We start from the raw sequence: 66,412 nt of genomic DNA on the forward strand, positions 1-66,412 counted from the left end.
GTCTGCACTAGAGCAGGGGGAAGCTCCTGAACACCTGCAGTACATCGATGACATTATTGTGTGGGGTGACACAGCAGAGGAAGTTTTCGAGAAAGGGAAGAAAATAGTCCAAATCCTTCTGAAAGCCGGTTTTGCCATAAAACAAAATAAAGTCAAAGGACCTGCACGGGAGATCCAGTTTTTAGGAATAAAATGGCAAGATGGACGTCGTCAAATCCCAATGGATGTGATCAACAAAATAACAGCTATGTCTCCACCAACTAACAAAAAAGAAACACAGACTTTCCTAGGTGTTGTGGGGTTTTGGAGAATGCACATCCCAAATTACAGTCTGATTGTAAACCCACTCTACCAAGTAACTCGTAAGAAGAATGAGTTTGAATGGGGCCCTGAACAACGACAAGCCTTTGAACAAATCAAGCAGGAAATAGTCCATGCAGTAGCCCTTGGGCCAGTTCGAACAGGACCAGATGTAAAGAATGTGCTCTACACTGCAGCCGGGGAGAACGGCCCCACCTGGAGCCTCTGGCAGAAAGAACCTGGGGAAACTCGAGGTCGGCCTCTGGGGTTTTGGAGTCGGGGATACAGAGGATCTGAGGCCCGCTATACTCCAACTGAAAAGGAGATATTGGCAGCATATGAAGGAGTTCGATCTGCTTCGGAGGTGGTCGGTACTGAAGCGCAGCTCCTCCTAGCACCCCGATTACCGGTACTAGGCTGGATGTTCAAGGGAAGGGTCCCCTCTACGCATCATGCAACTGATGCTACATGGAGCAAGTGGGTTGCACTGATTACTCAGCGGGCTCGAATAGGAAACCCCAGTCGCCCAGGAATATTGGAAGTGATCATGGACTGGCCAGAAGGCAAATACTTTGGGATATCATCAGAGGAGGAGGTGGGTCGTGCTGAAGAAGCCCCACTGTACAACCAGTTGCCAGAGAATGAAAAGAAATATGCCCTGTTCACTGATGGGTCCTGTCGTATTGTGGGGAAGCATCGGAGATGGAAGGCTGCTGTATGGAGTCCTACGCGACGAGTTGCAGAAGCTGCTGAGGGAGAAGGTGAATCGAGTCAGTTTGCAGAAGTGAAAGCCATTCAGCTGGCTTTAGACATTGCTGAACGAGAAAAATGGCCAGTTCTCTATCTCTACACCGATTCATGGATGGTAGCAAATGCCCTGTGGGGATGGTTACAGCAATGGAAGCAAAACAACTGGCAGCGTAGGGGCAAACCTATCTGGGCTGCTGCATTGTGGCAAGATATTGCTGCTCGGGTAGAGAACCTGGCTGTGAAAGTACGCCACGTAGATGCTCATGTGCCCAAGAATCGGGCTACTGAAGAACATCAAAACAACCAGCAGGTGGATCAGGCTGCTAAGATTGAAGTAGCTCAGGTGGACCTGGATTGGCAGCATAAAGGTGAATTATTTATAGCCCGATGGGCCCATGACACCTCAGGCCATCAAGGTAGAGATGCAACATACAGATGGGCTCGTGATCGAGGGGTGGACTTGACCATGGACGCTATAGCACAGGTTATTCATGACTGTGAAACATGTGCTGCAATCAAGCAAGCCAAACGGTCAAAGCCTCTTTGGTATGGAGGACGATGGCTGAAATATAAATATGGAGAGGCCTGGCAGATTGATTACATCACACTCCCTCAAACTCGCAATGGCAAGCGCCACGTACTTACAATGGTGGAAGCAACCACCGGATGGCTGGAAACATATCCTGTGCCTCATGCTACCGCCCGGAACACCATCCTGGGCCTTGAAAAGCAAGTCCTATGGCGACATGGCACCCCAGAAAGAATAGAATCAGACAATGGGACTCACTTCCGAAACAACCTTATAGACACTTGGGCCAAAGAACATGGTATTGAATGGGTGTATCACATCCCCTATCATGCACCAGCCTCCGGGAAAGTTGAACGATACAATGGCCTGTTAAAGACTACCTTGAAAGCAATGGGCGCTGGGACGTTCAAAAACTGGGATACGCATTTGGCAAAGGCCACCTGGTTAGTCAATACTAGGGGATCTACCAACCGAGCTGGACCTGCCCAATCAAACCTGTTACGTACTGTAGATGGGGATAAAGTTCCTGTAGTGCATGTAAAAAATATGCTGGGTAAAACAGTCTGGGCTACTCCTGCCTCAGGAAAAGGCAAACCTATTCGTGGAATTGTTTTCGCTCAGGGACCTGGATATACTTGGTGGGTGATGCAAAAGAACGGAGAGGTCCGGTGTGTACCTCAAGGAGATTTAATACTGGGTGAGAATAGCCCATGAACTGAATTGCACCATGTTAAATAGTATATTATACTGTATGTTATCACTACCATGATTACTATAGGTGACTAATTAGAATGTATGGAAAAGAGTGTAAACTGAGCATGACATAAATGGTATGGAATAAGGGGTGGATAGATGTCCTGGTTTCAGTTAGCACAGAATTAATTTTCTTCCTAGTAGCTGGTGGAATGCTGTGTTTTGGCTTAGAATGAGAAGAGTGCTGATAACACCCCGATGCTTTAATTGTTGCAGAGCAGTGCTTATACTAAGCCAAGGACATCTCAGCCTTTGCTCTGTCCTGCCAACGGGCAGGCTGGGGGGGTGCAGTAAGAGCTGGGAGGGGACAGACCCAGGACAGGTGACCCAAACTAGCCAAAGGGGTATTCCATACCATCTGACGTCATGCTAAACAATATATAGGGGTGGCTAGCCGGGGGGAGGGGGCCGGACTGCTCGGGGTTAGGCTGGGCATCGGTCAGCGGGTGGTGAGCAATTGCATTGTGCATCACTTGTTTGTACATATTATTAGTAGTAGTACTATTATCATCATTGTATTATTATTATTATTATTATTATTATTATTTTCCTGTCTTATTAAACTGTCTCCATCTCAACTCACGAGCTTCACTTTCCATTTCTCTCCCCCGTCCCAGAGAGGGAGGGGGGAGGGTGAGCGAACGGCTGCGTGGTGTTTAGCTGCCAGCCGGGTTAAACCACGACACAGAAGATAAACACTGAGTGTGGTGCACAGGAGCAGATTGAACTGAGCCCGTGCATCACCACCAGCAGCTCCTCAGGGCTGCCAACCTGTGTCAGCCCCACGCAGGGACACCGCAGGACCGTGCTACCCATGCACACACCTCTGCTCGCACAGCCAAGGCTGGAACAGGCCGAGCTGTGAGGAAAGCAGCATGAAAATTATCCCTGAATGACATGTTAAGTATTGCTTAGATGGTATTTAAATTGTATAAATACTTGTTGCCATCCATCATACTTACCATCATCCATATTTTCTTAAACTTTGTTTTCAGGGTATGAACACGCCCAGATTGTGCCTTTGGATGGCCATACAACTCCCTTTTAAGATCATCACACAGACCAGTGGAAGAAATCGGTAGAGGTGGCATGCTTTGAAATTACCAACACTTCAGTTTATTAACCTAGGAAATAAAAAAAGCACAAGTTAATTATCCTAGCCTCGGATGGACTGCGTTATTGATTCCCTGCACTGCTGAAGCAGTGACCAGCTGCCAGAGGAGCTGCACAGGCCGCACAAGATGCATGCCCTAAGCCGGTGAGCACCACACACACACCAGGAACCCTGTCGGTGGAGGTGGGCAGTACTCGCAGGGCAGGGGGTGTGGGACCACCGCTGGGAGCAATGCCTGACCCCGTTGCACAGCTCCTCAAGTAGGCTCTGGGAGCCAGCACTGGAACAAAATGGGCCCACAAATAAAGAGAGGGGAGAAGAGAATTCATCCAGAAGAGTTGATGTGGAACAAGGCCTTGTACAATTAGATTCTTTAAAGGACTGCTCTAATTACTCCTAGACGTTTTCCTCTGCAGTTTCTCACCCCATCTGTTCCCCATATCCTCAGCCACTTGAGGAGTGTGGCATAGTTATGCTTCTTTCACATGAATGCAGAAAAATATTTTTATTTAGTAAATATCAGACAGCCTATCATTGCTTAATTATACCTGGTGGCTCAACGTGTGTCCTTAGGAGAGGAAGCTGTGCGGGAATTGTGGGCTGCAGCAGACAGCTCTCCCTGCAGGGACCCATGGACAGCTGCACAGCAATGTGGCTGAGCAGCTCCATGCCAGGGCAGAGAGAACCCATAATATCATACTGAAGGGCAGGAGGAAAAAGTAAAATATGAAGGAAAAGCTTGAATAAAGCAAAGGAGGGATATGGAGGCTCTGGCACTGCCAAGAGGAAGTGCTGTGATGGCCACTGAACTCGGAGCACCTTCTACCCTTGGTCTACCTTTTCATGGAGTCACAGAACATCCTGAGTTGGAAGGGATCCACAAGGACCACGGAACCCACGTCCAGAGGGAGCTGAGGAGAAGCAGGGTGCTGAGCAGCACCACTGTAGGCCAGCACTTGCTAAATTTGTGGAAAACATTGAAAAGAGTTCTGACTCCTCGGTTAGTACAGGTCAGTTGCACTTCACTCCACATGTGCTTCCTAATTTCAAAAGACATAAATTGTGAGTAATTAATCAGAGACAGAGATTCTACAAGTGTTTGCGCTCTCCAGAGATTTTTTTTTTCTCTGAAAACTATGGCAAAGGTCTTGGCAACAAAGGCAAAAAAATAATCACATTAAAAAAATAGGGCAAACAAGACAGTAACAATAATAATTATGGGTTTCTTAAATGAGACTGCAATGAAAATCCAAGTGGGAACATTTAACAGGGGAAGCTGGGTATAATTTTCTGAAGCCTCTTCTAAGGATTACAAGCCAAAACAGTGTCCTTCACTGAATAAAGTCATTGTTTATGCATAACGGGCCCTTACGGAGCTCCATCCGAAGTCTCCTGATGTCAGGAGACAAAGTCCCCTTTGCCTTAATGGGCTCTGGCTCAAGTCCTTGCTCAGCAGCTGGCTGCATGTGGTGATGAGCACTGTGGCACTTCTTATGGGAAAGCACGCGGCAGCCCCGTGCTCCCAGCCCAGAGATCAGCGTCACCGCGTGCGGCCGGTCTGCTCAGTGACGGAGAAGCTGAAGTGTGTGGCCAGATTTCCTAAAACGAGATCATCTGAAGAGTTTGCTCAGCGCTGGCATCTCAGTGGGGTTGTCATCAAAACCTCGGGTCGGACCTGAAGCGCACGGGGAATACGACGTGGAACCTGGAGACGCGGCCAGACGCAAAAGCAAAAATAAGAGCATGGGAGAGAAGCAGCCAAGCACTTAAAGATGAGTCTTAATTACACAAAAATTCAAAGCCCGGGAGCGCTCTGCAGCCTCAGCCGGAGCTGGGAAAGGAAACGTTCGGCGGTGTCAGCCGGGGCTCTCCAGAGGCTCGCTGAGCCTTTGCTGTGCCTCGTCCGCACGGCAATCCACAAATCGCAGGGGGCTAGGAGCTTCCAGCACTATAAAGCTGTTCTAAGCACTACTAGAGCTTTCCAGAAAAAGTAAATAAACAAATCAAGGCAGATGGAAATAATTAGAATATGAATGATTGAAATCGTAGGAGTGCAGTTTTCAATTACCCCAGATTGGCTTGGGCTTTAAAAGCTGCTCCAAACATCCAAAGCTACAAAAGGGAAGGAAAATCCCAGCTGGCGCAGGCAGGTGCGGGTCCCCGGAGCCGCAGGGGCACCAGCTGTGTCCTTGCTCCAGAGCAGCAGGACCCATCCCCTGCACCGAGGTGTTTTTGGTAGGAGCACGGTGGCTGGGATGTGCGTGGGGCTGGAGACAGGCAGGTGACAGGGGTCCGGGTGGCGGTGGGGGACACCCAGCCCCAGTACATCCCAGGGCCAGGGAGCTGTGGCTCAGACACAAGGCAAGGGCAGGCAGCGGTGCCAGGGCTGTGAGAGCTCCCAACAGCTGCCTGGGGCAGGACCACCAAGTTATCCCACCACGATTCTGCTCGTGGGTCTTTGCCCCACCAAGCCAGCCGGGTCCCCAGCCCTGCAGCTCCCCGCAGCAGCTTTGAGCAGCACAAAGCCTGTGTGTGAGCCCTGGCAAAGCTCAGTCAGGGGCCGAATCACCCCTGCACACTGAATACTTGCTGCAATTTCATCCTATAAAGTTTTTTGCCTGTCTGACGTACTCCAATTTGCCCACATCACTCTTGTGATGGAGCCTGTCATGCTACAGCTATTCCAACCAACTCCATGTCCTGACCACAGGACCAGAAGCTTGTACCGTAGCATTTCCCTGTATACACCATTAACATAGGCATGGAAGGCGTATACATTCTCTAGTAGAGGTAGTCGAAGAAGGAAGATCTTTATGGAGAGGTGGTAGCAGCAGCTCATCGGGCATATCTCAGCAATTCTTGCTTCCCCGTGCATGTGCCCGATGGAGGAGGATTGACTCGCTGCCCTCTGCACCGGCCATCGGCACAGAGGGTGTCCATGGGCTCAAAGGAGCGACAATGCCAGCACTGCTCATCACACACCCCATGTAGAAGGCTGTAAGAGCACAAGGCAGGCTGAACTTAATTGAACTGAAGAATTTAATCCAGCTGTATGGTGTGCTGGGGGGATGGTCCAGGAACTGCAGGGCTGGAGGCAATTGCTGGGGAGCTGGGAACACCTCTGCACAGCAGGAGCAGTGCTGTCCCTTCACAGCCTGCCGCTCAGGATTTCTGCTCATTGCCCAACTTCAGCAGACAAAGTGATAAAGTGATAAAGACTGCCCTCTGCTTGCTGTACCCCTACTTGCATATTCCACAGCAAAGTGCAGTGGGAGTTTGAGCAGGGAACAGCGACTGCAACAGATTTGCTGCAGCAGCAGCCACCTGCCTGGATCCTGCAACCAGAAAGCCATTGCTTTCTGCAAAAGAAATTTTGCAAAAAATACATCAAAGGAAAGCAGCCTGGGGAAATTTAAAAGTAAGTATCCCTATGCAACACTGGGAAAAAATCCCAGAGAAAGTCCTGAATCACATCTATTTATGAAAACATTGGGAAAACTATTGCCAAACATTATCCGTGGGCCATGGATAAAACCAAGAAAATACACAACAAGCAGATCTGGGCAACTGGAGAGCACGCAAAGGCACAGGAACTTGCCTGCATACTCAGTAGAAATGCCATAATTGTCATTAGAAGGATAATTAAATTTGAACAAACTCAGCTCAAACCCGCGAGATGCGGAGCAGAGGAGGAATGGGCAGGCCACAGGTGGCCTCTCAACCCCTGTCCCCCAGCAGCCCCACGCTGGTTTGCACCACGCAGAGACAGAAATCTTCTGGCCCTAAATGCAGTCAGTACCTGTCCCCCTTCCAGCCCTGCTGTGCATCACCTGCACGGCGTGAGCTTGGGTGTCTCTGGGTGTGTGCATGCACAAGCAGATATCCCAGTGGAGTCACGATACATCCCAAATTCAATCAGTCCCTTTTGATGTGGAAATCACTTATGAAAACTGACCTTTTTCTATTGTTGTATGACTCTTGCACAACTTTGGCCAGTGGGGGAAGAACAAGGAGGCGGCCGCTGAACAGGCCAGGTTGCTCGCTGGCCTTCCCATCGGCGCTCAGCCTTCCCGATAGCTTTGTTACACAACTTTAGCCTGAACAGACTAAGTCGCGGCTTGCAACAAATCGAGCAAAAACATTTCATTTCCAAGAACACTGGCAGTAGTGCTGCCAGTAAACGTGGGTGAGATTCCAGAGCAGTGAACTGATCAGACAGAAAGTTCTTAATCTTTAACAATTAGCTTTCTTACAGCCTGTAAGGCATCCACAGCATACCTTCTGACTACAACAAATAATGGAAAATATGCCGGATGACTCTCTCCCAGTCATTCTTAACTCTAATGCATTACACAATTAAGTTTTATAGCCTACAACAGATACATACGGTACTAGGAATGGTAACGAAATAGTGTCATGGCAGCAAAATCTGATACAAATCTAATTTAGAAAAGACTGAACCGTATCTATCAGTGCCACTAAGGGAAATCTTAAAACAATGTCTGCGTTAACTAGGTAACCATCCAGAACTTTCTCCCAGATTGGGATAGAGTGAGTTGTATGGTTGCTGGATACAATAGCCACTCTTCTTTGTTACTAGTATTTTCATACTTCAGGATGATGCCACTTTTTCCTCCACCCTCTCTAGGTGCCTTCAGCAGCAGGAACTCTACATATCTGTAAGGATATCTGTGAGGATATCTGTAAGGATATCTGTAAGGATCCACACCAAGATTTTTCTGTTCCAGAGGTATTAAAGACAGTATCTGCCAGGCCTGTGCAAAACAGTCACTGCCGTCACGTATTGAAGGAAAACTACAAATTTTTTCCATTGAAACCATTTACATTAGTAAAGTTGTACCTCAATTACCTGGAAACAATTACCAACCCTTACCACCCACTGCTAATAGAAAATGTTATAGAGCAAAACTAAAGCAGGTTGTTTAAATAAAGTGAGAAAGAAAGATTGTATCAGAAACATTTGGGGAAAAAAAAAATAAGATTTTTTTTTTTTTTTAATCCCTGTTCCTTTCTATTTGTTGTGTCTTTTTGCACCCTAAATGGTTGTCCATATCTTGTGTCATTTTGTTTAGGTTTTCCACTTTTTTTTTTTTTTTTTTAAAGAGTAGAGCTATTTTAATTCATTCAGTTGAGTTTATATTTGGAGACTATACTCATAGGCTAGAGATTGAAACATGGCACGTGGCTATTTTCCTGCTCTTGTGCTTGGCAGCACTGCATAACCCCAAAGTCTGAAATAAAGGCTGTGGGTTTTTTGTTTTGTTTTTAGCGTTCCTTGCATTAAATATTTCATTGTAGGTGGCTGTGTCACTCCTGAAGATACGTACAGTCACAGCAAACACAGCCTACATATACTCATAGGGAAACGGTGCTTTCTTTTCTGCCAGCCACTTCTCACCTGTGGCCACGTGCCCGAAGCAGCGCAGTGCTGGGGTGCCACCGCCGCAGGCACAGGCACGGGGGTGCTCGCAGCTGTCCCAGCCTGATGTCATTTGAACTATCCAAAGGCAAGAGGTATTTTCCTGGTAGCATTTGACATTTTCCCAATTCTCCTTTGTACCCCAGAAGGCATATGAGAACTACTCAGCCCTTTTCTCCTAGGCAAGAAATATTTCTACTAATTAATCCCCCAGCACAAAGCAAAGGCACACACATCATCTGCTCCCCTAGCTGGCAGAGTGCAGGCAAATCCACTTTGCGTGTGAGATAAGGGAAAACGCAGTGGCAATTTCCCACACCATTTGCCTTTCATCTGCTCTTGGCCACAGGAGACCCTGTAACTCGGGCAGCAGGAAGACCTCATCCACCTGGTGAGCACCACCAGATGCCCAGCTGCACGCAGCGAGGTGATGCCCCGGCTGTTCAGAGGCCATGCTACACCAGCATGGCCACAGTTATGCACAGAGCCCCAGTGGTGTTCTTGGGTTAACTTTTATGCCCCAAACAGAAAATGAATACGCACAGGAATAACAGAAGTATTCCTAAGTGTTCAAAGAGGATTCTATTGCATTCACACATCAGGACAGTTGATTCAGTTTTTCAACCATGTTGGTATTCCCCTTCCCTGCTACCTCCCCTAGACTTTTCTGGTGTGGACAACAACAGCAACTCAGAACTTCAGGATACTTTAGCTATAATTTTATTGTATTCAGTATTTTGAATCTACACTTTCTCAATGGTTTCCTTAACAGAATTATTTTTTTCCTGAGAAGTAAAACTCCTAACATGGTTACATATTTATCCTTGCTGAAATTATTTGCTATAATAAATTGCCTACTATAAGAGTTTAGAACTGTGTATGTTATTAAAGAGCCTCCTAAAATCATTTTAGCAGCTATAGGTGCCCGGGGGAAGGGGGGGGGGGGGGAATCAATCAAGTCACATTATCTTAAATGATTTTTAAATAAAAAAAAAAGTCAGTCCTTTGAAGGGAAAAAATAAATAAATAAATAAATAAATAAATAAATAAACTACTTTGAATATTGCTTAAAACCAGAAGGAAACTGGAGATTCTCATGGCTGACTAAAGGGATAAAGATCTATTCAGCAGGGAAGGCTTCACATTCAGCCAGCACTAGGACCTTGTACATCTAAGGAACCTGTAAGTAAAAAACAGAAGAAAAAAAAAATCTCATCAACAGTTTGTGAGCTTGTGATCACAGTCTAACTGCCCAAGATCTCAAGAAGTCCAATTGCGAGCACTAGCATCACTTTGGGACCTGACCCTTCAGCCCACAAACTTAAAAATCTAGCAGCAGCTGTAAGCTATGCACCAGCACAGTAAGAGCTACCAGTACCTTACAGCTTCACATGAGGTATTACCATGGCTGGTGCTCAGAAAGCACAAGTGGCAGGTCATTTTCTTTACACGCGAGTTGGCAAGCCCTACACATAAAGGGTGTGCTGTTACCTTGTGCAGATACATAAGGTTATCAACAACATCGAGATAAATAAATCAACAATGTGTGTACAGCACTAACGGGCAAGCAGTCAAGCTGAATATTCACCACCTGCAAAGCACAGGAGCGTGGCTATTAACACTGACAACTGTCGGGGTATTAAACAGGAGTACCAGCACTGGGAGGCAGGAAGCAAAACACAGGACATCACTACCCAACAGACCTCCTTGGTAACACATTTTGATCCATTCCCGAACAGCCACGTTCCCAACTAATTTGTTAGTCAATTCACTCATTTACAGCTGTACATTATCTAGGCTCAGCCTGATAAAAATGAGACACCACTTTAAAAAAAAAAATGGACATATGGGGCCTAATTTGTGAAATTAATTTTATTTTTGAAACACGATATCCAATTACAAATAAATAATTCATACAATATAACTCAATTAGGATATACAATGTTCAGGCAGGTCATAGTAACAACCAAGATCACACTGAAAATGAGTTTACATTAAATAACCAATTACAGTAATATACAACTGGTCATTCCATTCATTTCTCCGCCTGGCCCAAGGTGTATGCAGGTTGACGATTGTTCCTCTCACCGGTAAGGAAACAGATGGACACACACTGATAGAAAGCCTGAAGTAGTTAATGCACCACATTAAAGAAATGAAAAATGCTGCGTTGCATGGCCTAGACGTGGTTTTAGTACAGAATAAAAGCTTGTGAATTCTAGCAGGAAAAAGGTAATTGCAAAGGAGTCGGATGTCCTAGAGCAATCTCTGCATGAATTTACAAGCTTTACAGGATGTTATTACGTATGGTTTCAATCCCACAACATTGTCCACATCCTATCTAAAGGACCAGCAGCATGAGGATAGGCATTATGTTCTCAGCTCCAGTTGCACATTGTTCTTTGCTTTCATTCCAGCAAAATATGTTACTGCTAAGCTACAAGGACCACAGCTCAGTGGGAAGCTGTGTGTAATCTGCAGTAACAGCAGCATCAGTTAATTTGCAAGGTCTTTTCCTGATACGTAATTTTTTAATTCTCCAACCTACCCCAAAAATACTATTCTCTGCAAAGAACATTTATGACACCTAGATTGAATTTAGTCTAAAGGCCTGAAACATTTTTATTTTTTTTAAATAACTGTAGGAATTCAAAGGAGATCCTTGGAATTCACAGCATCCTTGGAATTTCTTGGTTGGTCGTTACAATGAAATGTGTTTTTATACTACATAAATTTTCACAACAGGAAAAGTAGTTACAGTTCCCAATTCAGAATCCTGCAAGTCCTATATTTACAAAAGCTTTAGTAGAAATCCCCCCCACCCCCTTTGGGGGTCCCTCGGATGAGGTATATAACCCTTGTTCTTATTTTGAGCTCAAAAAGATTGTTCGAAAGTTACAGCTCTTCTCACTACAAAATCCCCCGTGTGATGGAGACCACTACTTCTAACCATGCACTTCTCAGAATTACTCTACAGCTGTCTACATGTGCAAGGGGACACGTGCAACACGTTCCACCAGGTGGCTTTGACCTTGTTCTTGTTACACTGGGCATGGGAAGACAAAAACAACGAGAAAAAGGAAAAATGACCAGGCAAACCGCTGGCTGGTGAGTAGTGGGTCTATGCTGGTACCACCAGGATTTCCAGTTCCCCTGAAGCTGCCTCTGTGCTCTGCAATGTAAGAGCACAGGGTAAGAACGTGGGGCCTGCTGGGGATTTTGGCTGCCACAGTAGGCTACAGGACTAAGACTGCAGGAGCAAGGAAGCCCAGCACCTGAAAATCAGCTGTGACTTACAGTCCAGTCCCACCACAGCCCTGGCCAGATAACTCTGAGAAGCACGGACACCCACAGGACAGGTGGCCTCAGTGGGACCTGGAGGAATGCAGAACATAGAAGTATTCAATTCCCTGTTTCGTTCTAACTTGAAAGGAAAACACGCTCATCACAAAGATTTTAAGCCCACACAAGTGTTTTAAAAAGTCTTTCTAATCTTCTACGCTGAAGCTAAAATGAATGAACCGCTTTATTTTCACATTCTGTAGAAGAAATAAAGGTTCACATCAAATCTGATGTCTAAGGAACTACATACATTGACATCAATTTTAAATATAAAATGGACTGAAAGATCAAATGCACTGTTAGACTGCAACCCAATCTTGAGATTGGATTAGAAAAAACAAAAACAAGCAAACAACAAAAAACTATTTCCAAACCATTTGAGTTTCATTTACTATTTACTCAAAAGTGCATTTAGACCCTTAGCAGAATGAAATACTACTTTCTAATTCCTTCTGTATTTGCCGAAGGCAGATTTGTTTTTTTCTTAAATCCGCTGCACAATGCGCCAAGTGACATACACAGTACCTCAGCAATCTATTAGTTTTCACTGAAACAAAAACCATTTGATCAACATCCATCCTGCGCTGAGTGCAAACAATTCAAGAACCTGCTGATGGAGCACAGATCCGTATTAGAACCTAATACACGATGTGACGCTTCCCTACAGACCTGGCAATTTCCACATTCTGATGCTTCCTTTTCCAACATTTCCAGCTGAAGGCATTAATGCTCTAAATACAAAAATAAATTATACATGTAACTGTATTTCCATTTGACCTGTTACACCAGAATTTACCAAATGTAACAATTTTTCATAGACAGCAGCAGAGGAAATCCATGATGACGACATAACATGAAATACAGCACAAGCCTCATCATTTTACCAGAACTGGAGTAACTACTTAGTAACATTGAACTGCTATGAAACTGTTTTCTATAACCAATGGAAAGTGTTACTTTAAATAATGTATTTCAGAATGCTTTTCAGTAAGAATTTGCAAATCAAACATTTTCCACAATTGCTACATCAAAGCTTCACAAATGCTAGCAGCAGGAACTCCCTCTGCCAGATAAAGCTTGTGCTGTTCAGAATTGCTGTATGCTACCACAAAGCAGTAGTAAGCATCAAGACCTTTAAGTAAAGATAAAACATGAGAATTAACTATTACTAAACTGTTTTAATATTTGCCCCATCACAAAGTTGATAGATGTATGCTTTATCACATTCTCATGTAACCCTGACTAAAATATTCTTTCTAGAAGTATTTTGAAAATAAAATTCACATCTGAAACAAATCTAAAAAATTCTCACTTAAGACAGAAAGATCCCCTATAACTCTTCAAACAATATTCACGTATCTGCAGTAAAACAGAATTGTGACCTTCCCAGAGTAAGAAGTTGGGTGTAATGATCAAACAAGTAACAAACACGACTCTGGCTGACAGATACTTCAAATGTTTGTTTTTTAAAAGGAAAACAGAAACACTAAATAAGAACACAAAATGAGAAGGGAGATTTTTAATGGCACAAAGGGCAGCTAGGCACTGTGTGAGCTGAGGACGTAACTGTCATTATGACTTTAAAAATCCCCCCCAGTAAGATTGGGTTGCAGCTAGCACAGAAGAGGGGTCTTATCAGAGTTTCACAAACAACAGAAGAGCAAACCCAGTGCGTCGCCCAAATCTAACAAGATCACAGAACAGAATTTGTTACAGTCCCTCTGCTAAAAAGTCAAAGTTACAAAGCGCTAAGTGAAATTAACTCTGAATTCTTACTAGCTCTACGCGATTCAGCTACTGGATGGAATGGTCATGCGCTAGTTCAAAAAGGAGTTTCTGTACTTGAGAAATTCTTAGGTGTAATTCCTGCTGTGTTAATATCATCTTCTGTATTAACAGAGATTTAGCTAACACCTGCAGGAGTACCCGCCTTTATACAGAGCTGTGCCATGACCATCTTCTCATTTACAGGTAAAAATAAAAGTAACCATTAGGCACGTGTTAAAGGTGTATTACACAAGCTATAGTGTCAAACATTTTCTCCCTCAGATTTACACAGAAAAATAGCACAGCAGCAAAGAACCTGGTCCCCTGTTCAACAGTGATCTCATTATAAGCATTTTTAATTTACATAATGTCACAACATGAATACCTCCTTATCTTTAAATAATTAGGTAAAAAAGGCCCCCAGTATTACCATTTCTTATATAGCCAAGTTCTCTCTATATACATCCAAATGTTAAAGATACAAATAAAACATTATACAGGATTTATAAATGTTTAAAAACTTGAGGCTTCAGAATCATGGTTTCCCAAAAAGAGTCAGGAAAATCCACAGACTGACAAGGTAGCAGAGAAAACTGGGAAAAAAAAGGAGACAGACACAAGTTTGCTGCCGTAACATTTTACTAAACTTGCCAGTCATCAGGGTGATGTTATCAGAAATAGCAGTTTATGCTGCAAATGAGGAATGGTGGTTTTGTGTGTTGATCTCAAGTGCTGAGACAGGCAATTCAAGTATTTCCTATTTGATCCAAGCTCACCGTAGCAAAGTGGTGCAGAAAAAAGAATTATTTTACATTTTTTCCATACATTCGATCAATGTCCTGTTGATAGTACGCCGTAAGCTCTTTGCGTTTTAGTTTGAACGCGTCTGTCACTAGGCCAGTCTCAGGTGTCCAAGGATCAGGGCTCAAGCGGATTTTTACTGGGATTTCAAACTTCTCCAGATTGGCTGCAAAAATAAAAATAAAAATAAATCACACAACCATTTCTAATGCAAAATGTAAACATAACCATTTCTCTACAATTAACCAAAAAAAAAAAAAAAACAAACCAAACACCACCATATTCTCACCCACAAAAGCATATGATATGACTGAAGAAGTGCTCCACAAATTCCCCATGGTCAGGCTCTAAAAACCCCAGCATGGTCACAAGCAGAGTTACAGGATCTAGCACTGATTATTCTCCAGTTCCCCAGAAACACTGAAATAACCCCCAACGTTTGAGTATCTCTGCTGCTCCCTAACTTCAGAAAAGCCTCAGTGCTTACTTTAAAGCCTGATACTAAAGGGAAAGACAAAAATATAAATCGACACAATATATGTAGAAATGCCTCAGGATTAGATCAAATACTCAATTTCATTGATTTTACCAATCTATTTGCAACAATACAATTCTCTTTAAAATACTTAGTGTTGCACAACAAAGAAAAATAAGGGGATGTTGTACATGAGCTCCACCACAGCAGCTGCTTAGAAAGATTTTGCCTGTACGTTCTATGCCTTGAATGAAAATCTATCAGAGACACAGGGCAAGAAAAAAGCCCTGTTGCAGTACTGAGACTGCATTCTTTGTAAGGTGATGTTCCAGTAACAGAATTCTGCAGATATACTACTCAGTGGTTTAAAATATTCACAAGCAACATGGAGGAGAGGTGAAGATTAACAGGACAAAGACTGTTGGAGGTATGAAGTTATCGAGGATAGAAAAGATAAAGGCAAATTGCAAAGAGCTGCAGAAGGACATCACGATACTGTGTGACTGCAAAACAAAACAGCAGAAAACACTCATTGCAGAAAGATATAAAAGAGAATGCAGATGAAAAACAAATTTAAACTCCGTGACCATTTTAAGAAACATTCTGTCATTGTAACTGACAGCTATTTGTAAAAAGCTCAGTTCTTGGTAATAGGCAAGTGCAAAAAAAAACAAGGCAGAATTATTACGTAAGAAAAAGCATCACAGTGTCACTGAATAATTCAGCTCCAGAATAGCTAAATAGACCACAGCCAATTAGCATGAAAAAGATACAGCTGAGGGGAAGTATAATAGACAGAGAAAAGCCCTGACTGCGTTTGTGACTGTTCGCTGGCTCTTCCAAGCCAAGAGCTCAGCCGAATCAAATTAAACTAGCAGATGGCTGGGCTAAAATACACAAAAGGCATTTCTTCACCTTTAACATAGCTGAGCTGTGCAACTCTGCCACGAGATAGCACAGATACGGACGTAACTTTAAAATAGGGCTGAGGAGTTAATGAAGAGAAGCCTACTGAAAACCATTAGCTACAAGGACTCTGCTTTCTGTTTAGGAAATCCCTCAGACAAATCACTGGAGGCTAGGAGAGCCCACTTCACGGTGGGCTTTTTTCCCCAATCACCTACCCAGAGGTATGTAGCATGTAAGGCTGCCCGATACCCACCACAGACGTATCGAGAAGATACTACAGGAAATCCTGAGCAGCATCAGACACACATAGAGAGGGAACTGAGCTATGCTTGATGTATTTGCCCGGTACTTACATTCTTTGCTTAGGTATTGGCGACAGTAAGAGAGAGAAGTTACAAGACTACACCAACCAAAAGAACTGACCCCGTTCTGTGACCTACCCACATTTCTTCTTTTTGTTGTTGTTGTTGTTGGGTTTTGTATGAGAACTTCTCTTCATTTATGTTCTCATGCAACATAGTAAAATACACATGCACCAGGACGTATTTTCAGGGCATATGCTTATCCATTTCACAGACATCACTGTCCACAAGGCTAATATTTACCACCCAGCCACTCACCTGCCATGGCAGCCTCCGCTAGCACCTTCAGTACCTCCTTCTCCATCTCAGGACTGTTACAGATCTCTTCCCAGGTTCCTTTAAATCCTTTCTTTCGAGCCAGTTCTACAAGCTCCTTTTGATTTGGCACAACAAATCCAATGACATAAGAATGGAAACTGAGAAGTACATGTATTTTAGTATGAATTTTGTAACATTAACAACTCTTTATAAACAACGTTTCATGTTGAGGGGGGGCACAGTTCACACAGTTGTTACTCTTAAGAGCTGATTTTTGTTCACCTGGTAATCTTTCTGAAGTAGCACACAAATTACCTTTGCCTGCTTCAAAATAAGTAGAAAGAGAAGCTACTTACCTTACAGCAACTGGATTGCTTCAAGGTGTGCTGTCTATATGCATATTCCACTGTGCCTCATGCTCAAGGCTTTGGGGAAGAAGTACCCACACGATGTCAATGTGCCCTGCCTCTCCTCATGTTTTGCATCCCGGTATGAAGACTGGAGTGCGGCTTCCCTACCTCAGTTTCCTCTCAACTGCAGAATCCAGTTACTGTAGAGGAGTAGAGGACTGCAGTGAAGAGGGGTTGGAGAGCAGGTTGTGGAATAAGCATATGCACAACACATCTCAAAGAACGCCTGCGTCTGTAAGGGAAGTGACTTCTCTTTCTCTTTCAAGTGATTGTCCATACGCTCACGCCACTGCTGGCACTCTTTGCCTACTTCTGATATACCTGGAATGGATGAAGCTGTGACCTCTAAGTATTTGGAATACACAGATTTGAAGCACAATCTGCCCTGAAATGAGTAACCAAGGCTTTTGAGATGGAGTAAAGTAGATCTAATTCATTCACCTGCTTTGAAGCAAGATCAGCCCCATCTAAAAGATGTTTAACCCATTCTTGAGCATTACAAACACATCACTGCTCTCACCATTGGAAAGCTGTTTCTCATGGCTATCCTGGCTTTTCCTTTCTGCAGTTTACATCAGTTGTATTGCCATACAGCCAGCACTCAGATGTTCTTCTCCTTTCCACAGAAGCTAGGTATTCTTTCACATACTGTTACTAATTTTTCCCCCTTCTTAGCTTTCTAGTCTTCCTGCCTTTCTTAATTTTCTTTAGGATTTTAAGTAATGCCCCTTCCTTGCAAGTCATGCCTCACAGAGCTGGGACCAGATGTTTCCGTTTCCTCTGGGACTCTTTTCAAGAGGTTCACCTTTTCTGAAGCGTTGTGTATGGAACCGAAACCCTTTAATGTTTATTAGAGAAAAAAGATCATTGTGCATCTGATTACGCCATATTATCCAATTTATCTGCGTAAAACAGCACAGCACTTGCAGACTCGTATCAGTTCCTACTCAACTGCTACCATCTGGTGGTTCTTTATCCTGTACATTTAGGTGTACAATTTACATATCCTCTCCCTTAAACTGACTTTTTTTAAGCAGTATCTCCATGATACAGAGTATCTCACTCTGAATTCTAATTCTGTCCTCCACTGTACCTACCTTACCCATCTACAGACTTATAAAGTCATTTCAGCTCTCTTCCACCACACAGACAGTTCACACAAAAAATACCGAACCATACCCCTGGTATGGAGATTACTTTAGTTTATCTTTCAAGGACTGTAAGATAATTTTAACATACTAATTCTAAAAACCCTTTTGGTCAATATAAGCTGTTTTTTTTTTTTCTTTTGTCACTGATATGAATTACATGTGACAGCAGTTGTGAAGACTGCATTAAAGTCCATCACAAACGTAGGCTCCTCTGGCATCACCTGCTGACAAGCTCTGTCTGTTGGCTGGCTCCAAACCCATCTTAGTTTTCTAATATATTTACAGAAAGACTTCACATTCGCCTCAGTATCACTTACTACTTACATCTCCCCTTCTGTCTTTGCCTCTCTCCCATATGCTGCCCTTTGTGACTCCACTTGGCATCTGCTCTGTAATGTGTATATTGTATATCCAAACACATCCAGATCCTGCTCCCTTCTTGTGTTTGGATACTTCTGCCTAGGATGTCTTTCCATCGCTTACTCTGCAGCCATGTATTTACCTCAGGCATGGCTGTTCCTGACTAACCCCTATGCAGAACACAGAGGACTCTGACACTTCCATCCCTGGTTCCTATGCTCTTCTGACACGTTTAAGGCCATGTTCAGCAATACTTCAGCATCTCCAGGGAAAAACAGCAAACAGAAGTAATCACTTGGCTGGGTAAGCCTCAAACTTTCAGTTCATCTGAAAATTCCTATGGACAAATGAGTTCATCCAACTACTTTTTTTTTTTCTGGAAAAAGCCACTTGGAGCTCACAGCCTCTCTGTAGTTCTTCACTTTAATTTTTTCATTTTATAAAAGAGATTTTTGCCAAAGTCTCTCCTACACTAGACATCTTTCCTACCTTTCTGTACTTAAGATCCTATTTGAATATAGCCCTCAGACTTCCCCAAAAGACATCTGCAGTGGCACTGCATGTCTGTACCACCAATTCTGTAAAGTCTGGTCCTTGTATCCTAGAGCTTCCTGCTGAGAACTCATTTTTTCACCAAGTTTGCCTGTTCCTCAGCTGACTGAACTACTCTGTTTCTTGATATGATGCTTGAGATTCACTGAACACGCTACCTGTCCTGATTTCTAATGGAAGGTTGATCAGCTCTCCTGTCCCAATTCATTTCTTTACAGTCAGCATACCAAACACGGTGGAAACTGGTGAGATTTAAAAAAAAAAAACACGTTTGCAGCAACATGTAACCAGATTTGGCCACAAATTCCTTATCTTGGTAATTCACAAATAACTTTGCAATTAATAGAGGTAGCTAACATTTTATTTTTTCAAACTCCAGTCAGGTGTATATTCCAAATATATGGAGTTGACTGTACAAACACTAATATTTAAAAAAAATAAAATCAAGACTTTCATAAATGTTAAAGGCAAACGTAACACCGTTAAAGAACAAGTATATCTAGAAAGCTGATCCGTTAAAGTTGAACTCTCTTGTTTACTCTATCTACACTCCTATACAGCTCTTCTAGAGCCAAATTCTCTCTCTAAATTATGCTGAACAAAAGCACACAAAAAATAACAGTATGCTTTTGCAACAATGATCTTATGACACAATAAAAAGTGCATCAGTTAAAAAGCTATTATTAGGAAAAACAATATATATTTTTTTTTATTTTTATTTTTTTTTGCAAGATTGCTCAGTAAAATGGATGGCTCCCCTACTGAAGTTATGCTACAGACTGACCACAGAAGTCTGTTTCAGATATTCCAGTCTTAGTAATTTTAAAACTTCATTGCTATAATTTTGCAAAATATCTGTCAATGCCCATCAAGTATTTGAATTATAGTATATAAAGGTAATCAATCATGTAAGAATTGATAGTAGAATTACTGAAATTTACAGGTCCTTTAAGTATTCTAGTACACTGTAAATGCTATGTTGACCTGGCAAAATTAACAAAAGATTTGACAGTACAGTTCTAGAAAGTATTTCAATCATAGCATGGCAGCAATCAGCATCTGTAGGGGCTTCTTTCTCCATTGATTACAGGGAGTGTTCAGAACATGCATGTAACCTCAGGCAGAGTAAGCAAATATGAGAGACTTGCTCGTTAGGTGAAAACCGTAATAAAAGCCTAATACCATGAAAGCTTCTCAGCAGGAGTATGTCCAATATGTCTTAGCCTATTTTTATGAAACTGTCGAAACTAAAGTTGTGATGAATACGGTTAGTTAAGAAAAACACAAAGAACCAGGTGAATAAACCAAAAGTTAATTTACTATTACTAAAGAGCAATTCTCTGGTGTGTTTGTTCTGGCTTCCTTCAAAGTTAAGTGGGACTTATTTTGAATGTATATTATACTGAATAGAACATTTCTTATCACTCAGATGCTCCAAAATGACCTTCCAAACTTGAAGATGACAAAAGGAAACCAAAAGCATCTGAAGGATATTTGTACGTTTAAGCCTATATTCTGTATAGATAGGAAATTCTACAAATAGAAACTTCAGACGTGCTTGAGCCTTTATATGCCTAACTTGGTAGTACACTTAGGAAACAGAAAGGATGTTTCATCACTTTTTATCAATTGTGGTTCTGCATAGGATTTACTGTGTTTTCTCTCCAGCTTCAAGGCTTCTGCTAGTGTTCTGCATGGACACTAAGCAGTTTCTGGACTGTTGGGGGTTTTGTTTTCAATCCCCTCCTTCCTCTGAAGAACAGCTCACAGCTGAATACAGCAAGGAGCAAGGTCCGCTAGGGCTTCCATAGGTAATATCTCTAAAGTGCTTGAGTGATGTCTGTTATGAATGCAGTTAGCCTTCAAAGCTCAGCTGCTTTTCAGGTTGGGAAAAAGGGAGTGAAAGACTCATTCTTGACATTTCCAAGAAACAGTGGAAAAAATTGCAAAAAGAAAAATAAAAACATATAATTCAGATGTTTAGTTTTGATAAAGAAAGCTATTCCTTTGTATATTAAATAAAATCCTTTTCCAATGAGTTTAAAAAATCCATGCTTTGAAGAAAAAACATTTTGCATGTGACTTCAGTAGGATAGGCAAAGAATATAGCAACATCAAAACATCAGCTGCCTCTTACCTGCTTGCATATGCACAAATATTATCTACCAGTGGAAGATTCTTTAGAGCTGCTTCTACTTTGCCAAGAGAGACGTATTCTCCTGCCTGAAGTTTTACAAGGTCTTTTTTACGATCTATCGAGAAAAGAAAAATAAATGTTAATTATGCAACACAAAGGTTTAGGCATTGAATTAATACTTTTCTGAAATGTTTAAATGTCAAAAGGAATGCTGACTCATGTTTGGTAAATGTACCAGAAACAGTTAATAGCAGATTTCCAGACTTCAATCTCATCAACCTGTCCTTCGCTTAAACACAAGCCACACTTCAATTCTATGCATTTCCTGCCTTTAAACAGCATCTTCTACATTGTAGCACTAGCAAGTGAACGGAAGACAACTAGGGTTATGTAAAAAACAGAGTTTGGCTAGAAGCACGCGTTTTGTGCTGTCTGGTCCAGATGCCTGAGGCAGCAGATGCAGCATTTGGTGACATTTTGCTATTTATTCCTAGGCTAAATCCATATTTGAAGTGCAACTGTCCATCTGTTATTTGAAACACAACAATTGAAACTGAAAATTCAGCCCAAATTACTTGAGCTTATTGTATGTAGACACAAAGTCAAGGTGACTATAGCACTGTACCACTCAGCTGTGACAGCAGCCAGGAATACCTCTCCTTTGCTATATGCCTGTGTAAGTGTTCAAACACGCAAAGTTGTTTTTTGGATTTTACCTGTTTGACCAGGGAAAGGCAGCTGCAATGGGACCTAAGATTTTACTCATTTAATAAAACAAGTAAGCTTAGTTTTCAGAATTAAAGAGCATGCTGAATCATCCACTGACTTCAAGAGAGACACTTGGCAGTCTATAAAGCACCTATTTTTGTGCCTACTGATGTCAAAGCATTAGGAGACTATCACAGTCTTATGAGTAACATCTTTACCTTAGAATATTCTTCCCTTAGTTACTTTATGATGAAGGAATACTTGTATTGTAAAAAACGGTAAGATTTAAAAATAATTCCTGAGAACACTTTTATCAAACTTCACACTTACAAAGTTATTAAATCTAAGACCACTTTTCTAGCTCAAGTTAGCCTACGTTTAACTACTTACTACTTGCTAGCAGACTGGAGTCAATGTTCAGACCGTTTTGAAAGGAATCAAATGTTTAAAAAATAGCTTTAAAGAGCACATGATTATGTTTATATGTTAAGATAAGAACTTTCTTAGGATAAATCATAGGATTTTGGACTGCATAGCAAGATATGTAGATTTTTATTTTTTTTTGTTAACTACAGTATTTAGCAGCCCTGAAAATAATCTGTTTTTATGTGTTTACCTGAATCTGTGAACTCACCAATTATTTTTAGACATCCATCTTGATGAAACTCTCCAATGTCTCCAGTATGAAGCCACCTCTGCCCATTCTCATCAATAGTGAAATCCTTTTTGGTTCGTCCTTCATTTTTATAGTAGCCCACAGTCACATTTTGACCCCCAATAAGAATCTCACCTCTAGGATATGGTTTATCAGTGTTGTAATATCCACCTGAAAATAGTTTTTCTTAAGTTAGAAGGAATTAAAAATACATTCCAAAGCAAGAATTCCTATCACTGTTACTATTTAAATACAAAAAAAATTAATAAGCCCTTAGCCATCACTTGAAAAAACACTTAGTCACCACTTGAAAATACTGCCTGAATAATAAAGTAAGAGAAGAGCTGGTTCCATTTCTTTTCAGCATATAAGCAGCTGCTTAAGATATGTGTTTGCAAACAATGAAATTCACAAGCATGTGGAGGGCAGATGCCACACCTATGCATTTTTTATTTATTTATTTTTGTCAGGAGTAACATGCTTTATAAGCTTCACACAGGCTCAAAAAAAAAAAAATTCATCTTGTATTTTAGAAAGAAAAACTACCAAAATCTAAGGTCTCATATTAGCCCCAGAACTCCCTCAAGTATTATGTGGTTCTACTCTGCAATACATAAAAGCCTACCTTAGAAGAAATAGTCTAAACACACTTCACATTTTATTAATTGTATTTTATACAGCATCCATTAAGCTACCTTTCCATATGTCAGTCTTATTTTATTAATATTATGAAGTCTATTAAAAAATTTCTTAATGACAACAGAAGGTATTGTGCATAGATTTCAGTTAAAGTCTACTGAAACCAACTCCAAGATGCATCATACAAGACTTACAACCTCTCCTGCAAGACTACTACTCCAAACTTGAAAAAGGTGCAATGCTGTATACACTTAAACAATAGGCATTTAAAGTGACTCAAATAAACAAAAAAGTATTGGCAAAAAAAGCCATAATATAACCTAATCAAAACACTATTGATGTGTTGATAGCTTCTGTCTAGATACGTTTACATATAAAAATCAGAGGCATTTATTTTACTTTTTCCCCCTTCAAGATCAAATGTATATAGGCTCAAATGTATATAGGTAAAAGTAGGATTTAAAAAAATAAAAAGGCAAGAAACAGTCTTCTAATTAGTACTACTAAGCAAAACCCTACATAAAACTAGCCATATGTCTTGCAAATGCACTATAATTTAATCATATAAATTCTTACCTTCTTCCCAGTTCATTAATTTGATTTCACAGCAGACCAAAGGTGCTCCCACTCTTCCTGTAGTGTAATCCCAAACTAAAATTAAAATAAAAAGTATTTTTCAATAAATAAATAAATAAAATCACCAAAACTGACAAGAAAAATCTTTGTCATCATGCACTTCATTTAGTGAAAATTAACTACTTATTTCTGAAGTTTAACGTTAATGTACACAATAGAACTTCCAAAAATACCAGTGGATGTATCAGTGTAATACAGATAAATTCCTCATCCTGTACTAGAGTAGATGGCTATATTTACAGATAGCTCCAGCCACATCAACACAGCTCTGACTCTGTGTCCACATGGATCACACTGTAGAAACAGCACAACTTTTAATAGTGCTTGCTTGACTTTGAAATAAGCAACAGTATTTCATAGCAATTCAGAGATTCAGCATTTTGATTCACTTTCCTGGTTTCAATCCCCAGTGCTTCTGCATCCAGGCACCTTCCCAAATTACTAGAGTGATTTTTTTTCTGCCTCCAAAACTACTGAAGAAGCCGTTACCAAAGACCTCCTGGAATAAAAGCCACATCCCAATAGTCTGCGGATGACTAAGGAACGATACATGTTCTACAATCTAGCATAATCGCAATGAACATCAGATATTTTTCATATAACTCCTAGCTGTATCGCACCACTGACAAAAACCAGCAGCTCTGTTTTTGCCACTGAATACGAGTGGAATTTTAGGATTAAAAAGCAACTGTAACCATGAAGTTCCATGTTATATAAAGCTAAAATTCAGCACAGGTTTTTGTATTCATTCTTTTTTTTTTTTTTTTCCTAACGTCTCAATATGCTCACCAAAATTAATGCTTTATTCAGTTCAACTAGTAAGCACAATACTGCCAAGATCTCATTCACGCTCTTAATAGTTTCTCAATTACAAATGAGAACATTGATTTTATATGTACCCCATGAGCTTTAGCACAACAAGTGAAACCTAGTACTCCTACTGTTTCATAAATTTTTTGATTAACAGCATTTCCTAATTATGTTTTAAGGCAGAAACCAAATGAAGGGACTGTCAAAGATTATCCCCACAGAGCACTCAGCAAGGATGCAGCTACACCAACCTTCAGTGATGGTTCCAGCTCCAGCTGATTCAGTTAGTCCATATCCCTGTCCTACAGGGCAACAGAAACAAATGTTCATAAATCGCTGGGTTGCTGCAGAGAGTGGAGCTCCTCCACAAAGCAGGATGCGAATTTTTCCACCTAGCAGCATTCGTACTTTCCGGAAAATAAGGCTAAAATACAAAGATGAGAATGTGAATTTGTTGCTTAAAAACAAAAGAGCACCTGATCTTGTATTTAAGCTTTAAGTTTCATCCATCTTCATATAAACTTCAGAAAACCTTGCAGGAGCACATTTAAAGATTTTCCATAAAAAACAACATTTCAAAAAATTATTTCTACATTCTGACTTGAAGATGGATTAAATATTTTGAAAGCATAGTCTTAGTAAGATGGTAAAGTTGTGATTTTTTCTTCAAAAATATTTTACATGAACTATAGATTTTGTAATTACCCTTTAGTCTGACTTCTGTGAAAATGTAAAGACTGCAAATATCTATAGCTTTCCTATCTTACCCAAGAACTGTGTAAACTCATCACTAAAGCCCTGATGAACATAATGCAATGAATGTAAATCAGCTTCAAGTTACATAAGTCTTTTAAATTATATCAGTAAATATTTAAAGCCATCTCACAAACTACAGATTTGTAGTTTCAATTTACAATTCATTACAGGCCTGTTCATGTTTTATTCCAAGGATGAACGTTAAAACAAAGAAAAGCATAAAAATTAGATACTGGTCGTGTAGTAAGATTTTGATAAGTATTTTCTGATACCATTAAGAAAAAAGTTGAAATTACCTATCGCAAAGCGGGGTAGTGTAACCTTTGGAAATCTGCTCCATTTTGTAATTGTAGGCCAATATAAATAGATTCCGCTGGAAACTTGTCATTTCATTCACTTTATTCATGACATTTTTGTAGATCCGATCCATAATTTCCTGGTTATAAAAAGAAAAACTTAAACTCAAAGCAAGAGAAATCTTAAATTCAGTACAATAAAAAGGAAACAATCTAGAAAACCTAATGTAGGTCAGATGACCGACCACTCCCAGTTGCATTCGCTTCCACTACTAAAAAATAGCAAGATGCTCATATAAAGGAGGAAAGCAGAAATCTGAGCAGAAGCACTATTCAACCCCAAGCTCCCTACTGCTAACTATCCTTGTTCAATGAAGTATTACACGGGTATGAGTCCATTTCTCTTCACTACCACCGGATGCTCACTTCAAAAATTAGTGTGAAAGCCAGCACATTGCTTGCTAAACAGGCAAACACGATCTTTAACATATTACAAGGTGGAAACCTATTTTCTCTTCCCAGATAAGGTCTAATAAGGTAAAGAGAAGCCTGTGTCAAGGACTGTTTTTATTACATTGTGACTGTTTTCACATCATGTACATATTATTCCATAAGGTTTATATCTTTTTGCATACATGTGATTTAAAAACAGCAATCAGGAAGAGAGTACATATCATAAACATATAAATACACAGCATGTATGTACATAACCACACACACTTTTTATTATGATGAACAGATTACTGAAGTGCCAGTCTAATCCTCTATCCTATTTAAATCCTAATTAAATTTCTTCCAAGTTTGACACTCACGTGATGTATGTTTATCTTCAACATATAAATAAGTACCAAATATATTATTTTAAGCCAGCTTAAAAAATATTTTAAATGATCATTGCATTTATTTTACTGATAAAATTTGAATGATGAGTTTTATTTTTAACCGGTTATAACATTCTTTAGTTACTTACAGGAACAGCTGCCATTAGTGTTGGTTTAAGTGTAGTAACATCACCTTTGCTTCCTTTCTTTATTTTAGAGGACTAAAATGAAGAACAAGTTTACTAGCAGACATATTCAAGACTTTTGACATAAGAAACAACATAGCACATCTTCCAATCATTGTTATTTGAATTCTAATTTAAACAAATAACTGATACTCTGTTTCACAAGTTGTAGAAATGGAAATGTATTGCAATATCAAACAAACACACCGTATATATATACACACACACACCCCCAAATAAGGTCTGACACAAGTAATTTTCTAATACATGGGCTTATATCAACACTGTACCTGGTCAGCTAATGTCTGTGGTGAAGAGTAACCGATGCGGCATCCATGAGACAGACACACGAGCTCAGCACTCAGTTCCAGAACATGGGCAAGAGGCAAATAGCCAATATAGATGTCTTTTTCCCTGTAAAAAAAATGTTAAGAAATAGGCTTATACCACACCATTAGAGTCACTAAGCTAAATTTATACAAAGCTTACTGAAGAACTAGAAAAGTGGAAGAATGCATTTGAGCTTATGAACGTATTTCAAATACGATGGACTTTGTTTCAAAGCTCTTTTATTACATACTGTAGGTTTATGGCATGAATGAAGTGTGATGTTTTCTCATCCCAAGACAATTAACTGTGTGTTATGGTTGCAAAGGCAGCTCTGTGGACAAGATTAAAAACTGCACCAAACAGAAAGAAACCACAGAATTTAACACTAACCAAAGGAAGTACTGCTTAAGGTAGCTTTCAACCACTCTACTGCAAGGCGGCCTCACAGGCTTTTGTGTCCCGGTCTTGCCCACATACAGAAGATGAGAGAGACAGCACATGGAGCAATCATGTCATTTAATGCAGTACTGGAAGATGCTCAGACATCAGTGCACAGTGTGATGCGTCAAAGACAAAGCAACATAAAACTGTTAATATTTTATACAATAATTCATCTAAAATTATATGCAGCTACCCAACTTCTTTATTTTTGTTAAGTAATTGTTGGTACGTACCCCAGATTTGGGATCCTTTCAGCCATTCCAGTTATACCAGCAATTATGTTGCAATGGGAGATCATTACTCCTTTGGGAATTCCTGTGGATCCACTTGTGTACATGATCACTGCAATATCTGAGGGTACAGGCCTGGCCTGCTGTTTGTTCCCTGTAATTGTCATTGAAAACAGAGAATATATGACATGCGGAAAGCCTATCAGATTGGGAGATCTTACACGCTAACATATTATAGCAATTGTTCTAATATAACATGACTATTGACATTACATTTTACTTTCATTTGAAAAGTCTGCGGGCAAGCTTAAGTGCCTTCATAAAGAGCAGGGACTTCTTTGTGTGAGCTGAGCAATACTTCCAGCGATTGCCCTAGCCTAGGAAACAACTTGGTTCCTGTTATGTTTCCTGTATTCCTGCCGAAGACAGAAAAATGGGCAGATCCTCAACTTCTCCAAAACGCCAGAGCTCCATATGCTTATGAAGCTATGCTGCAGTGGTTCCAAGCTGGCACAAGGCAAATCCGTATTTGCAAAGCTACTTTGTCATGCACTTGCAGCACAGAAGTCACATGCTGCCTCATCAAAGCGCTCACAGCAAGGCTCTGCTGGGCCAACATGACCTCCAATTTCTATAAATATTCAAGTTCAATAGCTTTAACAGGATTAAAGCATTTTTAAATACTTGCACCGAAAGCAAGAAAATATGAAAACAATTGCGTGTACTCAGAGGAAAAACTACATAATGTACAATACATGTGGCAAAGCACACACTGAATGAGAACAGTGAAAGCATATTTCCCACTCACTGAACCCTGTCCATCCTGTGCAATGACCGGCAGAGAGGAAACGACTTAACAAGAACCTCATTGATTTAATGTAACAAGCAGAACATGCTTGACCATAAAAAATTTCTTGTAGTATTCCATAATTTATGAGTGGTTAACTCAACAGAGGTAACGTTCCTTTATTGTATGCAATGCTTGAAAGACCGGAGGAAGAAGGATTAGACACCTTGTTACACAGCAAATGCATTAAAAAGCCTCAAGGAGCTAATGAGTTGTAGCCATAATTTATTCTATCGGTGTTGATTCTATGATTCAATGCCTTCTTAAACAATTTTAATAGTAAACAAAATCGGTACATCAAAAAGGGAAAGCAATCTTTTTTTAAAAAAATTGAGAGGTTATCATGTTGGCAGCACAATTGCTATTCCCCTAAACTTCAACAGCAGGCAGATTAAACTCCCAGCCCACTCCTAAAACAAAATTCATTGCAACATTCACGTGCCTTCAATGATTAGAAGACTGAAATCACAAAGAACAAGAACAAAAGCAACTATTGAATATAATGAAACCTTAAGATACTAGATTTAGCAGCCCTTCAGTGCTAAGAGTAAAAGACTTTGTTATGACAAGTTAGTTAAAACACCTTCTGAAATTCTTTATTTCTAATTCTAAGAATGTTACATCGTTTGGAAATAAATTTCAAGAAAATTACATAGTAGATTGAGACTATTAGACTTACAATAGCTGTGACCAAGTTCTACCCGGTTTAAATAGCTATTTTACATTTTGTTATTTGCGGATTTAACAGTATCGTATTACTGATGCCTTTTGCTTTTTATAAATGCAGAAGTATTTCTTCTGTGTATTCCAAATAACTTGTTTTTAATTCATCATTCATAAGAATGCATGCTAGATTTCTATCCTGGTCTAAATAGATATGCTAAAAATTATTCTTTGACATACATGACACTTGCTTGTGGAGAAGATGGTTTTTATTAAAAGCATTTTATCCACTGCATAATTTTCTGACGTGCAATCTTCCCAAATTTACTCAACAGGGTCAAAGTAGGACAATAATTTACATGATCCAAATGGAAAGAAAAGATAACCTACCAGTATCTGCCTTGGCACCCATGGCTTGCACGGAAGCCATGGTGTGAACAATGACACCCTTGGGAAACTCTGACCATGTTGTTGGTTTGCCATCCACTGTAATAATATGTCGCAGCAGTGGAACTTGAGAAACAATTTCCTGTGGAAATTCAGACATCAATCATGAAATTTGTGCCAACAAGAAAAAAAGAAGTTTATCTATTACACACATTAAAAAAGACAAAATATTTGAACATTTACAGTATCAGAGGATAAACCTATCTAGCTCAAACAGCTGCAAAGCTTGAAACTTTCCACATTTAGATATGTAAGATTAATTGAACTTTCCGCTTAGAAGTCCAAATTATTTTCCATCCATTTACTAATCTGGGTCTGATTTCAAGAAAAGCCCGCAAATAAGACTATGAAGATCAGAAGAGATAACTGACTTTCCACTCATAGCGTACTGAGAGGAAAAGGTGCTGGGCAGCTGCCGACACCGAGATCACAACAATACTTTGGTTACTCCTTGTTTACTATGCTGTTTAAAATAACCAATAGCAAGCAAATATACATAAAATGATTACGTAAGCAATAGTTAAGTATTTCAAACAAAACCCAAGTTTTAAGACAGTTATCAAAGTTGCAGAGAAAGAAGATGTTATCATCTCTAGCAGATGCAGTTCATTCTCTTACAATGCACACTTCTTTCAGCTTGCAGTACATATGCTCTAGTAACTTGAGAGAAAAACATAAGGCTTGCAAAATTCCCTCTCAACATGCATCAATATTGCAGAGCTTTTAATTAAACAGCTCTAGTTCCTCCAAAACACACTATGACCAGCCTCATGCAGGTTTGTTTTTCCATCTCTGTATTCTATCTGGGTCAGTAAGGTCTTGGAAACCAGTGGGCATCCTGCACTCCCAGCTTTGCTGAATGAACAGACTACCACAAAGTTACCACACATCACTTGTTTCAGACACCTCTTGGACTGGCAGTGACAACACAGGGGTAAGTTACATAAATTGTAAGAACTGTAAGTGCTGCAGGACTGTGGATGCCCTGGACAGTTAACCATGGAACAATTAATACACAATAATCAGCAGCTGACACTAACTCAATCATACTCTTAAAGACCTAAACCTCTGGAGAAAAGAGCAACTGGGTCTGAGAAGTTCTCCTTATGAAAGCAGTTAAGGAACTTCACTGGTCATTTACAGCACTTTGGAGTTTGAAGCAAGGCATCCAAGTTTCTGCAGTCTCCCAATTGCCCAGAATCACAAGTGGTTAAGGCATGAAATTAAAACCCTTAATTACTCCTACCATGTTGCTGGGATTTATTTAACAGAAAATATTCTATTAAATACAAAATACATTTGGGGGGGATTTTTTTTTGGACTATACTAATGTTTGTTAAGCTTTCTCTGCACTAGAAAAGAGTTCTGACTTTCTGAGCATTCAGCTTTAGATTTAAGGGCCATTCTCTCCTGGGAAAACATCCAAGGAGTATGATCACTTTTAGCTATTCATATATAGTTTATACGTTTTTCTGTTCTTTGTATTTCCTTCAAACTGTTGATTTTACAAGCGCTAAATCCACCCAGAAACCACAGAATTTCCTGGTAAAGGTGTTGTTCCAGGCAGGATTACAGATCTTCAGCAGTGCGAATAGCTCAATGTGTTCTCAGAAGTCATTTGGGAGCTTAAATCCCAAAGCTGACTTTTTCTGTATATGAAGATAGATACAAAATTCATGTTCTATAAGAACTGTCTGCACTACAGAAAGGCAATAAATCACTGTTCCATACAGCTACCAGGCCTTTTACCAGTGATGAGATACCCTGGAGAAAGGCACACAAACAACAATAAGTTTTCTGACCTTCAATTTTGTTTGCATCAGTTCTTTACTAGTAATGATGGTGGTCACCTCCGTTTCGTTGAGCCCATGTACTATCGCTGCGCCTCCTAGAGTAGCGTACAGAGTAACAACTGAAACAAAGAAAAAGAAAAGGTGAATCTTTGTTTTACACTGTCACGTACAGCTTTATACCAAAGGGCTGAGATTAACCTGTTCTAAGTTAGGCAAAACAGTAAAACTATTTGTCAACTAATAGGAAGGTGGTGTAGTCTTGTACTTTAAAAATACACATTATGAGGATTTAAATACAGCATAATTTTCAGTTATTCACAGGGGGAACAAAAACCAAATATTGTATGCGTGACTGTTTGCTACTTTTCATGCTCTAGTTTGTAGTATATAACCATATTACCCTTTGTAATTCTCTTCCAGATCTACTCTCTCATCTTCATGGTTTTTACCATTTTAAAAGTACACATCTGTTCTCAATTTAATAAATACACTTCTATAGTCCTTTTGTACACAGACAAGAAACAGTATTAATTTGACTTTTCAGAATTCCTATACTCTTGTCACTAGCCTCGTACAACAGAGTGCTAAGAAGAAATTATTAGACTATTGTTGCACGTCTTACCAGCAGATTAGTTCCCTTACTTGGCAATAAATCGGTGACTATCATACTCTCCCATCTATTTAAAACAACAAAATTAAGGTTTAATCACCACAACCACAGCATTGAACTGACACCATGAGAATACAGAACAGTAAGGTAAGAAAATATTGAGGAGATGGACTATTAGAAAAGCGACATTTCTGGTATTTAAGGGCAGCTCATTAGTGATAGTGTTAAACCACAGTTATTTCAGATTAACGATTTTAAAACCAGATTCCATCTCCTGACATTTTTATGGAATCTGCATGAGAAAAGAAAGGCAGAGGCCGGGGGGGAAAGAAAGGCAGCTCAGAAAGGAAAAGAGATATTACTCTCTCTCTCTCAAAAAAAAAAAAAAAAAAGTGATTTCCTGTTTTCCAAGCAAAATGCTAAATAGGGGAATAGCACTGTACTACAGCTCACCTCCTGAAAAATGTGAAAGATCTGATATCACAATTACTGAGAATCACAACATCAGTGCTGGAGGTCCTATCACATTAAGTATCTGAATTTAACTAAATTTAGCCAAAAACTTCAACACAGCAATATTTACTAGAACAAGACACCCTGTTACAAATTAGGGCTGCACTGCAGCAGCAGATCAAACTCCATTGTATCCTGAGGATTTGAAATCCATGGGGTTAGTAACTCAGTTTAGCAGAGTCAAGAAGAACTCAGAAGCAGACATTTCTTACACAGAGAAGTAAATAGCTGACCTCTACTTATTTTTTCCTCCTTAAACAGTCTATCATAGTTCAGAACTGTTGCAGGGCAAACGCACATGCACTGTGTTTTCTTTAATTTGGTGGGAGCAAAGTCCAGAAGAGTGCCTCTACTAGTTCCCACGAGCTCTCCCTACTTACTTCGGTGACCCCTGCTATATAAACATCTAGCAGAAATTCAGTTTCGCCAAGCCAACAAGCACAACCGAAACGCCACACTGCTTCTAAAGAAAAAGTAGAATCTCCAAACTAACCATTTATGTAGTTAATTACTCATCAACAAAATAAATACATCAAAAACAACCTCGAGTTGTGCGATAGAGGAAAGAAATAGACAGATAAACCATTTATAAAATGGTGTCTGTCCACGAATGATGTCATGGAGAGGAAGAAACTGAGCAGTGACTGACCTGTGAAACTCTCACTTCTCCGTAATGGCACCTAAATTTTTTTCCAGCACATCTGAAAATTGTTTAGGCATTAGCCCTCCCTTCCTTTTTGTCTTGAAGATATAACAAACCCCTAAGGGATTATCTTTCGTGCATATCTTTACATATGCTATAGTAAAAGCAAGTCTTAAATTCAAAACAAATTTCAATTTCTGCTACAGATATTTTCTTTTTTCTGTTTTTCCCTGTTTTTCAGCTAACAATCCCGTTCTACCTCTGGCAAATGCAAGACTTACATAGCTTCAAATGATGCAAAAACAACAAACAAGAACATAGAGTATTTCTCATCATCAAACCACTTTTTCTGTGTGAGTAACACACAACATAAGAATTACTTTCTCCATTTTAACTCTCAAATACAAAAGACACTCTCTCCAGCACCAGGTACAAAGCATGTGAACCTGTTCCGTTAGCAAGAATTCTGTGCACGTACCATCAGGTTTAAAACATTTCATATTCAGCAAGTGTCACAACACTACCAGGGCAGTTGCAGTTAGCTGTTGCGATATCTGAAAACTAAAAAATGTTAATACAGGCAATTTCGCAATGCCTTGCCACACGACTACTTCAACAAAAGCTGAGTTTTACCATTCATTCAGCAAAACGACTGCATGAATGCTGCAGGGTAATGTTATCACCTGCCAACACAGAAGTCACAACTCCACATAAGATGACATACAGCTCACATGCTAAACACCACGTCAGACAGCAGACAGTGTGCTGAAGCACATCTCAACAAGGGAATTTAAAACATTAGCACAACAAAACCAAAAGCATATGCATACTATTCTACACACATGACATCCAGCCACTCACTATCCTATTTTTTCCCCCAAAATTATGAAATCTTCCTAGTATTCATAAACTTACTTCACTTCCAATGTTAGAATAACTGATGCAAGCCTTTTTATTTTATTCCCAGGACAGTCACTGAGAATCTAATATCCCAAAAGTGCTAAAAGGGAACTGACACAGTGTACCAGAAGTGTAGTTACAAAGCAACACATTTGAGAACAGCCTGTGCAGATAAATCTCTGCTCTGGAAGGAAAAATAGCAGCAGTCACTCAATGAAGAGAGGACCAAAAATATTGAATGTAGGTAGGAGGGCACCTGGGAAGATCACACAGTCCAACCACTTGCTCAAAAGAGGTGCTCAGGCCTGTATCCACTCCAGTTTTGAGCTTCTCCAGGGATGGAGATTTCACAATGCTGCTCGGCTCCTGTTCTGGTATTTAAGCACCCTCACAGGGAACAAGTTTTCCCTATTATCTAATCAAACATTTCTGTGTTTTAACTCACGTCTGTTGCCTCCTGTCTTCTCAGGACACACCTTTGAGCAGAGTCTGGCTTCGCCCCCTGCATATTCCCATTATATAGATTTATTTAGTCAGCACTGAGATCTCAACTCACTTGTCTTAATGCTGAGCAGACCCTTTCCCTCAGCCTCTCCTCATACGTCATGTTTTCCAACCCCTTCATCACCCCAGCAGCCCTCCACTGGACTCATTCCAGCACATCACTGTCCTTCTTCTACAGGGAAGCCCCAAACTGGACACAGCACTGTGGATCTGGTCTCAGCAGTGTTCAAACAGAAGGGAAGGATCATTTCCCTGAACCTACTTGCTGTCCTTGTGCTACCACTGCCCAGGATGCCGATGGCCTTCACTGCGACAACTCACAACGTGCTTGTGTTTAACTCACTGTTCCCAGGGACCTGTAGGTCCTTTTCTGCAAGCTGCTCTCCTCCCAGCTTTGTCCCAGCCTGTACAATAACAGCTGTAAAATAACAGCATGCTGTTATTTTCGTACAGGTGCAGGAATTTGTTGCTGCCTGTGTTGAACTTGATGAAGTTCCTGTCAGCCCACTTCTCCAGCCAGCAAGGTACCTCCTCAGTAAAGGCATTAAACAACAGTGGTCTCACCATCAATCCCAAAAGGCCGGCAGCTAACTCTGTGCTGCTGATCACAGGCTTTCCAGCTAACAGCCCAAGGAATTTTCCATCCATCGTATCATCTACTCAGCCAGTCTTTATCTCACTAGTTAACTGAGCAGATGCTATGGGAGACTGTAGTGGGTTTACGTGGCAAGGTTTTGGTAGCAGGGGGCTATAGGGGTGGTTTCTGTGAGAAAGATCTAGAAGCTGTCCCATGTTTGGGAAGGGCCCCATTGTTTTCCAGAGCTGAGCCAATAAGCAATGTTGTTTGCGCCTCTGTGAGAGCATATTTAAGACAGGGAAAAAAACGCTGCGCCAGACAGCAGCCGGGAGAGTGAGAGGAGTGAGGCACAGCCTTGCAGGTGCCAAGGTCAGTGTAGAAGGAGGGGGAGAGGTGCTCCAGGCGCCGGAGCAGAAGTCCCCTGCGGCCTGTGGTGAGGACCATGGTGAAGCAGGATGTCCCCCTGCAGCCCATGGAGTACCATGGTGGAGCAGGGTTCCACGCTGCTGCCCGTGGAGGAGACCACAGTGGAGCAGGTGGCCCTGCACCGATGGAGGCTGTGGAAACCCCTGCCAGAGCAGATTCTGGGCCGGACCTGTAGCCCGTGGAGAGGAGACCACGCAGGAGCAGGTGACCTGGCAGGAGCTGCTGCCCGTAGGGGAGCCAGGTTGGAGCAGTTTTCTCCTGAGGGATGGACCCCGTGGTACGGACCCATATCTGGAGCAGTTCTGGAAGAGCTGCTGCCTGTGGGAAGCCCACGCCGGATCAGTTCATCAAGGACTGCATCCCGTGGGTGGGACCCCACAGCACAGGGGACGAGAGTGACCGAGAAGGAGCGGCAGAGAAGAAGTGCTGTAGACTGACCATAACCCCCATTCCCCCGTTCCCCTGCGCCGCTCGGGGGGAGGACGTGGAAGAGGGTGGATGGGGGGGAAGGTGCTTTTGGTTTCTTTCCTTTGTTTCTCACTGCTCTAGCTTGTTAGTAATGAGCAATAAATCTTACTATCTTCTTATGCCGAGTCTGTTTTGCCCGTTACAATAATTATTGCGTGATTTTCTTGTCCTTATCTCAACCCTTGAGCCCTTTTCACATATTTTCTCCCCATTCCTCTTTGAGGAGGGGGAGTGAGAGAGCGGCTGTGGTGGAGCTCGGCTGCCCACTCGAGCGGAACCACAACAGAGACCCTACCAAAGACCTTGCTGAAGTCACAGTATAAAACATGCACTCTTCCCCCTTGCCCAGAGAGACAGTCATCTCATCATGAAAGACAAAGAGGCAGATGTGGAAAAGGTATGGGCTACAGTAGCTTATCCTGTAAATAACCTGACCCTTAAAGCTGAGGGGATAATACAGCATAAGGGAATACACAAAATAACCATACAGAACTGCGTGAAAACTGCTTTATAGTCATAACTCTATGGCTTATCAAGCAAATGGTTAGAGCAGAGAGGGATCATTTTAGATACAATTCTGCTAGGCTTGCTTCCAAAATCTGCATGATACACATCTTCAGTGTAGGTCAGTGGTAAACCACAAATTTCTGCACATCTGGCTTTTCTGACCTGGTTCTTAGTAAAGAGGATTAAACATGGTATGGGATAGGAGAGGCCAAAGCCCACAAGGAACAGCAGCTTTTAGGGTGTCATTTGTGAAAATAAGGGATGCTTCATGGAGAATGCCCCCACCACAGGCCTGCAGTTATGTGGGTGGCATATTAAGGCACAGCAATGAAATGGACATCAGAAAATAACGCCTATACCAAGCCGAGATCAGCACTTGATGGGTTTCTTCGCAAGACACTTAGGCCTAGAGCTCCTGCACACATCCTTGTGCCTATGCTCAGGCTAAGATAGGGCACACAGCAGGCTTTCTGCCTTGGCTGGGATTCATCTCCAACACCTCGTGGCCCCTTTATGAGGAGAGGGGAACAGCCTGGCCTCACACCTGTCTCTGTGCGGCGCTGCGAAGCGAAGCTGTGTGAGGACAGCTCCAGCCTGGTCTGCTGCCCTTCAGAAGGCCCCCCCAGCACAGCCTGCAACCAGCCCGTGTACACAGCCAGCACCAAACTGCCAGGAAAGCACCTTCTCCTTGAACTGAATCTGCACTGCCCCACTCGTAGTGGTGTCAGCAATGAAATCCCAGAGGACTAAAGGATCGGTAACCAGAAGTTAGACCGTCACCAGACAGAAGAGCCCAGAAGACATCTCTCTTACAGTCACTGCATGAGAAAATAAGGGGCGTCATCCAGCTCAGAGAGCTGAGTCTCAGACCCCTGCCAGGGTTAAGGATCCAGTTACTGTACGATTAAACCAGATACTATCAATGAGAGTGAGACTGACTTTAAATAGCTCACCAAAACTAAACATAGGACAGCAGTTTCTGAAGTAGCAAGTAGGACTCAGGGCCATTCTCAAACAAAGTCTCAGATTAGCATTCAAGTAATATTAGAATTCGGTAAATGACAAAATGGGCTATGAGAAAGCCAAGAGGCAGAAAGAAGAGATGGCAAAATGAAAAAAGTATCAGTCTCTGCTTAAGGCATGAATTAAGGAGTGTCTTACAGCTCAGTAGATGAGTTACTAAGCAAATTTTAATCAGAAAGAGCTCTCTAAAGTAAGTTCATGACATATTCATTCCTTTTCACTTTTTAATGTGATTAACTAAAATCAAAATTGAAGAACTGACAAAACGCCCAGTTAAAATAAAACTTAGGCACAGATGAAGGTTTGACGTCAACTCCTTAAATTGAGTCAACGCATTCATGTGCGATTTTTGTTTGTTTGTCTTTAGGAACTTGGGAATCTGTACTGATTTGAGATTAGAAGAAAACAAACCTCTCTCAGAAATTCATTGAGCACTATGTATTTACTGAAACCATATTCCAGCAGCAAACACATACAGGTTCCCCCATTTAGTAAAGCAACTACCAAGTACACAGTTTCTACCTCATGCGGTTTTGTGGGTTTGTTTTTAATTTTTAAGTGTTCTATCTAAACATCATATAAACTTTTATTAGTGTGTAAAGTGAAGAAAAAGGTTTATTTTCAGATTGCACTGTTAGGTTAAAAGACATTAAAATCCCAGGAAAGCCTCATACTTACGCTGGTAGTTGCACATGAAGCAGGCTTGTGCTGCAATCATCCACTCAGCTCTAGTCTCACAGAAGATAGCAATGTTGGTCTTTGGTTGCTGACCCAACACTGCTAAGCCATTTCCAAAATTAACAGCTTTAACGTATACGTCTTCATACGAAAGCCAGGTGTACTTGCCAAGGATGACCTAATAAGGACAATAAATTCAATTTAGAAAACAAAAAGCCTTAGCATATGCCCTACTTCATCTTTAGCCACATGAATAAACCACAGATGTTTGAAGTAAAAACTGTTTGAATTATAATACCACTTCATTCAATGTAATGAATGATGTTCTTCCCCAAGATTACAGGGGCTGTGGAAGCTCCAACACAAATACTGTGACATCTCTGCGCACGTTACCACCTCTGTGGCTGTTCTCACAACAGGAGAACACACCATTCCCACTGTGTCCTACGCAGATATGATACTTAGGTGTTAATCTGATGAAAAACACCAAGAAAACTGTAATTCAGAAAGCACTATCAATGGGTTCTCGGTCAGAAATTGTGAAATTCTCTTCCCTTTGTTTGTTCTGAAACTAATGTCGGGGGAAGAGTAATCTCCTTGCCATTTTTTTTTACTGCTAAAACAAAAGTGGGACAGCAGACTGGACAGGAAATTACTGGCAAATATCAGCACTGAAAAGCCATGTGGAAAAAGTTAAGCAATCTCATTTTTCTTCATCATGGGAAAGCTGTTGCACAGGAAAATTGAATCTGAATTTACAGTTCACTACCTAACAGGTTTCTGTGCGTACACTTGCACTTTGTGGTACCATTTTCTCAAAGAGCAACAGGTTATTCTGAGGATATCCTACAAATTTTCACATACAGATGCACTACCAAATGTTTTGCACTGAAAATTCAGAGTCTAAATGATTATACCTTACCTGGCTAGTTATACAAGCACCCTGACAGTTTTGGAACATATCATTTTCATTGGTCAATTATTTCAGACATTTCCTTTCACTACAATGCATTAACAAAAAAAGATAAAAAAAAAAAAACAAAAAACAAAACAAAAAAAAAACATCTCCCTCATCACCCCATTCTGTTTTCCAGACTTAATTCTTCAAATTTAACTAAATTTTGATGTTGTAGGCTATAAAATCTAACTTTTCTGACATCTCTAAGGCTGTATTTCCAAACTTCCTAACAAAATGGATTTGAAAATCTCTTTCAAATTTTAATAGAACAGAAAAATAAATTCTAATAGAATTCTTTTATCAAAACACTTCGTCACGATAATGGCTGATGTTAACCTCTGAAGAACTGCGTTGTACTCCCTACAGCCTTGTTGCATACTGTTCGTTAACGTACACATTCGGCAAGGCAATGCTTTCTTAACTCAGGATAGACACAGAAGAAGATGCTTAGAAATTTCACAAGTGTTTTCATTAGAAAATATCATTTATCAAAACAGGAAAGCAGTATTTGCCATCAACAGCAATACTCAGTGATTCCACAAAAAATAAGCACATCTCACACAAATTATCTGCTCAGGATTTCCTGTCTTATTTACAGAGTTTGCTTCAGCAGCAAGCAGGCTGTTCAAGAGCCCAAAACCTTAAGATGACTGCCAATTCCTCTGCTGTACCTGGCAGAGAACCAGAGCAGTGATGCCACCTGGTCACACGCAACACCACGGGCAGTGCCTGGGTACCGGCTGGTAGGATGCCAGGGAGGACCTAAGACTTCATCTGGTTGACACACTACGGTAGTTCTGGTGTGGAAATATTTTCATCTTTCCAAATAAAATACTGCACATTTTCCAGTCCATTAAAACGTCAGTCACTCCAAATTCTAATTTCAGTTTGGGGTGTTCTTCCCCCAGACTCAGTATTTCTGACACACTTGCAAATTCTTGGTAAAACTCAGTTTCCACCACCTTACGCTACTTCAGAATGGTATCAGAAGGCCTCACTGCTGCTTTCCCTTCTTCAGACATTAAACAACCCACAGACAGGGCAGGGCCTAACACACTGGAAGCCACATTTCCGAAGACCACTGATGTATGGCCTCTTCCAATCAGGCTATGTTGACGTCTACCTTTGCTGCTGCTTTCCATGTATTGAAATTTTCATGTCCTCTATACCCTCCCTATAATGTATTCATATACTGCCTCTGTCCATATGCCTCCTTCTTCTGGGCATCCCTGTACGCTTCCTTTGGGGAACATAGAGCAGGTTTTGGTTTCTCTCACCCTTATGTTTGAGTCCTGGTCTCCAAATGCATCTCTCTCCTTGGCCCTTCCCTCAGCAGCTTTTCACAAATATTTTTTCCCTGTACAGTTTGTACTGTAAACAGCCATTAAGACTGATGGTAAGCACCATCATCTTTTGAGTGTCCACACACATGCTTTATTTTACAGCTTTCGGAACTTCTTCCGGCTTGGTAACTACTTACACATGTAAGGAACATAACGGTCCAAGAGTTTGCAGGAGAAGGGCCCAAGCAGCCAAAATTATTTGCAACCAATTAAACAGACATATAAAACCAAGCATTAAATCAGAAGCAACAGATATCTGAATGTTTTCTTAGAAATAGCATATTAATAGAAAAATGCTGCCCTCTAGTGCATTCAGTTTTTAAATACACTTAACTGCAAGTTATTAAAATATTTAAATTATGTACTTCGGTGCACTGGACAATATTATTAAATATCAGTACTGTGTTAATATTTGGAAAGCTGTCAAGCTTTTAAAGAATAAATATTTGCTACTTGATTAACTTTTTTTTTTTTTTAACCTGGGATTTAGGGCAACTGTATTCACATCCTTAGTGTGACGGTGGCATAAAACAATCTCAAAGAAACAGCAGGTGCATGGAGAGCCACAAAGCTACCCGACCTCAGTCACCACCCACAATCTTCTGAAAAGTAGCTTATAAGGTGCAAAGAATCTCAGCTACAACTTGAAAACCACTGATCATGAGTTAAATATATTTCATGGTAGAAAAACGTATTAAAAATGCAAAAGAGGGTGTTTGAAATGTCTACTTTTGGCCTTATTTTACATGAAAACATGGATTGTTACTCAACACTTCTGGGGGGAAAAAAACACCCTAAGGTATTACTTACATAAGAGCACCCTATGTTTTTCATCATCATCAACTACCCTTGTACTGCTCAACGACTTGTCATGGCAAGGTCCTTCTTGCAGCCCCACAGCAGGTTTCAGTACCAGCTAACCTGAGCATCATTTCTTACAAGGAACAGGTTGCTACCTTGCTGCTCATCTCCCTCTTTCCAGATTGTTTTATGGCAGCGTTAGAGAGCACAAAGTTCACATTATGAAACCCCTGCCCCCATAACCACCAGATAACTACCTGCATGCTTCATTTCCTGCCTCTGTTTGCACTTAGCAGACCAGGACAAGGCTATGAAACAGCAGGCTCTTTAGCCTCTTTGATGACGTTCTTTGCAAGCATTTTGTGGCCATCAAAGTACACCACCTCAGCTGGACCACTCCTGCTCACATGCTTACTGGTTCAAAAGAGCCTGACAGGTTTTAGAAGCATCCCTTTCCCCTACCAAAATCATGTCATCTTTTCAAAGTTGTGTCTTGTTCACTATGCTTCCACTAATGCTGCTCTTGATTACCAATTCTTTACCTTTTTTTTTTTTTTAAAGCAACAAACAAAAGTAAACAAATGAAAAAAAAAAAAAGACACCTCCAGAAAATTATGAAAATAGAGCAGAAATCTACAAGCCAACAAAATCCACATACCAGCATATATGATATCAAGCACATGACAACGAAACCTATAGCTAAGGTTATACAAAATAATCAACCAGCAGAATAAAGTGCACCTTATGGGCACCAAATAAAGTTTAAAAACTTATAAACTCTGCACTTCTTCCTCAAGTTCTTACATCTTAACTCAAGGATTTTATCCTGACTTGAATACATACTTTATGAAATTGATAGTAGGTTATTTCATCCCAACATTAAAACATTTTTTATGAAATTTTTATTAGGTATGCTGTCAAATCTTTGTATTAAAGGACACCATAGAAGGAAACAGGAACATTGACTACGTAGGAAAATTTATAGAATACAAAAGCAAACAGAAAAATATGTTTTGGTTGTTTTTAATGTCTATGAATTTCTGATTTTTTGGCCAGTAAAAAGGAATAACTCTTACAAACAGTATCACAGAAATTGAAGAAATTACGGATTATCACAGATACCATTGCTCTCAGAAGATATTACAGTAGTACGTGATCTTAAAGATGTTAAATATCTAGCTTTAAATAATTTTGCTAGCGCAAGTTATTAAGTGTGAATACACTTAGTTCTTCTAAGAATCAGAAGCTCGCTTTCAGGGGATACTTATTTACCCAAATAATTTCTCATTAATTAGGCTAATCTAACTCTGTGCAATTTGCACATCAGAAAGACACCTTCTAACAGATTATGCAATTCAGTACACAGATCCACAATTTGCACTGAGATCTGCCACTGACTTGCAGAAGACCTCAGAAAAATGTATCAATCATTCCCACCACTCCATTCGATTTCTGGAATGGAAAAAAATAACAAGTTTTGCAACTCCTATAAGATATACAAACTATACGCATTACACATAAGAATTAAGAACTGTCATGTACCTTTTCAAAAACTTGCACCAAATAAACCTTAGTCTTTGCCTTCACTAAAGGGAACCAAGCAATAACAAACATACACGGTACGGAAGACAAAATTCAAAGGAAGAGAACCCTACCATTCAGAAACAAAGGCACCTTGTGAAATTTTCATGTTTACTCACTTGCTAAAACATGCTACGAGATATTAAGAAACACTGTATTCCTAATGGAAAAATAAAATAATAAAAAAGTAAAGTTACGTGATAATGCCACAATCTGGAACAGAATACTGCTAGGGCAAGCATGGTAACCGACCAGAATGAACTGCTGTGTCAAGCTTAGACAGAATTACCTAGCTTAAGTAATTTCTGAGCCTAAAACCAAGTAATTTAAGTAGGTCAACATCAACATTCTTCAACTTTCCACTATTCGGAATGAATTGCTTTCATAATGGGAAAGGCTAAAACTCCTAAGTTCTTAAGTCTTATGCTACTAATTATATTTGAAGAACAGAGCACAGATCATCCGCAGCCAAAATTCTGATCTGTGCTCAGAAGCCCAGTTTGCACAACATGAACTTCTTTCTGTTTCTTTACAGGACAATGAAGTAAGAAAACATGCATCAAACCAGACTGTAGGTTAAACAGCATTTACCTCAGTTAAAATTAACTCTAATGACCGAGAGGAAGCTTCAATAACAAAGCTTCTGTAAAGATTTTAACGTAACTAAATTTTGCCAGGCACTGACATGTAAACCAAATTCGACTTTAAGCATTAAGCTCCTATATCAGAATTAAAGGATTCTTTAAACAATATAATTTTATATAATAAAGATTTTTTTTCTTCTATAGGAAAACTGATCTTAACCAAGAATTGTCTTAAGAGCATGTAGTTAACTTCTAATACAGAAGCAAAGAACTTGAACACTTATTTGTGCATATATGTAAATCCTCTTTAGGGTACCTTGGCTCGCTTCTTGAGGCAAAACTACATTTTTAAATGCCTCTGAACAAACATGAATCAGCAACCAACAACACAGGCTTGAACTAAAAAGGCTACAAAAACCTCAGTCCCTCCAAACGAAGTTTTACACTGAAATTGCATCTCCCTCCCCACACTACGATTACAGATTAGCAGAGGAGTAGTTGGGTAAACCTGTTAATCCTTAATTTATAATTAAGTTCCCTGAAAAGGCACATCTGAGTATAAAGCATCTACTAATTTTCTCTATTATATCTAACATAGTTCAGAATAATACAAAGGGAAACCTTTTTTATTCACCTAAAATAAAAACTTTAAAGCCTCTTACGTCATCTGCTAAATCTTTGTGTTTTTTTTTAAAAAAAAAAAAAAAACAAAACACATTTGTGCTTTTTTTTTTTTTTGGCTGAAACTCTAACAAAGGATATCTACTCAATAATGCAAAAAGAAGTTTTAGATTTCTTTTATGGGAATTAGACAACTTAATTCTTTCCACATCTACATAATCTAAGTAGAGAAACTTTCTTTTTTCACACAATTTGCTTCACTGGGCTAGAACTGTTGGAACAGAAAGCAAACACTTTGAAAAAAGATCTTGAAGGCAGATGGCAAAAACTTACCTTTTTAAAAACCTTTCCTGATGGTTGTATTTCATCTTCCTCTTTCAGGATTTCACGTGTTCCCAAGAGCTTTTTGTCCTTAAATTTCGTTTTAGCATACTTAAAAACTTTGTCGAGTGTGTCACACCCAGGATATAAAACTGAAGCTAGGCAATGTAGACTATTAACAGACCTGTACGCACCCCCAGGTTTGTTATTCACAGGTTTAGCTTTCACCTGCTTGGCTTTTGCTATAGCCTGCCTTGATCCTGAAAATATGTACCATGGAATGTACGTTACAACTGAGTACATCAAGATTATAAAGTTTATAAACTGCAGAAGAATGGGGTTGATGTTATGCTTCAACTTCATTTTGGCGGCCTCTGAAGGTTACAAGGGAGAGTCTGACAACATGGATCAATCAGACAGGGATCCAAAAAGACCTGAGAGAAAAAAAAATTAAAAAAATAATCAGTAAACTCTATGTACACTGGGGAAAAAGGGGGTATTTTCAGACATGTTATTACAATCTACTTCAGAAGTAGGCCTTTTTAATGCAGAAATTAGGCTAAAAGTCTTAATCCTTAACACAAACGTCACAAGGCACTGGTACATGAGGAAACATTTCCATTCCCATCTAACAGACTGCAGTACTGATTAGTATTTTTCTTTTGATACTGTACAACACAAATACAGAATTGTTAAGGAAGTCGGGACTTGGGGTTTTAGTTAAATTACACATAACATTTTGAGAGAAATATAGACCATTCACATATTCAAACGATTCTCTCCAATCACACCAGAAGTCCTCTATGCCTGTTCTACCTAGTGATCTGCATGTCCTTCAACTGGAAACAATCAACCTCCATACAAGCCCTAAAAAATAAAAAAAAAATAATGCTACTATTCTAAAAATGGGAACCCTACTCACTAAGTATGTTCAAATGCTTTCCAAGCATCATACAGACTGGGACACCTACCTAAGAATCTTCTATTCCTAGAGACTTGCAACACTTTTTTTTTTTTTTTTTTTTTTAGTATCATTTACCACATCTAACAAACACGATTCAACTTCCTATTGTGTTCTACTGTGGAGGAAAGAAATTATCTAAACAAAAGATCCACAAAATCAAAAAAAATAATTCAAATCATTATGGGAAATCAGGGGCAATTGTCTTAATAGCTGAAGATGAATTTCTGCAACAGTGAATGAGCTACCAGTTACAAAAATCATTGTTTTACACATAAAAGCAAAATAAACAGTCTGACTATAAATACATTTCATTTAGTTAACCGTTCAAAGGTATTGACAGAACTACGTTAAGAGTAATAATATAAATCAAAAGACTAATACTGATATATATGTAAGATGCACAAATTTGAGTGTTTTTTTTTTTCCCTAAATGAAGTTTTCATTCATAAAATACAATGCCAATAATGTTTCATTTTTGGTGATGTCTTACAACATTCACTGAGTTTGAAAATGCTAAAAAAAAATGCTAAAAAAAAAAATAATGCTTACAGATGATTCTTCCACAGTAATGGAAAGAAAACTTGCTTCATTATGAATCTTAGATGTATAGGTCCTTTTTTAAAGGAATCAATCCAATATTCTCCATTCGTAGGATGGGATTAATTCTACCTTTCTCTAAATTAATTTCTTAGAATGCCAGCAAAAATACTTCAGTATCAACTTCTTCCCTAACAAGCTACTGTAACCTCATCACTAACACTTCCTGACTGTAGGCAGTACGGCCCCCAGACCATATATACTTAAACAAAACATGGGAGCTCTTCATAGCAGAGACTTAAGGGATCAAGCAGCAGCAGGGCAAAGGGATTTAAAACCAAAAATGGAACAATGCATACATTTTAATTTTCAGATCAAAGGCAAAACAAGTGATGACATAAACAAAACACTTAAGTAGGCTAAAGGGTAAATTCAGTAATCGTTTGAAGAGACTTATGTTCTTAGGCTGTCACTGAAGGATACTTAATGGAAATAATCATGTGCCAGCCAATAAGCTACTGCAGTCCAGAAAAATTATATTGCTGTTGATGGCAGCACAGAATGTGATGTTTTAAAGCAGGATCCAGAGTTCACCAAACGTTCACCTGTTTTACGTAAAGGTATGCATTGTACTATAAACTTGACTGGCCCAGCTCAGGGAAAGGAAGAGAAGACGTGTTTTTTCTTTTCTCCTTATAAAGCTGGAGAAGTTCTTTGTGTCTACGAAGTAGAAAAAGAGTTTAACCACCGTGACAAGAAAAGACGAGAACAACTGACTTAATACCGTTTGGACAATTCTTCAAAAAAATTCCCTGACAAATAAACAGGCCTGTCCCAAAAACATTCCCAGTAGGTTTCATAACTTTCAGGGAAGCACCGAGACCTTCTAGAATAACAGCTTTCCATTTCATTTTGCACACCTTTCAACAGCTTTATTCCTGCCTCAGAATGAGAAAGGTAACTTCTCCACTCTTTCTGGGGAAAAAATAAACAAATACACCAAGGTTTGATCTTAAGATCTCTCCTCTGACTTAACTGGAGCCTTGCACAACAAACAAACTTGGAAATTAGTTCTTTAAATTGCAAGTCATAAATTATGCTAACCTGTTATTTCATAATGGCTGCACTGCAACCAAAGGTCTAAGGAATGCTCCAACAGGGCAGGTGAAGATGAACTACTTGGGAATGTCACTCTGGTTCAGAAAAATCAAGCATACAGCACAGAAACCAGCTCTAGAACTCAATTCTGATAAACCTTCATTGCCCTAAGTTGCTAATTATTGCAGTTTCTCCTTTGTTAAGTTGAGGCTATTACAAGTAACTTATTTCAAACAGATTATTTTAAAAATTAACCCTTACGAAAAAGAATTTTTCCACTTCAAATACTTTTTTTTTTTTTTTTTTTTTTTTTTTTTTTTTTAAGATAGGGAGTATCTTTTGCAAATATGGTTTCTTGCCTTATGGGCCAAGTAAGACTCAATTTTCCTATCTTTATAATATTCTAAGATTTGTTTGAAGATATCCTTGAAGTTACAACTTGCAGTCAATCTATTAATACACATATTTCTGATCATAAAGAGAGGTAGGATAAGTAAACCCAACATTCGGGGGCAGGGAATAGAAGGCAGAGAAGAATGGAATCCTAAATAGTTTTAGTAGAGTATTGGCTAGTTTATTTCATTGCAACAAAGCCCACTGCCTTTATAATACCTGAGTTTTGTTCTTGGTTAACTCCCATTTAGTCACTGACAAATAAAAATACACGATGCACGTGAAAACATCTTGAAGTTAGTGGTCCGCTCTGCAGAGTAGCTGTAAACATTCAGGTTCTTAAATAACATGCATGTATTCTGGTTCCATGCAACAGTGTTGGGCGGTTTGAGGAATCGGTTTTCAAGCTCTGACCAGTGATGCAAGAAAGACTGGCTGATTAAATCCTGCAGGAAAGAGCTGCTAATTTATGCAAAAGCACTTTTACAGAAAAGGTGTTGATGCAAATGTTTCTGCACAGAACAGCTGTTCTGGTTTTATGTAATTCTACTGCACAAAGCCGTCACCAAAGAGCAGAGTAAGGCCATGCTTTGCTTTGTTTTTCTCCTGTTGTTGTTGTGTTTTTTTTCCCCAACAGCGAGGAGAAAAGGCAACCTGCACACTCATTGAAGTGTCTGGGGCAGTAAACCGGCAGTGCTCACGACTGATCCTGCTTAATGCATAATCAGTGATTTGGCCTGATATACTTCTTACACTAATACTGTTACACCCTTTAGTTTTAGAAGCAAACTTTTGTTAAATGAAAGATAAAATCCTTACAGGAATGTGTTTACTAATTGACCTGCTTACAGTAATTACACTACAATAAAATCACAAAGTAACAAGAAAAGAAAACCTTATGCAACTTCTCATTGTGGCAGGTACTGGTACAACAGCTGATACAAGGTGCTCCCGTCTCAGTTTACTCAACAGGTGCTGTCACAGGCAACTGCAAAATCTAAAAATGGAAAATCCCAATTAAACATGGCAATTGCAAAACACATCCTCTGCTCTTTCACTGGGCTTTTGTAATAAATAAATAAGTAAATCTCAGCTATATCCAAGTTAAAATCTGCTACAACACCCATCAGATTTGGCAGCCTGTGCCACTTGTCTCCCTGACAAACTCCAGCTCTCTGGTGTCTCTCACTGTGATGCTGATTCCACCATTCTGGGTGGAAAAAAAATATACCTATCCTTGCATAAAATACATTTCAGCATTAGTAATAAATATTCCTGGAAGGTTACATAAAACGGTAATCATCACACGCATTGACTTTGCTCTACTATACATCAAGGCTTTATTATTTAACACCCCTTGTGGAAACAAGTCACACTTAAAAACCTGTGCCAGCAATTCACATTTAAATACACAGCAAATGTAAACACTTCCCATTACTTATTATTTACAAAGCTATTCATTTCTTAAGCAGATAATCTTGTCCGTCCAGCAAACCGGCTCCCAGAAATGTTGGTCCTTGAGGTGAGCTCCCAAGGTGCTCCCACCCAACTCCTGCAAGTTCCCATGACCAAACTTAAGCCATCTCCCATGACCAAACTCACACCCCAGGGCTCCAACATCCCCACTCATGAACACTTCAGTCAATGTTTTCATGTCACAGGAGCACACGCAAAATTTCTCACATCAGTGAATCTCACAGACAGGAACTGATTTGTTAACATTCACAGAAACGATAAAAAAGGGTTTGCGACAGGGTTTGGCTTTACTGGACGAAATATCGGAGCATCTGCATGTATTGTCTGACACCCTGGTTAAAAAACTAGCTCACGACAATGTAACAAAGCACATAATACAGCACTTAAGCTGCATTAGAAGTTAACCTCTGCTAGTTTCCATCTGGACTTTAAACATTTCGTTGCTAGCATTCAGCAAGTGCACTTTTTATTTTTACAAAGATCTCTAAAAGAAATTACCATTACTCATTTATAAATATTAATGTACTCGTCTGTACAGAAGAAAATGAAATACGCAGAAGTAGCTAGCAGCCTCTGTTTCACCAGGAAATTCCCTTCGATATGAAGCGAGATGTATCCTGAGGTAATGAATGTTGTCAGGAGAAAAAATTGTAACATACACCAATATCCATTCCGCAAGATGAGTTTCAGACAGTGATATCTGAAACAGATGTTCCTCGCAGCTCCAGCAAGAGTGTTTTTGCGTATTTCTTAAGAGGAAACGGAGAGGATGGAAATCCCTGAGAGCCCCAGAGTAGGATGGAAGGGAAGAGCTGGGACCCCGCACTCCTGCCCCTTCCTGAGCAGCCCCACCTGGTCCCACAGGGCTTGCCAAGCCCAAGGCCTTTCATTGGACCATGAGGGTTGGAAAAGCCCTCCAAGATCATCCGGTCCAACCATTACCCTACCACCAATGTCACCCACTAACCCATGTCCCTAAACAGCAGGTCCAACCTTCCCTTGAGCACCCCCAAGGACGGTGACTCCACCACCCCCCTGGGCAACCCGTCCCTGTGCCTGACTGCTCTTTCTGAGCAGAAATGTCTCCTCATTTCCAACATAAACCTCATTGACACAACTTGAGGCCATTGCCTCTAGTCCTATCACTAGCTACCCGTGAGAAGAGGCCGACCCCCAGCTCCCCACAGCTTCCTTTTAGGTAACTGTAGAGAGCTCCCCATGAGGTCTCCCCTGAGCCTCCTCTTCCCCAGATTAAACACCCTACAAACACAAGCAGATTCCCCAAGCCACCTAGACACCCCCAGGAAGGCGTGCCGGCAGCACAGGCAGGAGTTAGGACTCATTTGGGCCCAAACAGTGGCCGCAGACACACCAGCCATGGCCTGGGATGAAGCAGCTCCCAGGAAAAGCATCCAACAGGCCGCCGGGGCAGCCGGGGTTGCTCATGAGGGTAGGGTTTTGATGCGGCTCAAGCAGATTTAACGCTGGGCCGCTAATGAAAACAGATCGTTTGTTTGCAAAATCCAGCTCTCTGCCCCCATTGTACCGACACACTAGCGCCTGTGTGGCCAGGAAGGAGTCAGATTAGCTTGCTGATCCAATTTTAAACCTTCCCGTCAATGCAGAAGGGTGGATTTTCCTTTCTGTCAACTTTGACGCTTACTGGAGCCTAGGGTGAGACACTGCAGGAACCTAAGTCACCAGAAAATTAATACTGCAGAAAAAGGTAATTCGGGAGCAATACTTGAACAGGCACTCCTAAAGCTACTGTTAGCTAAGAGGCATTAATAACCTTTGAAGATATTAAAATCAGCTGATAAAAACAACTACACTGCAGTTGTGTATCTTAGGAATGGTCCTATTCGGAACATTTTAAAGCCAAGGATTTCATGGATTGACATATATATCTTCTACTAAGAAGAGAAATTAAAAACAGGTAGCAACCGTTGTCAGCAAACACAAAAGTACTTCCCAGAAAGTTGCCAACACTGCTACCCCTAGCACAGAGAAAAAAGCAGAGGAATAAACACAGTTACTCAAAGCCATTCAACCAAGTAATGGCTAGCCCAGGGACACAACCAGTGCTGCAACTACATCCTTGACTTGTTTTCCTCCCACTACATAGTATTGCTTCATAGGAAAAAAGTGTCTTATTTCAGACACTTTTAATTCATCAGATATTGTCAGTATATTGGTTTTATCCCTTCTCATAAGCAGTTAATACAGCATTTAAGAGATGTATTTAATGCCACACAAAGCTAATGCTTTCACTTCTGTGTCAAAGAAAAATTTAATGGGCAATGAACCTTACTACTGCTGAAGATCTCAAAGTAACTTTGATATCTGCACATTAGCTGCCAAAAAGAGACACAAATTCCCATTTCCCAAGTCCACTATTAGATTTTTAAAACACTATGAATTATATATGGAAGAGCAGTTAAACAAGGACACCGATATCACTACACATATAGTAAGGAAAAATTCTGTCTAAAAATAAAATGGAAGCTTAATTATTCTCCAGTAGCCAAAGGTTGGGGATAAGTAGCCAGTCAGTTATCACTGCTGATTTATCATTCTCCAAATTTCCATCATTTTGCAGTCACTTAAAACAATCGCCCTAAGTACTTCCACTGGGAGGCAGACTGCATTTCTTCCGAATGGAAGGAACAACCAGAATGGTGTGATGTGCCATTTGCTACTACAAAATACAGCCTCAGATCAGTCCTCTTATTTATGGGAAATCTGAAACCTCAAGGTATGAAACAGGCTCGGTTATTTAAAACATTAAAATAGAAACAGAAGTTCTGTTGCTGTATATAAAATCTGGCTGCATGCTGCATTCTAGTCATATTTGTCAGATCAGAACAAAAATCTAACCTAACAACACCAGAAATTTTTAGCCATTTTTAGCATGCACAAAAACATTTTCACTTACTTTTAGATTAATTATTTTACTATAGTGCGACAGTAAAAATTATTACCCATTATCCTATATTCCTTTTAAAAAATATCAGTGGCCAGCTCCAAAATCTGGTAAGAACATGTATTTATGTTAGATTTTTCTCTCTCTCTAACACTTCTTTTCTTTGATGGGCTTCTGTTAGGGATAACCTTAACGCAGAATCTCTTCAGAGAACAAGCAGTAGATGAATACCCTTAATTCAAGCAACAAAGCAATACAGAGACACCAAATTGACATTACAGGTTTCTGAAGAAAAAGTGAAGGATTTACTCCAAGCCTTTAAAGGAGCTCCTCACAAGAAAAATATCAGCCAGTGGAACAACACTTTCAAGAGGAATTCCACAGCACGCTTGAAAGCAATAAGGATATCCTCAGCATGATTAAAGCCATCCAACTGATAAAGGGGCACGTTTCACCACTTCATTCAAAAGGCTGAGCTGTTGACTTTTCCATATACTTCCTCTCCTCAGGAAGGCTCCGATTGCTTGCTGGATTTTCTTGTTTGTAACACCATGGGGTCCATTCATCTACAAGGACTTGCTACCAAAATACGTAAGGGATTTGTTCCCACCAACAGCTGCTTTCCTTCCCCCCACTGCAGTGGCCGGCAGGCCTTGCTGGGAGGCCCAGGTCCCCAGAGGGGTCCACCACCTTCTCACCTTCAGGTTCCAGACTACATTTTGTAGCAGTCCCTCTCAACACAGAGCCCTGAGCCACTAGACAGACAGGCAAACGGCACGTTTTTGAGCTGTCATTTGGAAAATGACAGCCACAGGACAACACTTGCACAAGACTCTGTGGGGACTTGATGCCTCATGAAGGGAACCTCTCCGCAAGGGCCAGGCAAGGTGTGCCAGAAGCAGCATCCATAACAGAGTGTATAAATGCAGAGCATAAGCCATGGAGCTTTCTCTGAGCATGAACAGAAAGGGCAAAAATGAAATTCACTCATCCTAAATTCTGTGAACGTGAAAAGTTGAAGCACACTTTTTGCAGACTTCTATCCCAAGTTACAAAAGTCAAAAAAGTCCCAACACCAGCCTTCTGTTTACTAGACTGCTCACGTTTCTATCTGTGAAATCCCATCTCCAGAACACGCTTACAGATTGGCTCCCAAGCTGTGTTTTTAGAGAAATACTTCAGGATCATATTTGAACATATACTCCAGTCGTGCTGCAATGTACAGAAAACACTTTTCCCCTAATAACCTCATCTTCAAAAATTACTTGGCTTATTTAACTCCAGATTTCCAAGAGGCTAAAACTCAACCAAGCCATGACTTACGAGACACCAGGAGGCTGCAGACGCATTTCAGCGATGGCATCTTGTTTGAGATACCATCCTATTTTCTAACCCTAGAAGAGGATATCACGACAACCCTTCTTGGCTGCATCAGAGTGAATATCATTTCCTCTCTTTTTATAATCCCCTCTTGCTTTTTTGTAAGCAAAGCCAGGCAGGATCCGGGATGAACGTGCTTGACAATTCCTCAACATGAAACAAATGCACAACAGGGACTCATTACACTATAGGGAGTCTTATTCCAGACAAAGGAACATGAAGAGTGTGATCCTCAGCTCCAGCTCCTCATGTGTCACTCTTAAAAGCAAAACTTAAAAACCCAGGTGCTGAAAACAAGGGTAACATCTAGCACCCAGTGATGTGGACTGGAGGGGATAAAGAGGAGCAGGAGGTAATTACCTGCTCACAGGAGATAATTTAAGTCATTAGTTCAGAATTGGTATACAAATGCTATGTAGGTAAACAGTTTTTGGCAGAAAGGAATCCTGTTTTTCTATTCAGGGAAAAACAAACACACCCTCAGACTCTGGTTACACAAACAAGACCAAAATATTCTAGTACCTGGCTGTGCGGAGTCTTCACCACTATTTTTAAAACAAGAACATTGACCTTGTTAAGAAGAAAAGTGCCAGCGTACCAACAGCACTTGTAGGAACTTTGTGAATATGCTCAGCCAAAATCATTTTGCCTGCGTTATGCAGATGGTCAAACTAGATCAACAGAAGTTGACAATTGGAAGTCCAGGACAAACTATTAAACATTTCTAGAATATAAGAACAGAAATAAAGTTTGGGGCTCATGAAGCAGCTAAAATACACTTCAAACACAGACATAATTACATCTTTCACTAAAAAAAAAAAAAAAAAAAAATCCCCAAAAGAATCGTGAAAGATGAAGCTAATTATGTAATTAAAATATATACAAATTCAACCATCAAACTCTTATCACAGGCACATGCACAGAAGACGTCCAGCTGGAAAGATCTCTCCTTTCAGGAACCGGACCTGTGACTGCACAACGCAGGATGTGGGCAGAATTTTTTTCCTTTTTGAAAAAAAAAAAGGATTTTTTTTTAATTGGTAAGTGACAGATTTTTTAAAACAGAATCTGCCACAAGTGCCTCTCTGACTGTCTGCTTTAGCTCCTGACCAAAAGGCCTGCGGCCACCTTCCACCTCCCACTACCAGCCTTGGTCAGGCAACACCTCTGTGGCTAGGAGGCTCAAAGCCTGGGTCACAACGCTGCTGCACTTGGTTGGGAAGCAGATTTGTGCTGTTTGCAAAAGTCTTCGACGTTATCAGGTTAAGCTATTTATGCAGATTGTAAGAGAACTAGAAAAAAATCTCCATAAGCATCATTCTCTACAAGGAAAAAAAAAAAACAAACCTACAGTTATCACCACTGCAAAACATTTTTAGATATCTCAAAGCTGCCCATTAGGAAAATTTTTTCTCTAGTTGCAGCATCTCTAAAACAACACAGTGGAGCAATACTTCATCAGAACAATCAAAGATGAAGCTAGAAATAAACAACAAGCCCTGGCGACAGAGCTTCCCAAGCAGCTTGTGAACTTGGGGCTGCAGGACAGACGTAACTCGCAGCCAAGCTCCCTGCCCCGGCACTGTGGGGACTTCTGCCTCCTTCCTACGCCTGCTGCCGTACCGTCTCCTCCTTAGCACTCACCATACAAATCCTGACACAATCTGGAGACAAAAGCAGCAGGCGCATTGTACATCTGGGAGTATAACCACCTAAACCCTCCCGCAAAGCCCTCGCAACCTCCAGCTTCTCCCTGTTCCCTTCTGCCTCTCTCGTGCACCAATATACTGAAAACACAGATTACAGACTTCTTCTTTACCAAATATGAATTACACACATCTAGCTTTTAAGAACTCACCATGCATGCTCCACTTTCCAACTTTTTTGTAGGTTCTCTGAGCCCATAAATTTTGATTTTAGGAACAGCTTGGTGAAACAACTGCAGACCATGCGGCGCCGCTTCACAGAATATATTCTTAAAACCAGGGTTCGTAGAAATCACACCATATGTTTGCTCCAACAAGCCTTATGCCATCATGCACTCGGACGCATGATGCTGTGCTAACTGCTCTCAAGTCTGCTCAAGAAGCAAAGAAGCCAAGCAAAACCTCCCTCTGGACACCAACGTTTCTTGCAGGTCTCTCAACACACAACATGAACAAAACACAGCAAGTTCTACTCCCTGTTCTGGGGAGCAGGAAGGCAGAAAACTTTTTCTTTTAAGGATGCAGAAGAGCTGTTGCTACTGCTATATTATATTCATCTCCATCAAGTCGCCTCTACTCTTTATTCTCTCTTTTCCCCTTCCAGGTCTTACCCTGGTTTCACCTATTAGATAGAAGCATTCAGGGGAAGCATGGTACTTACACCGTACCCAGAAAAAACAAAATAACTCAGTTTCCAGTTTTCAAGTGAAATGGGAAAACGCTTGCAGTTTGTTACTGCTGCTTTTGACTATAAACAGTGAAAATCTGCAATTCGATGACTTTTGACAAACCTTGCTATCTTTCTTGCTTTTTAGGAAACTGATGAAACTGCCAAGTCAGTCTGTCCCGCATGCGATGCTGTAATTAACAGCATGTCTTTGTAATAAACAACACTCCCAAACACTGAAACATGACTTCCCCACACACACGTGCTGACAAATTGCCGCCTCCTGCGGGATTACAGACACCCAGGCAGTACTTGGACTTCCCGCGAGCTACAGCTTCGCTTAGGGAACAAGAGGACACGTGTGAGGGTGATCCCTTCCTTCCCAAGGACCAATGAACAGTGCTGCAAAACAGTTCTGAATTTTGATCATTTTTTCCTGAACTGATTTAGAAGCTAATGCAGAACGAGACTTGAGCTTTCTTCAGAGATCTCGATTTCTGTTTCGCCTGTAGTTCTGGACTTAGTAACAGTCACTCGGGAGGTATGACAGATATGGCCTGTCCAGGTGGTTTCCTTCAACAGCCTCGAAGTTGTTAGATCCCACAGGGTTCCCCAAAGCAGAGTACTGAAACCCTCAAGAGCCCTCCAGGCCTTACTGCAGTGCAAACCACGATGTAGATCAGGACCTCAGGACGAAGAGCAGCTCTTTCAACTCCAACTGCAAAATTAAACAAATACAACTTTGCCGTTTGAGAGCTTCTTAAGACAGCCTGGAGTGCTTGCTATGTTCCTCCGTGTACGATAAGCAAACCTGCACTGCCAGCCTGCACGAAGCCCTAAATAAGCTGGCTCAGAAACTTCCACGAGGATGCCCCCGCGGGCAGAAGCCTCCCATCACTTAATGCTGAGAAGAGCCTGGTTCTGCTCTCCCCAAAACCTCCCCGCGGGTACCAGCAGGCCCCCCTCACCTCCAGGCTCAGCGGGGCCGGGTCCTGCCGCCTCTCCTCACGCCGCAGAGGGCCCCGCACCCCTCCACCACCCCAATGTACCAACACACACCTCGTCCTGGGGGCAGCAGCGCCCTGGACATGGCCAAGGAGTTGCTGAGCAGGGGAGGCCGCTCGCTGCCCATCTCATGGACATTAACACGGGGCCACGGGGAGAATTTGCTCGGTAACCTGCCGCACACGAAATGGATGGAAATCGAAGCCAAGTCTTCTTAGTGTTAATACACCTTACTTAGTGGTACTAAGTCGCATCTTAGGGCCATATTCAGATGGCCTAAATTCCACACAAATCCTTCTGCCTCCCATTTCTCATTAGCGTGCTTTCAGGCAGCTCCCCATTCAGCATCTTACGTAAATTCTCTGAATTGCTCTCGGAAAACACCTCCATTTCTCCACTGACTGGGAAAGGGGGGCTTGAGTCACTCTTCCAAACAATTCAGGATTTAATTCTTCGCGGTCCCTCCTGGAAATTCATTCCTTATCTGGATCTCCCTGAACAAGGATGCTTTATTTCTCCGCAGCCATCACGTTTTGTCCTAAGCCACACGTGTTGCTTTGTTTCAGATATCTTGACGACTCTTTGATAAAAATTTGGCCTTTAATATGATTACGGCCCAAATTATTCACTGGTCTGCTGAAAGGAGGAATAAAAGCCCTAGCCCAGCACTAGATGTGTGCACGCACAGAGCTTCCCACCGGGCAGGAAGGTTCTCCATCAAAGACTACCGGCTTTCCAGTGAGGACCATTATGTTTTTTTTTTTTGTTTTATTTTCTTTTAGGATTCAGGCTGAGCCAGACCCCTCGATTTGAGAAGTTACTCCTCAGGGCATCATGGCTGTATACGTGTCGCAAGTCGAGGAGTTACCCACAGCAGCGTGCTCATCCCGCCACGCTCCTCTCAAGCGGTTTTGTGCAATTCGGACCCTCCAGACGGAGGAAGGAGACGGGAAGCGCCCAGCACCACCGCAGGGAAGAGGAACCAAGGCTGAGGCCGCTGTCCTGGCAGCTCGGCTCATCGGCACACGCTCAGCACGGGGGCAGCGCTCAGGCAGAGCCCCGGCAGGCCTCCCCCTGCCCCAAAAGGCACACGATGTCAGGCCTCCAGTGCCTGCTCCCGGCTTTGTTCTGGTGAGGCTGAGGGTTTATTCTGTTCGCAGGAACTTTGGGCAGAAGGGGATGCCTGGAACCAGCGCAGCCTTCAGAGCGAGGTGACAGCTCGCTGCGGCTCGCGCGGGCTGCTTTAACGCAGATTTATTTGGTAGCTCTGCTGCTCTCCGAGGGACAGTGCCCATCAGTGAGCAGCTGCCTAATGGGGACTGGACCCGCACAGGGTGAGGTTGTGGTGCCTCAGATACCAGCAGATCCCCCAGATACACTCAAGCTCGCCAGCCAGCCGACACCAAGCACAAGGCACAGAGCCCGGCCACCACCAGGACACCCAGCAGGGATGAGCCCTTCCACCACAGATCCCCCGACCCCGAGGGCTGCCACCCTGCCCGCACCTCCCGTGGCTTCAGAGCCCAGGAAACCCGACGAGGCTCCCGCAGGGTTGCCCATGGCCCCAGCCGGGCTGCACCCCGAGGGCAGGACGAAGCTCCCAGCGCCCCCACCGTGCCCGGCCACCACTGCTGGCCCCACGGGGCCGCGATGTGGCTCGGGGACCCCCGCAGTGCCTGCGGGCCGCCTGCCCCCGGCGTTGCTCTCCGTCCACGAGCCGCGGCCCCGCAGCCCCGCCGACACCCCCGGAGCTGCAGAGTGAACGCGTGTCAACACGCGGACTCCACGCTCGGTGCCAGCGAGACCGTTTCACAGGCCAGGAAAGCCATACAATAAAAATACTTTTTTTTTTTTTTTTTTTTTTTTTTTTTTTTTTTTGCCGTCCCATCGCTACGCGCCGCAAACACCCCGCATTTCACCCCCTCCTCACCCACCCACCCCCACCGCGCACACGCCGAGCTCCTCCTGGGGCTCTTCGCAGCGAGTTACGGGCACCGCCAAGCGCAGCCCCAAACCCCCGCAGCCCCAAAATCCCCCTCTACCCTCCCGGCCGCCCCCTGCCCCTGCCCGGGGCCGCTCCCTCGGCACGGCCGAGCCGCGGCCACGCTGGCAGAGCCCGGCCCGGCCCCGCCGCCCGCCCCGCACTCACCGCGCCGCCGCCGCCGCCCCGCAGCGCGCCCCCGCGCCCCGGCCGCCGGGCGCGCTCATTCCGTATGCGGCACGGAGCCTCCCCATTGGCTGCCGCCCGGTGGCGCGCGGGGCCGGGCTGCGGGGCGGGGCGGCGCTGGGGTTACTACAGGTCAGCCGCGGCGCGGGGAGGGGAGGGGCGGGGCGGCGCCACTGCGCCTGCGCGGCGCGTTCCCGCCGGCCTGAGGCGCTGAGGGGAGGGGGCGGCAGGGCGGGAGGAGGGGGGGGCACGAAGGGAGCCCCTGGCACACCTGGGGCGCGTTTTGGGTGGGGGGCTCCGGGCTCCTGGTTAAAAGTAGCGGAAAGGGTGCTGTCAGTGGTGGCTTCTTCAGGTCCTCCGAGGGTTCCTTCGGAATTAAAGGTTTTCGTTTAACGTAAGACAAAGCCACTGGCGTAAGGTGTTACGGACAGACAGGCGCTGAGCACCTGCCCGAGATGAACCAAATAAAAGTAACAGATGGAAAAAGCGTTCCCAAGCCCACAAGATGTAATTAAAGCAGACTGGGGATTGTACCGGCCCTGGTGGCGGCCTCCGCTGTCGGAAGGGTTGGGTTTGTTCTCCCCATACATACAGCTCGGGTTCTCTCACACGGCCCCAGCCCTGAGCAGCACAAGGACCACAAAAGGCACATTTCAGTGATAAGGGCAAGAGCTGAGCCCAGCCTCACCTGCAGCTCACCCGGCAGGGAGTCACGTTTATACACTGCAATGGATAGCAGCACACGGCATGTGTCCCACCAAGTCCCTCCTCCCTTCCCTTCACAAACACCACGCATTTCAGAGGAAAAAACACGCCTTACATCTCTGGTTGCACGTGGAGCCCTTGAGTGGCAGAAACATGCCGACTCTTCCTAAAAGGTAACTAACAGGGTACGTACTTCTCACCCAAAGAGCAGCTGAAGTCACCTCGGTTACTGGAAAAATTTCTTCCAAGTATTTAGAAGCGGAACACAGGAGAAGACCAGCTCTGAAAAGCAGAACACGTTACCCACAGGAGACATTGGAGACACAGAGGTGGTGAACTGCCCAGCCAAAAAAGATGCTAGCTGAAGGATGGGTAGGAGCACAGAAAAACAGTTTCACACCCATTGGGGAAGAAAAAAAAAAATGAAAAAGATAAGTACACTTGGCAGGAGAAGAACCTCCTTTTTCAAAGATGGAACACGTGGGCATTTCTGCAACAGGAGAGAATTCAGATGGCTTTCTGCCAAAGGGTTCACTTACATCAATAGAGACAAAGTAAACTTAATAAATATGACATCTCAATATGAAAGGAGTCCTACATTTGGCTCGTGTAAACTTTCACATTCCAATCAAGGCAAAGAATTTTCAGGATAAAACAAGGAAAGCTCTTTTACAGAAAAGAAGATGGACAATGTAACACTGGATAGTGGCACGGGGCAGAGCTCATCTCATTGAATTCCTGAGTAATCACCAGTGCCCAACACCACAATACCTAGGCAAAAGCCCCGCTTTGAGAAAGGCATGGAAAACACAGCTTGAAATTAAACGCGACCCTTCATTAAACTGCTAGATCTGAATCCTATCGAAGTACTCAGTGAGATAACAGCTACGTTATCCAAACAGTCGCTCCATGCCTGTATCGGATGAGCTTGCTACAAAACCAAAGCAACCAAAGTACTTTCATTGCTCTAGAAATATCAGTGGCCTAACCCCACCTGGATGCCCTATGGGCAGGACTATACGTCAGGCATTCAGAACACAGCATTTTTTATGTCCCCAAAAGCTGTCCAGTGCACTCCGTATCTTCAGACAATTTAGACGGGAGTAAGCCATTCAAGTAACAACAAAAATGCCTTGAACGAACTAGGAAATCTTGACAGGTTTTGAAGTTTTCATTCATTAATGATCAAACCAGTTTCTAAGGAGTTTTAATTTAAAAGGCTCGATTGTGTCCAATCCCATTAATCTACAGTGACATCTCTTACACTTTCCTCTGTCCTGTTCAGTGCTGGCAGCTGCTGGAGGCAGTGCTCCAGGTTAGACAGCCTGGCTCCTGCCATTCCCTGTGCTTCCTCATCAGAGGTGAAAGATCACCTGCAGTCCATGCTGATTAAGCAACTCCAGAGCTAGAGACACCTAAGTTTTAAACATACACAAACACATGACAACATACTGATTTAAACAGATTTCTACATATATTCAGTATTCTTTTGAACCTCTTTATAGACTCCCGATCTAGCATAGGCAAAGTTTTACCTGATTTCAGGGACTGTACCATATTATTCTGCTTGAACACAGTTTGGTACAGAGTTGGGCTTTGGAAGGTGTGGAGGATAGCAGTGTAATTAATGTGTGTTTTACACTGGAACGCTTTTCCTGTATAAGGTGCATGTGTTAGAGACTCTGGGAGGCTGCAAGCTTTCCTATACAAACTATGTACGATGATAAGAACTGCCAAGTTAAAATATTAGCTAGTTTATATTTTAAATAAAAAGGCACAGCAGCACAATTAAAGGCAATAAAGAAGTTCTTGTGTCACCCTAGGCAGCAAAGGAGTTTCTGGGAAAACATACATGGCTCCTACAAATTGCATTAATATATTCACAAACACTTGATTATTTTTTTTTTCAGTTTCCAGTAAGAAACACTCATTAACTGTTCTCACTTTAAAAAGTTTCAGGCGTCCAGTGAAGGGAAAAGGAACGCTGCCGTATGTTTTGATCAACAACAGAGAAGGAATAGCAAGTAGTAACTAGCAGGGGAGCTTGCAAGTGAGCTTAAGAAAATACTGATTAGGAAATGCAGTCAACTGACTCATCAGGAAAGAGAACAGAGAAGCAATGTTATCTTGTTAAATACGGCCAATTCAAACTAATATCCAGTGGGAATTAATAAAAACAAAAGTAAGAGCTGCACTGAAAGAGGAGAGTCTATGGATGGGTAGATGTGTGTGGAAGGCTGGCATTAATCTTTGATGAGCATACTGCTGCGTACTGATACTCAGGAAGAAGCCAGAGGGGGAAACAACAGTGCCACGGATATAACAGATGTGAAAGCTTTTAGCTAAAAATCCCTGGAGGGACACAAACAAAATTAAGAACTTCAAGAAGGTGCATATGGTTAAACTAAAACCAAATTGACTTCTTATGTGAAATAACAGAGACAATTAAAGGACTTGGGTAGGACAAGTCTCTTCGTCTGGATAGAATGTATTTCTTTTGTATGCCTTCAGACTTGTGAAAAATAAATGACTCTATAATTAGCAAGCTTTCTCCATGACTCAATAAGTTATTGAGCATTACAAATGAAAATAGTATTACTCAAATTAAATGGATTTTAACTAAAGAGAAGATGTTAACTAAAGAGATGATTTTCATTAAAGAGATGAAGTTTTCAAACTGCTTGCTTAGAACTTACTTTGTTTTGGCTACAAACAATAACCCATCCAGCAAAAGGGCACGCACACCTTGCATTTCTTAATTAAACAATCAAATTGGCATTGCAATGCTCTGTTTCTAAAGAGAACCTGGCAGTGGCATTCCAAATGCCCTCTTAAAACACGGAGAAGGCTGAACCAATAGTGCAGGGGGCAGGGAAACCAGCTGGGCTGCAGGTTCTGGCAGCAGAAGCTGCTTCTGTTCCCGAAGTGATCAATTCCCACAACTACTAATTTGGGGGTGTTGTTTTAAAAGACGGATTTATTTTTCTCCTAGAGAAAGCAGCATGAGGTTTCTGTGCTGAACAGTCTCCACTTACGTATCAGTACATTTGACTCATTTTTATCCGTGAAGCTTTTTGTTTCCAAATAAAGGAACAAATGAGTAAGTTGCTAAGCTGAAATTGGAAAGCAGCAAACTCTGGCAACATCCCCCAAATGATTAATTATTCAGTAGACCAATTGGTAATATGGTCATGCCCAGAGCTAATATGCACCGCCACTTCTCACAGAGAGAGATTGATGACATTAATAATAAGGTGATCAAGGGTAGAGTGTAAAATTCATCATCACTTGACACAGTTCCGCTTTGTAAATGCTTGTGTACTTCTTTAAATGCTTCTCTTGTATTTTCTAACGCCAAACATATTGCTCACCTATTGCAATAAATCAGCGTGCCATTTCAGTATTAATAGTATGATAACCCCCCAGAAACCTGAAGTTTCCAGCTGGGGGAGGCACGTAAATCTGTAAACCAACCTGCAAGGCGCGCTCTGTAACACCACCATGCTCTGGACCTTCCATGCCATGAGAAATTGCGTTGCCCACGCAAAACCAGAGGCAGGATTAAAAATAGATTTTATTTCTGCTCTTGAACTTCCTTGCTCAAAAGCCTCCTGTCACTTTCTAGGCCAATGAAACTTTACAGCTGAGCTGACAGTGTCAAAGGCAGCCAAGAGGAATCAGAAGCGTCTCACAATGAACAGTGACTCCAGCCTGCAGATAAAAGGTGATCCTTACAGGCTCCAAAGACAGCGATGTCCTGAAGGACCAGGGCTTTACAATACAATTTAATCATCAAATAGACCAAAGAAACACCCAGACACGGTCTGAGCCCCTGCTCTGTCTGAGCCCCAACGTGCCTGCCGGCTGGCACCTCACCACACACTCAAACTTCACTCCACGGGCACTGGTGTGCCGGGCATGCCACAACCTGGCGTGCCAATGCCTGCTGCAGCTTTGTGCTCAGTATTTAATCCACCTCATATTTCAGGTCGCAGTGCTGTTGGCAGCACAAGCAGCCTGTGCTCAGCGCACAGCAGGGGCCGAGCCGCCCTGCTGGGACCCTGCTGGGAGATCTTGGCTTTCAGAGCACCATCGTCAGACTCCCCAGATTTGTCCACATCACCCTGTGCTCACCTGAGATTTGAGAAGGAAGCAGGAAAAAGGCCAATTCCCAAGCCAGACTTGCTTTCTTCGACAGTTTTGAGCAAACAAACACGGCAAAGAAGCAGTATTGCAGATGGAGTCGGTAGTTACGAGCTGTTTGTAATGGACAGCGAGTGGCTCAAACAAAGCCTGCCTTCCCACTGCAGCAAGTGAAAGCTGCAGCGGCCTCTGAGGTTTGGCTTTTCTTTACAAGGGTTTGTTTAGTCAACTACCGTGCAACGTGTTCCTAAAACAGAAACATTTTCCAGTCTGAGACTTTGACAATGAAACAAACATGGTCAAGAGTTTCCGAAAGAGAAAGTTAAATTCAGGCTCTTGTGCAAGTCAAATGTTTGGAGTTATTTGAGAAAATCATTTGAGGTAAACTGCTGAGTACTTGGCAGTTTGGGAAACACTGGGAACTTAACTAAACTTGGGAAACACTGTTACTGACTTAGGAGCCTGAATGTGCCTGGATGTGTTTGGGGAAAACATCCCCCAATTCTCATGTCTTCTGTGCAAACCAGATCCCTGATGTAACTCCTCCACAGACATTTGCAATGTTCTTCTGTCGCAAGGGTCTACGTCTGCATAAAAATTTCATGAAATTAGTCATTGCTACCCTACTGTATTTGTATAGCATCACTTCAAACGTGTAAACCTGAGAATCGTAACCAACGCCAAAAGAAAATCAAACATGAAAAGCAAAGGGAGGATGAATGAATACTGTTTCTTTCTCTGTCCTATTAGCTGAAGATAAGTAAAGTTGCTTTGGAGCAGAGCAAATTTCAGACACAAAGTTGTGACTAAGTATAACAGTACTCTCTGGTGAACTTGGTTATCCTGGAAATTAATAGAGAATTATAAAAGTAGGGCTAAAAGGATTTAGAGTTCTGCCTAAACTATAAAGCAAGCTGTGGAATCATTCAAGCAATGGATTCATGCACTGCAGGTTCACCAGAATAATTTAATTATAGAGAATTCATTCCTGGAAAAACAAAGTCGACTTCTGTAAAAAACAGGCAGTTGTTCTGTCTCTTTTGCGATGTGTACGAAACAAAAGTTTCTTTCAAAAAAGAAAGCCATTGCAGTAAGTCTCTGGACTGGTGTGTAAAAATCAAGTGTTTTGTGACTCACGGACACCAAAGTGCTGTTGATCAATACATTCAGGGGCAGGTTATTCAAACGGCATTATGTACTCATCTTTGATTTTGAATCTGGAGTTGCTTGAATCCTAACACCTGCATCTGATTTCACTTTGGCATGACAAATCAATCATTCTAATACCCATGAAATTTAGTGCGTGAAAAATCAGTTCATGGAACATGCCTGGATGTCCTCTGCAGCGAAGTGCAGCAACGCTTCAGTAAAACTGTGAAGCTTCAGAAGAATGGCTTTCAGCACGCTGTGTACAGGAGGGAGCAGCTACCTTCCCCCTGCCAGAGGCAAGGGAACTAAACTATCACACGGGTTTCACTAAGCTCAGATAGCCAGTCCTTCACAAAGTTAGGCCTGCAGCAGACCTGTGCTGTCCTGCAGGCTGTGCTCCGCAGTGCTCCACTCGCTGCTGCTTGAGGCTTGCACGGCAATAGTTTGCTGTGTTTAGGTAAGACAAACTGCTCTTTGCACATTAAGCTTCTGTTTTGGAGCCTGGAGCTACAGAGCAGCAGAGGAGGCAACCTTAAACATGTTGTTAATGGATGGGAGGGAAAAAAAAAAAAAAAGTTAACTCTTCCCATAAAACCTAATTTATGACAGATTTATGACAGTTGCACATGTATAAAAACTGTGATTATTCAGGGACTTGCATGTCCACAGGTTCTTCTGGGCAGTGCCAAGCAGAATGTCACATCTGCTCGATTCTACGTTTACAGTGTTCCCTACTGATTGCCTCAGACAAATAATTCAACATGCTGCTTAAGGCCACCTTCGCTCTTCAGTTTACTCTTTAGTAATGGCAGGAGATTCAGTTAAGGTTTGACTGATGGATGTACCCCTTTGCTTCACAGTGATTGCCTAGTGATTGAAAATCTGGCATCAGAGACAGCAGACAATAAAATAGAACTTGGCTAGCAGGTAGATTTTCTGTGCCTAATAAAAAGTAATTACAAAATTCAATACATTTTTAAGGATTTCTCACAGCAGTAGCAGAGAAAGGGATCAGCAGCTTTAAAAAAGCAAAATAAATTCTAAAACAGTGATACACTTACATATTAATATTCTATTCTATATAGCAAAAATATATTTAAAAGCTGTAAATATTGAACTGAGAACTTATGGCAACAAGTAAAATTAGAATATATATAAGAAAATATCAGAGAATAGAAAGCAAATATTCAGAGACTAAGAACAGGAGGGTTTAAGAGAAAAGTCATATTCAAGAATTTATTCTGCAGGGTGCAATAATGAAAGTACAATACTAATCCTACATCTTGGCATTCTTCTGAAGAATGCAAGAAGGCATAAGAAATGGAAGACAACGTGGTCTTTTTGATGATTACAGTGATACAACACTGAGCTCAG

The 66,412-nt window shown here is 41.5% G+C and overlaps 1 protein-coding gene across 2 annotated transcripts; it reads right to left on the reverse strand.

Annotated features, from left to right (window-relative positions):
• Positions 1-12,394: 12,394 nt before the first annotated feature.
• On the reverse strand, positions 12,395-59,060 carry ACSL3 (acyl-CoA synthetase long chain family member 3). Of its 2 annotated transcripts, XR_014695826.1 has the most exons (17): positions 59,024-59,060; positions 48,613-48,714; positions 44,738-45,159; positions 38,517-38,694; positions 31,677-31,786; positions 29,818-29,956; positions 27,921-28,071; positions 27,207-27,330; positions 26,881-26,952; positions 25,911-26,050; positions 25,110-25,282; positions 23,989-24,063; positions 22,753-22,944; positions 21,411-21,525; positions 17,157-17,350; positions 16,801-16,958; positions 12,395-14,962 (listed from the first exon to the last, which is right to left on the reverse strand). XR_014695826.1 is itself a non-coding variant. In XM_084528836.1 (16 exons), the coding sequence occupies exons 3-16, from the start codon at positions 45,086-45,088 to the stop codon at positions 14,799-14,801; spliced, it is 2,142 nt and encodes a 713-aa protein (XP_084384962.1). In that variant the 5' UTR covers positions 45,089-45,159; positions 48,613-48,714; positions 59,024-59,058; the 3' UTR covers positions 12,395-14,798. The 2 variants fall into 2 exon arrangements, 1 of the variants encoding a protein (XP_084384962.1); XM_084528836.1 differs by lacking the exon at positions 17,157-17,350 and having other exon boundaries at positions 59,024-59,058.
• Between the last annotated feature and the right edge of the window lie 7,352 nt (positions 59,061-66,412).

Source organism: Aythya ferina (genome assembly GCF_964211825.1).
Source record: "Aythya ferina genome assembly, chromosome: 9".
NCBI lineage: Eukaryota > Metazoa > Chordata > Aves > Anseriformes > Anatidae > Aythya > Aythya ferina.

What these genes read in the sequence shown, in the direction of transcription:
- ACSL3 (XM_084528836.1), bottom strand. Translation starts at nt 45,088, where the DNA reads ATGAAGTTGAAGCATAACATCAACCCCATTCTTCTGCAGTTTATAAAC. An exon ending in ACTACCCCGCTTTGCGATAG is followed by an intron (nt 25,283 to 25,910) that starts GTAATTTCAACT and finishes TTTGTATTTTAG; the next exon opens with CCTTATTTTCCGGAAAGTAC. An exon ending in ATTTGTGCATATGCAAGCAG is followed by an intron (nt 16,959 to 21,410) that starts GTAAGAGGCAGC and finishes TGTACTTCTCAG; the next exon opens with TTTCCATTCTTATGTCATTG.